The sequence below is a fragment of the Haemaphysalis longicornis genome, unplaced genomic scaffold (assembly GCF_048455015.1).
Source record: "Haemaphysalis longicornis isolate Haplotype H1 unplaced genomic scaffold, Haemaphysalis longicornis Haplotype H1 scaffold_10, whole genome shotgun sequence".
Taxonomy (NCBI): domain Eukaryota; kingdom Metazoa; phylum Arthropoda; class Arachnida; order Ixodida; family Ixodidae; genus Haemaphysalis; species Haemaphysalis longicornis.
The window spans coordinates 18,407,102-18,479,190 of NW_027526204.1; the positions used below are offsets into that span (position 1 = coordinate 18,407,102).

The 72,089-nt window shown below is 47.3% G+C and overlaps 1 protein-coding gene across 3 annotated transcripts; it reads right to left on the bottom strand.

Moving 5' to 3' along the window:
* Positions 1-31,234: 31,234 nt before the first annotated feature.
* LOC144158255 (RING finger protein 151-like) lies at positions 31,235-47,449 on the bottom strand. 3 transcript variants are annotated; one of them, XM_077689001.1, is made up of 3 exons: positions 47,141-47,449; positions 32,555-32,711; positions 32,254-32,486 (listed from the first exon to the last, which is right to left on the bottom strand). In XM_077689001.1, the coding sequence occupies exons 1-3, from the start codon at positions 47,417-47,419 to the stop codon at positions 32,404-32,406; spliced, it is 519 nt and encodes a 172-aa protein (XP_077545127.1). In that variant the 5' UTR covers positions 47,420-47,449; the 3' UTR covers positions 32,254-32,403. The 3 variants fall into 3 exon arrangements, with proteins under 3 accessions (XP_077545125.1, XP_077545126.1, XP_077545127.1); XM_077688999.1 differs by having other exon boundaries at positions 31,235-32,711; XM_077689000.1 differs by lacking the exon at positions 47,141-47,449 and having other exon boundaries at positions 31,235-32,486; positions 32,555-32,655.
* Positions 47,450-72,089: the final 24,640 nt, after the last annotated feature.

Here is a 72,089-nt window from a genome sequence, read left to right on the forward strand (position 1 = left end):
CCGCGTCTTGTTTCGCTTAACCAGGTGTTTTGCTGCTTGCACACCCCTTCGTGAAAGGCCGCGGGAAATAAAGCGCCTACAAACACCTGCATACTGAAGGGTAGGCACCATCTGATGAGCAGATGAGCATCGCTTGCTGTTCTTATTCATAGCCAAACTTGTGGGGTCTTGCGGATGCAAAACGAAACGAAGGGAGTTAAATGGGTCGAAAAACATCCGCTTAGCCTACGGTTCCACGACAGCACATTCAGTCATCTCGAATTTCACTACAGTGGGGCAAAAGGTTTTTCGGTACCCAGTGAGGATGGAGCAACGCCGGTGCTAGAAGGCGCCTTTCGCGTCAGCTGCAAATGGCAAAACAGTCAATTCCTGTTGCTCCGTCCTGTCCTTCCCCACTCGCTAGCCTTTCCGCATGCTGCACACCTGAGCTCTGTCCGCCGTTCCGCGCCACTTCGTGGAACCATTTTCGGCAATTTGCAGCCTTCACAACGTGGCACTCCTAGGCCTGCATATTTACAGCACCGAGGACCCTTAGTTTCTGCGCGGATCCGTGGTTTGGCACGAACCGCCGAACACGGCTCAGGTGTCCGTTCCACTCCCTTTAGAAAACGACTGGCGCGTCAGCCAAGGCCATACAGGCGGCGGTGAATGAACAAACCAGTAGGCCGATCGAACGCGATTTCTGTTTCTTCACTGTGATGGAAGGACAACTGTGCGGTCGCTCTTAGAAAATAACAGGGAAGCCCTCGGTGGTTTTAAGCAGCCATTTCTGTGAGCGTTCGCGCACAGCTCGAATGCTTCCTGTGCTCCATATCTCCGCTTTCCTGGTCATCGTTTGAACCGTCGTTTCTTCAGTTTCTTTCGTCTCGCGACTTATATACGCCTTTCATTCAGCGCAGCTATAAAAAAATTGTTTATTGAGGCACCCGATTCTGCAGTTACATTGCGTTGTATGGGGTTCATGTGTAAATTATGCGCATGATTATTCCTGGTATTATAATTATATATCGATAAAACGTCAGCCATACTTAACCGTGACTGAGAACAGTATGTGCAGGGCATAATTATATTGTAAAAGATACTCGCATTGACTAACGGTTTAATGTTGTGTTACAATTTCTGCTTAGGGCACCATTCAGATAAGTTATTGAGGTCACTTTGAAGGCCGGCCGGCACTGATTCATACAGTAAGCTCCGGATACGTGAAAGTCGAAGGGACCGTGAAAATGTGTGAGTTCTATCAAATAATTGACCTAAGCGGACTTTTGTGCTTTTCTGCGTCTCACAAAAGGTTTAAAAAGTTATTCAGCTGATCCAAATGAGGTGCAAGTTCTGCTAACTTTTCTTAGCAAACAGTTCATCATCTTAATGGCGAACAGGCAAATCTGTGACGCAAGACTAGGAAGAAACCTATCTGTATAAACATTAAAAGCCAGAGGCCCATGTACAGAATCCTGTTGAACACCCGAGTAAGCTGGACAGAGAAGAAGCTGGTATCGTTGGTGCGCACAAATTTATGTCCACTGAATGCAACTCGTGTTGGGCCAGCGAATGTAGTCATGCGTAGACTAGATACTTCAAATGGGTGGGTGGCATTACAATTTAGGCTTAACGTAATGGTTAGACGTCTGCTGTCATGAACCTATATTTGCACGTGTACGTACAGGAAGTGTGCTGTTAATTGGTACGTCCTACGTTAGGCGCGATGTAAGGTTTTCTGAGGATGAAGATCAACATAGTGTGTGTTGGCTGACCTTATCGTGTGCTATTTTCTAGGCCAGGTGTAAGTGCACGCCGTTGCTTGTAGTATGGGTATGGTTTCTCCCCGTTTCAGCCTAGTGGTGACCGAGTTTACTGCATTCATTTACCCATTCATTGCGGCGCCTCTATTTTGAAGATAATAGAGAATTCTTTTCAAGTCAGACATGTCTTACATGATCCAACTTTATCGCCTTGTCTCTGCAAGGTGTCATCTCGGCCCCTTTCCAAATAGCTGTATCCACATCCTCAGAATCTTACCCAACGCTATTTGGAAATAACCTTCACAGCTGCCGTTAGAATATCATGGTGGATTCAACAATACCAATTCCGCTGCGCGTCGACATAATAACCCACCATTTGTACACACCCACACATGGGCATTGTCCAGTGGCTATGACTGTTGCCATTAGACGGTCGTTACCCTACCACAGATATGCATTTACACATTAGATACTTGAAGAGTCATTAGTGTCTCCGAATGAAGTTATAGCCATATGACTACAACCAAATTTTGGCATTGTCAGCACTTTGTGTGAACCTGTACAAAACAGTTAGGGGATTGGGTTATGATAGATCACTTGGCGCCGTCCGTAATTCCAATCTCTGTACAATCGTAACCTTTTCTGTATCTCTTATCTTTTTGCTGGTATATATTTCACCCTGATTCAATAAATTTAACGTAGAAGTAGCGCCTGTGTTTGTCTTGTGTGTCCCTGTGTTTTTTGTGCGCTTAAGATTAACGTTATTGAATACCAACTAGCCCGAACGCAAGCCCTTCTTGATTTTGAGGTTTAACGCACCGACGCTACTCAGGCATTGAGGCGCGCCATAGTGGTAGGCTCTGGATTAATTTTGACCACTTGGAGATCTTTCACGTGCACCTGAATCTCGTACACACGGCGTTTTTGATTTTCGCCTCCGTCAGATAAGCGGCCGCCGCGGCCGGCAATCGACCCCGCTTCCTTGGGCTCAGCAGCCCAACGCCTTAGCCACTGAACCATTGCGGTGGGTGCACGCATTGCTTGAAGAACTGTACTCTGCAATAAATTCTTTAGCGTAAAGATGACTGTCAATCTGTGAAACGTCACGTTGAACTGACTAGCAGAAACAGCCCCCTTTAGTGAACGCAATGTCATGCTTGAACAGGTATATGAATATAACAATCATCAGCAAGTTGTGGATGCCCATCGAAACAAAAAAGAAATGAGGAAAGAAAATTATATGGGCTGGTGAGCATTGGGAAAACACTTTGAATTGAATTTCATTCGATTAAATTGAAGTTTATTTTCTGAATACGGAAAATACAGAGCTACAGAACTACAGAATACAGAAGTAGGAAATTCACGGCTACCTCTGTGAATAAAAAAAGTATACTGCTAATACGTTCTCTCGGCAACGAGTTATGGCGGAGAAACTTGGGAACGTATTGAGTACCTTAAAATAAATCTGAAGTTAGCCTACCGAGCGATGGAAACAAATTGTTAAGAGTAGCGCTTACAAAACTAACTGTGGTGGACGATATCCTCTAAAATCAAGTGAACAAAGGGAGACGTGTAAAGCGGAGAATCGGCAAAGGCGGATTACCAGGGAAACGGTGTAGCCACCCACAAAGGGGACCAGGAATAGGGGAAGACGGACAACCTAATGGAGGGATGGCATATGAAACTTTTGCCGCAAATAATTCAGCTGGGAATGATTCGAGCAGTTCAAGGGTCTTGGGAGGGCCTTTATCCAGCACTGGACGTAAAAATAGGGTGGTAATAGCGATGATTATGATGAGAATCACCGATGATTTGCTGGGCATTGCAATGCAATATTAAATAGTGTAATACCGGCATGCCGGACTGACAAACCTCGCCACCTAGGCGCACACACACTAGCGCCGTGTAATGGCATGCTTCGGAATAATATCCTACTCTTGTGGGCAAATACTAATACAGTGTTCCTATTCGGCCCCGGTTGCCCAGGGTTAGGTAGACTGGTAGGTTTTAAATGCAGAGCATTTCTGTACTCACGATGTCACCCAGCGTTGTCGGCGTGCCTCGGCGTCCGCAACAGCCGCTCCAGGTGCGCCCTCTCCCCCACTCCTCCTCTCCCGCATCACGCTACCCTCCTCGCTCTCAACAACAGGTCCGCACGCCTCCCCTACACTATATAAAAAATAATACTTACCGGCGCCTGGTTTCGATCCCATGACCCTGCGGGCGGAACGCAAGGTACATGGTGCTCTACTCACTGCGCCACAAAGCCGACACAGAATGGAAGGCTACGAACGCGCCTTATTTCCTTGACTCATTCAAACTACGTCAAGCTGCTGATACAACGCATTCACTACCACCAACTCCCCAAATACTAAACGTTAACGCAATACACCCACCCCCTATGCGACGCATTTACTCGAGTCCCCCTCGCGGAGAGATACGCGAACTGCCGAGATTGGAGCTCCAGGGCGTGTATTTGTTTTTCACGTGAGCTCCTAATGTTTTACTCTTATATGCTACTTAAATACATTGTACGCATTCATTTTGGAAATACGTGTCGTTTAGTATCATCTAGGTCGGTTCAGCCTACAGCCGCATTTACCGGTTCTGCGAAACGAGACGCACATACGGTGCGTTTAGGCTGCCAATTTTGTCAATTACCCTACCGGGATAGAGTTCGCCGAACAGTGCGGGCAAAGTGGTGCCGCACTTTCCTAGGAAGAAACAATTTTCTTTACAAGAGGATTACCCTTACCATGACGCGATGTTCTGCTGTCAGGTGTGCACAGGCACGGCTCTTCTGGCATAATGGCATAACGCAGAACATTATTTAAACGTTGTGATAGGCTTCTCGCGGTAACTACCCAGACATAAAACAAGCGAGGGACATAAATCGCCCTTATAAACGAAAATAAAACCTATAATTTATTGCAGAACACGTTTATAGCAGCGAGAATAACAGGGAGTGTTGAAAGCTTGACCAATGGCTCACGCCACGTCATTTCATTTCATTTCATTTCATTTTATTTATTTGCTTTCAGGGCCCAAGGGCACTACAGAAAGGAGTGGGGTTTAACAAGAACTAAACATGTGCCAGCAACACTTTTAAAGCACATCTTCATGGCTGATGACCTTGAAGTTATTTACTCCCGCTATGGGGCGGCGGGAAGGGGGTTGAAGTCCCTGCCTGTTCGTGGAATGAAAACGTCATGATGAGCATTAGTTCGACTATGTGCCACAGCACACCAACTTTTAAACCATGATCCTAAAGCGACGAAATATACGGCGGGCTTGGGAAAACCTGTTCTATAAAAATAGGGTTGCGATGATAAATTTTGTGAAAGAGTGAAAGCCGTGAAAACTTACGGCGCAATGACAGGTCAGGAAAGTTTAGTGACTTCTTCATTGCAGCTACACTAGATTGGCGAGAGTAGCTAGAAAATACGAAACGAGCAGCCCGGTTTTTTATTGCTTCGAGGGCGAGGCTGAGAGTGTATTTGGAAGGATCCCAAATGGCGCATGCGTATTCTCATTTCGGACGTACTAGTATTTGGTATACAGGACGTGCGCGACTTGCAGCCACAGGGGCACACAATCGGGTTACGAAAACCCCGAGTTTCCCGCCTCACTGCGTATTTTATTGCAACAGAGTTGTCCGGAACGGGAAGTAGGAACCTGGTTTGTCAATCAGCTTGTTAAGTTGAGCTGCCCACTGGTTCCTCCAATGCAGGCGCCCTACAAATCCACTTGAGAGACTTGCCTTTCTTCCTTTTTTCCTTCCCAGCAACTACCATTTCGCCCATTGGCTTATTCCCATTTTTAGAAGTGACGCTTTCTATTCCCCAGTGGTGGCGTTGACGTCCCAGTAAAACACACTGAAGGAAACCGAACTCTAAATACACTGCAGGAAAGCCAACTTTGCTCATCGGGTTTCACAAAGGGTAGTTCGATGGTTCACACGGTTGGCGATGATGATGGTGAAATCATTCTCTGAGCAGGGTTGGATTTGGGCTTTGGACTTTGGCGGTGTGGTGTTGGAAGTTGGCTTTGAACTTTGACTGAGTTGAAGTACACTTTGGCGTTTGAGTTTGCAAGTCTCGATTTTGGAATTTGCGAGAATTGAGTTTGGACTTTGGCTGTGCCTCAGGCTGCATGGGAGAACGCTTCAAGATTTAACTGTCTTTCTGTGATTAAGAAATGGGGTTTGATTTCCTCTTTCACAACACATGACTTTACATTTACTAGTGTGAAATCAAGCTTTGAAGTTCTGAAAATACTGACAAGTAGGAAGCCCGGGGAAGAAAAGGCCTATTTTCTGTTCCACAGCTTCATAGGCTGCAGGAAATGCTTTAATTACACGCCATACTGGAGAACGAAAAGATGAACTGGCCGCACGAAATCTAACAAAGCAGCAAAAATGAAATGTCAGAATTCAGCTGCTAAGTTGGAGCCAATAGTAGCGGGACGCGCGAAAATAGGTTAGACAACTGAGCCTTTATTCTGGTCGAATGATCCCCCGTGCATTCCGATCGCGTTGCATTGCAGCTACACACTAGCAGGCTCGCAACACACATGGCGGCATCAAGGCAATTACAGCACTGCAGATTTACGGCAGTTTGGTTCAGCTGCCCTGGCAGTGTTTTTTTTTTTTATTCCGAATGGCCCTACCGGACGTCCAGCGCCGTAGCTTCTTTTCGTTCAATTCAGTATATTACGGTATGACAGCGAGACAACTGCCTTCCCCAGGTTACAGAAAATCTATCGTGTGTTTGCGGAGGTATGAGGAAGTGAAACACTTTATTAAACGAGAGGCCATGGGGCCGTGGGGTGAGCAAGGATGAGGGGAAAATGGGAAGGTCGCAGCTCCCACAATGAACACACTCGCACTCTTGGGGTCCTCATCACAAAGGTATGTGCTTGCGTGCTTCTTCGCGCGCCCGCATTTCCTGGTGTGCGCATTTGTGCATGTATGCGGCTGCCATGTGCAGCGGCGTCACGTACTGTGCAGAAAAAGTTTCATTTCGGGGACTAGATATAAATTCCTTATATCTAGCAATTATCCAATCGCTTTTTTTGACAATAAATTCCTGTACGCTTTCCCGCAGACTGTCCTTGTGGCTGATTGATGGTTACCGTCTATTCTTGTCCTGTTTTTGGAGTTATTAAGCGCTTGGGACTTGATCAGCAGGGTTGGGGACGTAATGCATGTGCCCATTCCAACTGATGATATTGAGGTGTGCCACCGTGTGCCCACTCGAGAGGAAGGCAAGTCGAACGTCGTGGTACTGTTCAAAAGCCGCCAGAAGCGGGACGCTGTTCTCGAAAAGACACAGAAAGCCCGTATCCGTAACAACGATGTTGGACTCCCTGATCAAACACAAATATTTATAAACGAGCATCTATGTCCTGCCCTGAACCGGCTTCTCTTCCAAGCAGTAACCAAGAAACGGGAATGTGAACGGCGGTACGTCTGGACTCGAAACGGCAGAATTTTCGCTCACAAATCGGAATCGAGTGAGAGGCTTCGCATTGAATCCTACCCCGATTGGAGCAAAATTGCCTGAGCAGGAAGGTGCTCAAGGCCCTTCATCTTTGGCTTCCATTATGTATCACGAATTCTGTTCGCCATCCGACGTAGTAGTGCCACTCCAGGCATCGACCACTGCCTGCGCTATTCATATTAACGCACGATCTGTTCTGCCAAAGCACGATGAACTTTCCATATTTTTGTTTCGAATTCAGCTCCAGTTTTGACGTAGTCATGTTCACCGAGACATGTTATTATGAAGGGAGCGAAATGTTAGATTTTGACGGATATAATCGCCATTAAGTGCGAATGCACTTCTTAAGCGAGCCTGAATCGTCCGCCGCCGTCGTCCGCATAGCAACAGCTGTGGGTGCGCGCGCTTCTCGTCTCCCCTAGCAACGGGGGGAGATGGGCGCGCGCTGCCTGGCCGCGTCCCCATGGCTCATTCTTGTTGTTCCTGCTGACATGGCACATACCCACATGGGGGATTGGCGAGGAATCGGGCGTGAGAAGGGCTAATGCACCCGCTTAAAGGAGTACTGACAAGAAATTTCAAAGCTGAGATAACTATGTAAAACGCTTCCTTTTTATCAGGAGATATCTCTCAGCAAGTTTTAACAGCAACCGTTCAGCGAAACATATTTAAAATCCATTTTAATCTTCGCCCGCACGAGAAAGCCCAGAGCGGGTCGACGTGACATCATCAGGTACGTGCCCCAAACTGCCGACGTCGGGGCTCCCGTGACGAAGCCGAGGCGCTGGCTGTGGTTGGCGCGAGCTGCTCGGGCGTGTGTACACGTCATGGTTTTGGGACTGACGTCATGCTGGCCCTGGCCTGTGGGGACGGCGAAGACCTCGACCGGTCTGGGCGCGCGCGTGCGCTCGCTCGCGAGCGCTTCCTGAGAGGCAGCGATACGGCAAGAATGGTGACGTCACGTGATACATCCTGTCATGGCGGCCGCTGGGCGTTTTTAAGTGCGAATGCACTTCTTAAGCGAGCCTGAATCGTCCGCCGCCGTCGTCCGCCGCTCCTCCGGAGGTGTTATCGGGCGCCTCCTCTCCCCTAGCAACGGAGCGGAGCTGAATACCCCGGAGCTGAATACCGGAGCTGAATGCGGAGATGAATAAATGCATCTTTCTTTCTTTGTAGTAGTGTATGTGTGTGTGATCTCTCTTTCGCGAACATTACCGAACCGCGCAAATTCAACTCGTGCATTCGCACTTTCACATTATTCCCCTCGGGGAAATGCGGGGTATTTTTTTCATTAGTAGAACCGAAAAACGGGGTGGGGAAGTCGCCGTGCACATCAAACAGCACAAGACTTGCGAAGTGTTACAAGGCTACACATGTGTTACGGTGGATTACGAAGTACCATGTTTGAAATGTGATAGGAAATTATATGTTGTCGTTTACCGCCCTCCGCCCGGCAACCCGAACGTTTTTCTCAATTTCATTGAACATATGTTGGAACATTCTTCTTTCAATCAGTACCGCATGTTACAAGGAGGCGAGTTTAATATAAATGTGTTGGACGACATCTCCCCTTCCAGCAAATTGAGACACATTATCAGTGCCTGTGGTTTTCAGAATGTAATTACACCTACCCGCATAATTCAATTTGGACAGACTGCCCGTGATCTCTTCATAGTAAGCGTAGATACACCTGTAGAAGCAGCCGGCACCATAAGCTACGATATTAGGGACCACTGCCCCATTTTTATCGCCTTTTTAGCACTGCAGCAAAAAAAAAAAAAACAGCGCAGCAAAGGGTTCACAAATTCAGATGCCTGTCCAGTGATTGTATGGAATCTTTTTCGCGCACGTGTGCTAAATGCCGACTGGTCAACCATCTATACCAAGGTTAACGCAGATGAGGCCTGCAATGAATGCTTGCAAATTATTAGCTACCACTACAATGCTGCTTTTCCTTTCAAAACAATCAAGACTAAAAAAAAAGATACGAAACCTTGGATCAGCCTCCAACTAATGAAAATGATAACTAAAAAAATGCTATTTTTAAAACGTTTTTGGCGATGAGAGATCCCAGCGTGCTGCAAGAATTTAAGAAATACCGAAACAAGCTTAACAGATAGTTAAGAAAGGCCAAAGCATTTTACTATGATAATTTATTTTCTGATATCTCAAAGGAGCAACCTTACCGGGTGTGGAAAGCGATTAACCAGGCATTGAACCGCGCCGACGCAAAAGGGATTCCACTTGAAATGACAGTAGAAAACAAAAATACTTCAGGGATTCAATTAGCCGAATACTTCAACGCTCATTTCACAAATATGGTGCAACCGATAGGTAATTCGATTCATACACCAATTAACTATCATACCAACACAATATTTCTCCAACCAACAGATGAAGCCGAAGTTTATCGCACATTCATTTGTTTAAAAAATAGCCGGGCAAGTGACGTCCATGGCATTGAAGCAAAGCGGTTAAAATATGTAATTGGCGTTATCGCCCTTTTCCTTGTGTATATTTTCAACCTGGTGCTTGAGTGTGGTTGTTTTCCATCTTCCATGAAGTTGGCAAAGGTTACCCCTATATTTAAAGGTGGACAAAAGAATAACCCTAATAACTATAGGCCTATCTCCGTACTTCCAGTATTTTCTAAAGGACTAGAAAAAATCATTTTTTTTTCGTGTGAACTATTTCTTTTCGAAGCACAATTTACTGGTCGACCAGCAACACGGTTTACGACAGGAAAAATCTACAGAGACTGCACTTTTAACGCAGAAAGAACTCATAATTAGGAACATAGAAGAAAACAAAACTAACGCTTGAAATATTCATCGACTATAGCAAGGCATTTGACTACTTAGAACATAATATATTGTTAAGCAAATTGAGTTATTATAGCATACGAGGGGTCGCTCATACGCTGCTTTTATCCTACCTCTCTGATAGAAAACACGGAGTCGCCATTGACACTTGTGTTTGCGAGTACAGATCTGTTTTATACGGTGTTTCTCAGGGTAGTGTGTTGGGGCCTCTCCTCTTTAACGTATATGTAAATGACATTGTTGTAATTAGTAGTGATGCGTCATTTGTTCTTTATGCGGATGATACTAGCTTATTCGTTTCTGGTAGTAATTCAGAAGAAGTGTTTACGAAAGCTGAAGTGGAACTTCAAAAGCTTTACATTTGGTCAAAATCAAACGGCCTAAAAATTAATTCCAATAAGACGAAAGCAATCTTATTTAAGGCAAAGAAAAACGAAGCTCAAAATAATGCGGAATTAATGCTAGGGGGCATGTCAATTAGCATTGTAAACCAGCATAAGATTTTAGGCGTGACTTTCTCTGTTGATATGACATGGACGTGTCATGCCGAGTCACTAAACAAATCATTATCAACAGTGGCAGGTGCGCTATCACGATGTCGAAATTTCCTTCCTGTAAGGGTGAAGTTGCATATCTATCATGCGTTGATTTCTTCACGCATTAACTAATTGATTTGATTGATTGATTGTAGGGTTTAACGCGCTGACGCAGCGCAGGCGATGAGGCGCGCCGTAGTGGAGGGCTCCGTATTAATTTTGACCACCTGGGCATCTTTAACGTGCGCCGAAATCTCGTACACACGGGCGTTTTTGCTTTTCGCCTCCATCAGAAAAGCGGCCGCCGCGGCCGGGAATCGAACCCGCGACCTTGTGCTCAGCAGCGCAACGCCTTAGCCATTGAGCCACCGCGGCGGGTTTCACGCATTAACTACTGTGCGCTTGTCTAGGGCACAGCAACAAATAAAAATAACACAGTTTTGATGGTCCAGAAAAGAGCACTGCAGTATATTGAGAATGTGTCGTACACGCTCTGAACACAGGTGTTATTCTCTCGCCATAAGATAATAAGAGCAAAACACACTTGTGACTATCGCCTACTCTTTTCATTTTTCTTCTCAAATGAAAAGTTTAAAACATTTCTTAAGGCGTCCTCAGATTTGAAAATTTATAAAAGTGATTATCGTACTCGTGGCAGCGATAGGTGGCTGGTACCACGCCGGCGCACAGGCTGCTGCAGTCCCTTAAACATAACGGGCCTTTTTTGCGTAACAGATATGAGAATGCACTGAACTCTGACGCATGTACGCGCAAAGCAATGCGTGAATATTTTTTAAAGATAAGCTAGAGCATGGTTATTTCTTTCTGTTTACAGTTATCATTACGTCATCACTGCCGGTTTTACTGGCTTTGTGTTTTGTATGCACGTGTTTATTTGGTTATGCGTGCATTTCCTTGTGTGTGCATTATCTGTGAACCAACAATCTATTTAAAATGTAACTTTATATTCCTTGTATAAACATAGTGTAGCGACGATTGGTTTATGAAACCCAGTTTCAGCGTCTAACCGTATCCCAACATGCCAAACTGGAAGCTATTAATAGAGAAGCCATGCGAGCCATCACCGGTGTCCCTCGCATCACCCCGATACCGGTCCTTCAGGAACAAGCTCAGCTCAACACAATTGACGAGCTCATAAATCAACGCCGAGCTGTGCGACTGTCAAAGTATCCATGTCTGCAGAACGGCCATGCACTGTACGACCACTTCAACCCGGGCAACTTGGCACCTCCGGAAAGTCAGGATGAGCTTGCACCCTGGGGTTATACGATTATAACCTCCAACAAAACAAGCCATCTGCAGAGAAGGCGGACCAAGGAGGGTAAAGCGCAGCTCTCTCCCCTCCCAAATCACCCGGGACCAGATGATCAATGCCTCCTCTACACCGACGCTTCATGCACACGAACGCATGGAGTCACTGCGTGGACCAGCCCCACTCATCCCAGCATCGAAGGCCGTATTCCCCACGCCTCTGCCACATGCACCCCAATCCCGCTGGAATTGCAGGCTATACACGACGCCCTACGATGTGCAGCCGCTTCCAATGAAGACTTGAATACCATCAATCTTCGTACCGACTCTACGCAAGTGATCCACTATTTGAAATAGGTTGCGCAGACCCCCATCATCTGCCAACGCATTCACCAGCTCCACAGCAAAATGCCATCCAAAGTGGTTGTGTCATGGGTTCCTGGTCACACCAGTATTGCAGGAAATGAACGGGCTGACTTCCTGTCACACTACTGCCCGGCCCCATCATCCCCCGCCCAGCTCCCAAGTGACCCATGGGCCACAAGAATGGCTGCAAAGGAGGATCTTCGACGCCGAACGCGTGCTCTCATACCTCCGTGTTCGGTTCTCCTTCCCCTCAATCTTACCAGGATGGAGGAGGTTGTACTACGAAGTGGATGGAAAGGGGACTACCGAGGACATGTGAAATGTCCAACCTGCTGTGAGGAAACGGTTCCGGGAGACCTTCACCACCTACTATAGACATGCCCTGGAACTAAGGACATTCGAAGAAAATATTTGATGGCAGCAGGCCTAAATTTGCAGCAAGACACGCATTACCGTCGGTGGCTACATGGTCCTGCCTACCGTTCCCTACTGGGCTATATCCGGGAGGCCAACCTAGTTTCCTGGATATAGATCGGACCCGCTTGGTGTCTGCTAAGCCTTGAGGCTATTAAATAAACGAACAAACAACAACAATATTGCTCATTTGTTATTTTTTTTTCGTCTTTTGTAATCTTCGGAATAGCGTGTAGTGGTATGGGCACGTCGTGTAGTATTTCTTTGTGTGCGTCAGATAAAGGTCACCGTGTACTGATATTTTTTTTGGGGCGTGGTTCTGAAGAAATATGTTTGCTTCATTGAGGATTTTCGAATCTTCCAAGCGTCCATGTATTTATATTATCCTTTTTCACCTGATGTTGTCATGTATGCGGGCCCTCAGGCACCTTCAAGCGGTAGCTAGCCGCTTTTCGCCTGAGGGACCCAAAACACAGTTGTTTGAAATAAACTGCTTTGATTTGATACCTATGTCTGCTTTGCGTAGCATTGCGGACGAATATGCCGCTTAGAGCTTTAGCGTGAATGAAATTCAACCACCTCTGGCGCCCAGCAGCAGTTGACGAATTCTCACGGGGCTTTCGAGCGATAGTAGGCACTTCCCGTTTTGTACAAAACAGCAAGCTTCCCTTGCTAGGAAATGCTCTATGTTAAAAATGCTCATATGAAGTTCTCTCTCTCTCTCTCTCTCTCTCTCTCTCTCTCTCTCTCTCTCTCTCTCTCTCTCAAACTGAGAAAATATTTTTTGGGGTAATGAAGGCATTTTATTCATAGTATTCAATTATAACACACCTTGACAATACCGTGTTATGCAGAGTTCCTTGTGTTATGAATGATTGATGCGAGATCCGGCATATGGAGGCGTTTTACACTTTTACTCCGCCGCTCTTAAATTTCTCAGCATCTATAAAAGATTCCCTTGTTGCCTTTTACCCAAAATTGCACCCGGAAATTACCCAAGGCTGGGAAAGCCCTTGCAGTGAACGCGTGTGTGTTCCTCTTCTCACAGCAACGGCATAGGCCAAGAGTCCCAATTCACAGGGCTTCGACACATGAAAAGCAGCCGACGAATAGTTCGTGTGAAAAGCTGCCTTCTGGGTGACGCTTACAAGGCATGGAAGCGCAGAATGTGTTAGCCATGTTAGCAACGACACATGGTGTAAAATTGTTTGGTATATTTGGTCTTGGTAGCCCAGTTGGACACTTCACAGACCTCAAGGTTTGTGGGAGCAGATCATCGAGAGATAGACCTTTAGTCGTTTTTTCGTACTCATCAAACCGTAAACGGGGGACAATTCCGTGGATGACGTAACCAGCGCAACTCCGGAGCGCGATTCCCCTGAGTCCCATTTTACAGCCGAGCAGCACTTCACTCATTTTGCACACACGCCACAATCATGAGAAATATACGTCGCTACCAAATGGCGCGTGAATTCGCACTAGCTGCAACGCGACATGTTGCTTCTTAATGCGCTTCTTAAACATCGATGGCCTGTTGTTTTTATCAGCGTGCACAGTCAACACCATTCCATTTAAAAATGTTACTTCGAAACGGCGTACGCGATCGTCACCTTGCCATATGAGCCATCGTCGCAGATGAAATCGCACCCTAGCTTTGTGGGAAACGCACGGCACGCATTCTCAGATGGCGGACTGACCCCGTAAGTCAAATCACGCGCCTCCAAAGTCAATTTAACTAGTACTGGCAAAGTTTAAAGATCATTGGATAGAATGCGGAATCTTCCGCATACCTAAGAAGTGCCTCCTTTATTTTTGTGGTGCCTGGTGCGTGATTGCAGTCGCTGGCCGGCTCTTTCTTGAGCCTCACCGGCAACTCGACTCTTCCTTTCTAACTCAGAAGCTGCCACACAAATTTAGCAGGGATGCTGTGGTTAGGCCGGCTAACGAGCGCAGAAAAACCTCGCCGAGCTATGACGGCATCGTGCACACCGGCACCGCTTCACGGTAGCTTTCTCTCTCCGCGCTTTGGTGCGACTCGTGTCGCCACCTTTCGGAGGGACGTTACAACTGCTTCAGGTACCGCGTTATGAACGCGTCACGAGATGGCTCGTTTCATGGCTTGTTGCGACGAGTGATGTGATGTAGTTTTGACGATGCGAATGGAAGAATTAATGCCAAAATGGAGAAGCCAAAAGGCCGAGAAGCGACAACGTTAATCAACTACCTCACCACACGCCAGACCCCACAAGCCAAATGGTGGCCACCGAAGGAGTTCATAAAATGGCTCCGGCTTAGCTCAGATAACCTTGAATATTCAAAGGAACAGCTTGGCTTAGACTGGTTGAGTTTTGGTGTGGCTTGGTTAACCTGTGCTGTGGCTGCACTGCCGACCACGTCTCAAGGCCGTTCGGTCCCGTGCTACGCTCGCAGAAGGAGGCCCGGCATACACGGCATTCGTTCACGGTGAACGCGCCTTCCTCTTCGCCGGCCGCGAGACGAGTCACGTGCCCGAGAAGCTAGCGGCGCATGCGTGGGAAGCTCCGGGGGTGGTCTTCCGTCCATCAGCTGATCGGCAGCAGCGGCCGCCGCTCGTGCTGAAAACGGGGTCTTGTGCGCAGCTGCGAAAGTGGGCCCGGCGAATCACGCTTTGCGCTTCGAAGGGTGTGTCGCCGGGGGTCAAAAGGTGAAATTGGGAATCCGCCGTGAACCCGCAGGACGAAAGTAGTAAAGCTTTGCTTCAAAATTTTGAGCCACGCTCCTCCTGTTGCGCCCTCCGCTACTCTTGGAGCTTAACCGCAAAATCGCACGCGTACATTGTACATACTTAAAATTGCCGAGTGCTAATTGCTCCCTTGGAGGCTAACGACGACACCACCAGGAAACTTGACCGAGTTTAGAAGCTTAACACCGAAGAAATCTCAGCCGAGACTCCAAGCATGACCAGGCATAAACTTAGCCGAACAAACAATAAGCTAGGTGGGGCCGACAGTTTCGCTGTTTGTTTAGTTGTTGCGCCACTGGTGCAAAGCTTACACATTTTTTTGTGAGGCGATTTGGATATCGCTGTCGTGTGCGCCGTCTGCCACGCACAAATATTTGCGGGTAAGCTTCAAATGGTACTGTACTGCAATAAAATAATCTTGTAATAAATAGCAGAAATTTTGTTTTTCTTCTGTAGGTTGCAGTGATTCAAAGCCCCACTGAGGCTGCTTCTCGACGTACGATATCTTCCTTCCTTACAGACGAGTTTGAAAGTACAGTACACTCTCCGGCTAAGCAATGTTGCGTGTATGGCAATGTGTCTTTTTTGGTGTTTTCACTATGATATGTCACGCACTGTGTTAGCTTCACGCGAAGATCCCGCACGCAGTTCCTGCATCATTCATTAAGTACTAAGCCCTCGGTAACCCTGCATGCTTATGGTTCATTTATAACTGGCAGGTAAACCATACATCGCAATAAAAGACTGCCTGAAGTGCCCATAGTTTTTTTAATGACAAGTTTGATTGGTTAGCCACAGAGTTTTCAGACCTGATTTGTTACTGTATAAAGTCCTAAGGGGGTAATAAAAAATAATACTACCCGGCTTAATTTTCCGGCAGGTTACTTGAAGCGCTACTGTGAAACAAAGGTCGTTGCCCGAAGCAGAGCCGGTGAAGTTGAGAAGTTCTTTCTTGAGAACATCGTACTTCACCATGGTGCCCTAGCAATAGTGATCACTGGCAGAGGAGCGGCGTTCACGGAGCACGTTATTCAAGAAGTCCTAAACCTCAGCCGTACGAATCTCCACGTGCAGCCGTCTATCACCCCCCCCCCAAGCAAATGGACTTACAGAACGGCTGAATGCTGTTCATGTACAGCATTTGTCAAAATTTTGTGGGCCAAGCCGGAAACGAGCAGGCTGCAAAAAATTCAATGTACAATCTGTCATCCCCAGTGCGGCTGAAACTCTTTATGCAGGAAAGCTAGAGAACGCACATTACTTTCTTGTTGCCTTAAAATATTTTTTGCACATTTAAAGCTAAAGCTAATTCTTTGAATTCTTCATGGTCGAGAAGGTTTGGGATTGGCCCACAAAAGTTTGACAAAGCGTGACGTTGGTGTGAGCCACCAATACTGGGATTCCATCCTTCCGTACGTAACCCCTGCGCCTACAATACTGCGGTGCAGGAAACTACATGGTTCACTCCTTTTCGTTTGGTTCATGGTCGGGACGTCCTGGCAATGTTAGACTTAATGCTTTTGCTTGTCGCCATACTGTCTCCACTGCAGATGCTGAAGAAATTGTTCAGCGCGCAGAAGCCACACGCCAGATTGCACGTTAGCGCATTGGATGACACCCGGCAATAGATTCCAGGTAGAAAATGCGCGCCACGGACAAGTTGAATATCAACCAGGACAATTGGTCGGGGTGTGGAGCCCTGTTCGCCGCAGAGGTCACTCTGCATGCCCAGCTTTCTCGCTCAAAGTTCCGACCTCTGAGGAACCTAGCAAAACCCCTTCAGGAAGGCGATATTTGTCATAAAGCAAGAAGTCAACGTGAAGATGAAAACTCTAAAAACACCTTTCTAAGATTCCTAACATTTTTTGTGATTCGCTGTCAAATCTTACTTCCCATGCATTTCTATGGGATAGTTTCTATGGCTCTGGAACTAAGTCGCGCAACGTGCAAGACTTGATACTGTGCACAAATCATGTTTTCACCCATATTATTAGCTGTTCCAAAAGAATTTACGTTTCGCTAGATAACTACAGAGTAATCACTGTTGAGGGGACTGCCATGAGCGGGAAAGCAGCACATGGAAAAGTTAATGCGGCGATATTGCTCCGCCTACAAGCTACTACGTCGGACAGGTGAATTCAATTACGAAGTGCTTACCCAAGGATCTGTGAGTTCCCCTCGAACCGCTACACACAATCTGACGTCATTCACGTCGCAAGAATGAAGCCGTACAACGCACTCCCGACTTCATATTGAACTCCTCTAGTTCCCCTCCGACTATCAGGAATTTAGATAGGGACGATGCATCCACAGTGGAGGGGGAATGGCGCAGGTACTCCTATTTTAAACTGTGGCACACGGTCATTTTTTCTACCAAGGTACGTACGATTGTAAAAAAATAAGGGGACGGAGAAGAATAGAAGGTTCGCGTGCTAGTGCTTCGGCTTTTGGTGATTAGGTTCCATCTTCAGCTTGTGTGTCGTTTACAAATCCTGCTCGCTCAGTAAACACTGCTTTTCTGCCTCTATTCTTGATATTTTACCGTATTTTTGCGTGTATAACCCGCAGAAAAAAAGCGATAATTTCAGTGGCAAAGTACGCTGGGTTTCTTTTGAAGGGTTTTCTTTTTTTCGCGGGTTTTTTTTTCTTTTCGCGCGGTTTTTTTCAGTACGCGGGGTTCTTTTGTTTAGTGCAGCTTGACGGCAATGCATGTTGTTCCGTGCAGCTACACTGCGCGTTCTGCTGAGAAGGCCTTGTGTACAACAGTGGGGAATGCGGCTCAAGTGATAGCTTTAGCGAGAGCAGTGACACTGAGTGAATTGTGACTGTTGCCTCTGATTCTGTGTTATCTATTTGCTAAATACACGCTTTTCCTCTCTACATAGTATGTGATGTGTTGCTTAAAAGCAGGAGCTGTGGTGCAGCATTTCCTGTATCAAATGTGCGTGCGATGCGCCAGGATTTTTTTTTCTTTTCCAGCGGGTAATAAATGGGGCTGAGAGTTATATGTACGGGTGGGTTATACGCGCAAAAATACGGTATGGAGTGTATAAGCTACTGGGAAGGCAAGCCGTTAGGCATAAGGTGAACCTTGTAGGCCCACTAAACGAGGTTCTGATCCGTTTATCACAAATAGCTATACTATGTCGTAACTCCACCCCGTTGTTCACTGTAACTCTCCTCAAGCCAATTTTGATTCACCGCGCCCGGTTGCCAAAAGACACATGAAAATTAGTTTCTGATGTTCTAAATTTTCCGCGTAAGCTGCTCAATTTTATCCTTAAAATAAACACACCACAGGTACTATTTTTATGCAGCACATGCGGCTAGTCACGGCTTCCAACGTGTTGAGTACGGCTTCATACGCGTCGGTGTTTTACAACATCGCGTGCACAACCGAACGGGCAAACGATGCCCTCTATTGCAGCCGTTCAAAAACTTGCAAACGCCTGGCTGGAAGTCCCTCTTTCTATGGCGACGTCTGTGCCCAGAGAAGTACTCATTCGAGCAGTTAACATGTGGTTCCCCTTTCATTTCGATTACGTCGGGCTGATGTAATGGTAAAGTGTGCCACTCAGAAAGTTGAGTTAATAGGAGTAATACCACTACTAGAGTTTTGTATTAGTGCCTGGATTTGCTTTCTTAGCAATGTAAATTCTGTGACAGAATACGCAATACGAAGAATGAATCAGTACGGAAACAAACGGAACGACTCATTTCGAAAAAGGAACCGCTAACCTGGCATGCATGATAAGGAAGCTACGTCCATGTGCTACATACCAATATTGTGCTCGTACAGTTAGTCTTAAAGGGGTCCTGAAATACCTTCCGCCGATGCGTGGATGTACATGTAACCAAATAAAGCAATGTATTAGCAATCTCCTCCCGCAAGAATTTTGTTGAAGCGATGAGTATTAGCTGAGAAATCGTAAATCAAAAACCGCACATTATCGCCGTGCCGCGTTTCCTCCGCCTTTCAACTTACTCTCCGCTGTTGACGGCGAGCGAGCCTTCCCTCCCATGATGCTGCGCTCCTCCGCGGTGACGTACTTCCGCTATTGCGCTGCTCACACAGCCGTCTGCTACGGGCAAGCTTTGTTGACACCATGAATCCCGCACTCCGCTCAAGGCTGGAAAAGCGAACGAAAAATCTGGCCGCATGTGTGCGGCGGCCTGGCCTTGCCCTTTCGCGGTGTACATTGCTGCAGAACTTTGCTATCGGCGGCGAACTCGCAGCCGCACGGGGAGGATCCTGCGCTCGCTCCCTTGGATGCTCAGCGCACTGTTTATCCAAAAAGCGCCGTATCAGATGTGGCCCCGCTGGTGCCGGGTCTTATTTTTTGGCGGTGGTAATTCCTGCCGGCGGCATGTGAAAAAGACATTTTGAACCGATACAGAACCCGTGCACAAAACGCCAGTTCAGCTTGGGGCGACGCGTGGTGGAGAGCGGCAACGTTGGCAAAACTTGCTCCGCCGCGGCTCTGAGCTTTCTAGCGCTGGAGCGAGCACCATTTCTTTGACAATATCAAACATTGGTTGCCCTGGCAACAAGGCACAAACCGCTCTGGAAGTCAGTTACGGTTGCGTGATCCCGGTTCAGCTTGGGGCCCCACCTCGCGGCATATAGGCACTGCAGGCATACTACTCACTCCCATTTGGAAGTGCGCGATGCGTTTGGCATTACAGGAGGCGATGGTGTGTGTGTTGTGGACGCCTTTGTTTCGCGATGAAATGCGACGTTGTGCTTCTGCGGGTGGATAGTGCTTCCCATGGTCTGGATTATCTTTCTCAAGCGGCGTACAACTCAACCTCGCATGGGGTATGTGCAGTGTGCGTGGCTAAAAGCCATCTCGGCTTGTGCGCCAGAGTTTGCTGTTCGTCCCCGCAAACCGCGCGCGAGGTGAGTGCCCAATTTACGAGGGGCGGGAGGAGGCAACCCATCGTCTGTCAATCGCGGTTCGGACTTGCAAGGCATGTGACGTTGTGTTCGTTCTAAACGCATCTCTGGATTGTTTGGAAGTTGAATAAAATGTATGCGTCAAACCCGGGCATTCGGCTCAGGGCGTTCTCTGCGATTGCACCAAAGAAGTGCCACGGGACTTTCTTTATGGTACGTACTCACGTAAGATAAAATCCACGTCGTGTTATGGCCGTGTTGCATTCAATACAAACGGTTAAGCGTTTGTTTACACTTGTTTCGTTTGCCGTAAAATGTCCAAGCACTCCGGCACTCCGCTGGCAGATCAGCCGGCGAGCCGGCGCTGAGCAGACGACTCATCTCTTTGCCGGAAGTGCGTGAAAAAGCCGCCCAATAGCAGGATGTCTAGCTCATGACGAACATCTGGGAATTGATTACGTAGACATGTGAAGATGACGGCGTCCAAAAACACGAAGGGAAGGGTAAGAAAAAAACGACAAACTTTGGAACAAAAGTGTGAGCTTTCCGCTGCGCGCAAAAGAGTAATACTTGGCACAGATGACGTTGACGACTTAATCTAACGATTGCGCTAGTGAATTTAGTGTGCTCAAAACGCCTTTCAGGGCCCCTTTAAGCAAAGCTCATTTTACGTCTAATACGTGAACACGAAACATACCGCATTACACAATTAAACGCAACTTTTATTCTGCCATTGCTGGCTACCGATTTTGACATCTAGTGCTGATCATCGATGACACTGCTACACTCATAAAATCCATCGAAGCTAGTGACTCCTGCAGTTTTTTTGTTTCTAGTGACCTTCGTGCTACCTTAAAGGAGCCATGCAGAAAAACAGAAGTTTGATTCATTCGAAAAATTGCCTCGTTTGAATCCTACTGACACCACTCTTAACACAAACTTCGGTCAAATAAGTTTTGTAATTAGAAAAAAGAGAATGGCCATGCGGCCCACTACCTTATTTCCGGACTATGATGTCAGAACCAATGGTTACAGTACCTATGATGGTATACCAGACAGCTCTCCGATTGGCGGAGGCCGGCGAAATGAAGTGCAAATTAGGCAGAGCTGATAAGCTTTCCGAACGAGCTATTGGCGCTTATATTTAGGGCACGTTCTTTTTATAGCAGTAAAAATAGGGGTAGGGGGGTAAACATTGGAAGTAACGAAAGCACACGTAATCATAGAAGTAGCGATGCGTACTGTTGTTGGTACTGGGCGCACTATGCTTGTTTTAGCTGCACAGCAGTCCACCGCTTTCGAGTTGTCTTACACGCACTGGCCGACTGGCGTAAGCGACGTGCTGTCTTGCGTGACCTTGTTGGTGGATGATTATTCTATGTTTCACGAAACGATTACTTTATACAGTAACGAAAACAAGGGAAGTGCAAAGACGGGCAAAAAACAAAGAAACGGCCGTCAACGGTCTCTGCATCAGTATGGTACCGCCATCTGGAAAGACTGTCGGCAAGCAGCACTGCAGGCGAGTCACGCAGTGCAAGTTCATTTGTATACGCGCTCCTATGACTTCATTGCTGCATCCTGAAAGCACACGATTTGGCGGGCGAATCAAAATTTTACCCTAAATTGAATAATTTCTTAGTGAATGCGGCATTATTTACTGCCGGACAAGCGCTATGAGCAATATAAAGTACAAAGTATTATCAATAAAGTTTTTCCAATCCAATCCAATCAAATAAAACAAATGGCCCCTCTAAAGAGCACATGTACTAGCAGAAAATGCAACACGTATTTTGTGACTAATCGTGATTCGGAAAAGATTTCCTAATTTTTCTTTCACTAGAATGTAACACGCACTCAGCATTTCCTCTCACGGCGTGTTATTCAGCCTGTGTTAGTCAGCCTGTTTTGTAACGCCTGTTTTCCATCCTTTGCCTTCTAGCTCAGCAAACATTGGAGCAAACTTTACCGTTTTTGTGCAAGTAATCATCAAACGTCGATGGACACCTAGTGGCTTCTATCTTTACGTAACCCCGTGGAACCGCTCAATAAACGTGATGATGCAGAACAATGAAGGTTTTAGGTATAACTATAAACAATAGAAAAGCTTGAGGAAACACTGAAAGGTACGTTGAGGCTTGTGTCACAGAAGTAACAAAAAGATCCCATGTTCTGAACGTGAGCAATCTGAGCGGAGTGAAAATGAGCTTGCAGGTTCTCAGCCCAGAGGAACGCCATCGGAACATTAACCATTCGATAAAGCCTTTGACCAAAGATAACAACGGTTTTTTGGAAACGCGGTAGAAACACGCGCAAATCGCTACACAAGGATCTCTATGGCACAGCTTATAGTTGCTTAATCTCAATTTTAAACGGTACACATGTCTTATTTCAGCGCTAAATGTTTTTGCAATGCATTTAGGTGATGTTGCAGAGCGAAGACGTCTGTTTCTTGCTTGGTTACTTTTATAGACAATTGTTTAATGTAATAACGTGTTTCCTGAAGCTTTCTATGTCGCTGGTATCGATTCCGCCCGCTGATGCCGGCCAATTACGACATGCAAAGTAACATGTCGTAATTTAGAAACTGGAAAAAGCATGCACGCTTATTTTTTTCATACACGCCTTGTACCGCTCTAAAGAAGGGCACCTCTGAAACTAAGGTATAAACCAAATTTTATGAAGGGCACTTAGCGCTCTACTACCTAAACATATAAAAAATCACTTTTTGCATGTATCACCATCGTTTTTGAACTAAAATGTCCTAATTTATCCTTTTTATCAAATGACCGCGACATAATGAACGAATAAATAGGTTAAACAAAACGTTCCCACCTAAAGGGGGGCTTCTCGTCGTTTAGAAAGCAAATTTTTTACGAATCGCTGACCAGACTTTTTTTTTCAAATACCAAACTAATGTTCATAGGCAGAGTAGGCTTGTCCAATCGGATACATCATTATTCTGAGTGTCGAAGCAAACAAAAAATATATTCTCGGTCTCCCTTGAATGAATAACCTTGAGGCACAGCTTTGTGCCATCGACCAAGTTAGCCGATCGTGTTACGCATGGTTTTGCCCTTGCACCACAAAACCAATTGACTGAACACATTCATTTTTCATTGTCTCCATTCCCAGGCACAATCGAATATCGGTAGAAATGCTTTGTTTTGTAGGCGGCCGACGAGGTTGTGTGGCCGAGCCCACGTTTATTGCGGTTGCGCTAGCCGTGTCATGGCAAGAACAAGGCGCGTACAAGTGGGTGCCGTTACCGAGGTGTCTGCCGAACGTGTCGGCTGGCTAATGGTGCTGATGATGACTGTGGCTCTGGTGAAGATGATGATGAAGTCGCTACAGGTTCACCTGCGAAGACATGAACCTTGCCCTCGGTGCCCGCCGTGTGTTATGGGTGTTGCCCAAGCAAAATGATCCCGGCCCGCCCATTTGAGGCTGTCCAGATGTTTTAAGGCGAGAGGTTTAAGTGCCCCCTTCCGCAAAAAAACACTGTCGTTCTTGTTGTTGTCCGATAGAGAAAACATCTGCCGCTGTAAAAGAAAAAAACGATGAACAAACTGCATACAGGAGGAGACTGTACTAACATGGTCTTAGTTTTTTTGTCGCTGACTTCGGTAGGGCTCGCTTGTGTAGGAGACTTGCTCCCGCGGCCTGGCAGGTCCTGTTGACTAGCCGAAGCTGGTTTCTGGGTCCGGGCTGGCCAGCATGCCCACCCAAAGCTCGGGGAAGGAGAGGGAAGAGAAGAGAGGGGGACGGGAGAGAGGTGGTATGGGCGTCGACGCAGGCCCTAATCATATTGTACGCGGCGTGTGGTGGCAGTGTCGTGTCTGTGCTCGTGTCTGTGTCTTCTCTTACCGTCTTCGTTTAAACGCAGTTTCACAGTTTATGAGCCAACTAGCCCAAACCGAAACGTTAGTTAAACGTTAGGTAGTTGCAAGAGGCGAAGTGGGAGGTAGGGGGCATAGCATGGAGGAGGGTGCGTGGGGAAAGTAGTGGTCTGAAGGCGTCGATTGTCCGTCACTTCGTTTGGGTCACTTTATTCTCTGATGGCAGAATAGTAAGGCGGGAGCGGCGATAATAGCAAATGACTTTGCTATATATTCGAGAAATGGCGCAGTTTTCGTTCTTGGACAGCAACGCGGTAGTGGAGGGGAACGCCCACTAGCCATGCGTGCGGGTGGCGGCGTGGGTTACCTTATTCCCCTCCAAGGATGCGAGCCTTGAGGTCTAGATGCGAAATTTGTCGAGGATACTTGGAGCGGATGTGGCAATTCCGAGGGTGGGAATGGCAATGCGGTCTGAGCTTTAGTGCGAGGCAATAAATCGCTGTGATGAGTAACTGAATAAAAACGCCTTTGTGATCCAGTTCAGTGTACTGCTTGGATTGCGCGCTGGTATATGTTGTATGGAATTGTGAAAGTGTTCCCTTACAGAGACACGCATATAAAATATTACTACAACATATTGCCCTTGTACCTGCTAAGCTCGCTTCAAATATAGTATAAATACGATAGTCCTCTGATGCCGCCATTCCGACACGAACGACGACAGTCTTGTCCAGCCTCTGCCAAGTAAATTCATCTCTTCTCTCCGCTGACTACCTCTCACGCTCTTACCCTCCATTTTGCTTCTCCCTCCACCTCCCCCCCAAAAAACACTGTGGTGGCTTACTCAAGCCAATTCAATTTTCTCGCTTTCAACAGTTCGCGCCATATCCCGGAATGTTTTGAGGCTCGCGCGTTCTCTTATTGTATTTTTTGGGGAAATCTTTTGTTCTACTTGGAGTTTTTATTTTCTATCGCAAAAAACAAGCGCACACTTTTTTTAATTTCAAAAATATTACGGGTACCAATTGGGCATTGAGTTTTGCCTCATTATATGCCTAAAAGATTATATCTGCCAAACACTGTTAATAGGTATGAAGTATTCATTTGCTCTGAAGTATTCTCCGTTTACAAATGTCTTGTTCAAGAATTCAAAAACTTCCGACCGGATTGCTGATTCGAGCGATGGTTATGGGGATTTTACGTGCCGACGATTCACAGGCGAGGAGGTACGCCGTAGTGGAGGTCTCCGGATTAATTTTGGATGGAGGCGAAAAGCAAAAACGCCCGTGTGTACGAGATTTCGGGGCACGTTAAAGAGCCCCAGATGGTCAAAATTAATCTGGAGTCCTGTGACTACGGCGCGCCTCACCGCCTTCGTTGCATTGGTGCGTTAAACTCTGCACTCAAACAATCAACCGGATTAATTTTGACCACCTGGGAATCTTAACGCGCGCCGAAATCTCGAACACACGGGCATTTTTGCTTTTCGCCTCCATCAGAAAAGCGGCCGCCGCGGCCGGGAATCGAGCCCGCGTCCTCTGGCTCAGTAGCACAACGCCTTAGTCACTGATCTGGACTGCTGAATCGAGGGGCAGGCAGATGAACAAACAGACACGCCAAACTTTCCAGGTTTACGTAGACAAAGAAAGACTAACTATTAATTAATTTATTTATTTATTTATTTATTTATTTATTTATTTATTTATTTGTAGATACTGTGATGTCGTAACGAGATCTTAGCAGGGTGGGTTACATCTTTGTAACAAGTACATACCATGACACAGAATTATACAGAAACGTAGTCCATGGCAGGAGCAAAACAGACACACAACAAAAATCAAAGCAAGTGCGACTCGATTAAGGTACTTCAGCTTTGTCAAACAACATCATTCGCCAGGTCATTCCAGTCTGTCGTCTTTAAAATGGCTCAGGTTCGACATTTCCAAAGCAGTTATCATGAGCGAAAGCAAGGACTATACCAGTGTGTTTCGTGCAACTTTGCCCTTGCTTGGGATTTCGCAGCCGGCCGTCTAAATATCTTCACTGGATGATTGAATTCATCTTTTATCTTCCGCTGAGGGGCACGCACCAACCGACGAGCCGAGCTGCAAAAAGCGCCGGCAAAGCAGCGCTTTTATTTGCATTAACCCTGTATGTCTGTAATGTTCGTTCCTGTAACTTTAGTCAAAGCAATGTTTTCATATATCAGTGGGTAAACCCATGCTGTATGCCCTGTATGTCCTGAGGGTACAATAAATATATAAATAAAAATCCAGTGGTTTCCTTGCGGCGAACCGCGCGCGCAGGCAGCCTAGCCTGAACTGCACAGTGAGGCGCAGGCGAAGCAGCCTTTTCACCTCGCCTAGTCCAGTGACACCTCAGCAGCCAAGCTCCGAGCGAGCCAACTGATAATAAAGGCACGCCTTTCTTGCAGGATGCTGAAAGTCATCGCGACGCGATGAGTAACCTTGAAATATATTGCGCGATATATATTTCGCTCTATAAAACGAAGAGGGCACCTAACGGCTTCCCATCACTTGTGGATGCGAAAGCCGCACCATCCAGTTGAGCGACGTTGAGTGCTCCTGGGACACAGAGAGAGAACGTAAAAACCTTATTTTACAGCCTGTATCCAACGGACGCAGCGGGTTCTTGGTAGGAATACAGGAACTTGCCTATTCATAACGCGTTTTAATGGGATTTACTAACGTGGTCCAATAGAGCTCTTGAAGCTCTCTAGGGTGTGTGACACATGCCTCCCAGCCAGAAGGGCGCTATCTACCTGGAATTGGATGGAAAAAGATCTGAAATTGATTGGTTGATTGATTGATTTACTGGTTAATTATTTAATTGATTAATTATTAACTGATCGGTTTAAGCTTTAACGCGCCGACGCTGGCGTGGAGGGGCGGTGTAGTGGAAGGCTCTGGATTAATTTTGACCACCTGGGGATCTTTAAAGTGGGTTAAAATCTCAAAAACACGCGGTTTTTCGCTTTTCGTCTCCATCAGAAAAACGGCCGACGGGTCGTGGAATCGAACGCGCCTTCTTGGGCTCAGCAGCACAACGCCTTAGCCACTGCGAGATTTGAGGAAGAATGGCTGCTACTCCACCACTTCGCCAGATCAGGGGCGCCAGCGGTTAATATTATGTTTTGTTTGTTTTTTCTTACCACCGCTTGGCCGTGCACAGCCTCCCTTCACTGTGTTTTGAGCTGACCGCCAGTTCGCCGTTTTTGTAACGTCCTGTGCCAACTGATCTTGTCGTTACTTACCTAGATTGTTCTTCCTCGGCCGACATTGTTCTCCAACTAATCCGGTATTTACTGAAGGAATTACGCTCAAAGGTGTAAAGTAGCAGAGGAAATGCCGGGACATTTCGAATGCCGACGCTCTAGCGTACATGTGGCGCTGTTACTTCTTCGCCGGTTCCATTTTTTAACAACGGAGCTACTTAAGGGCTCGCCATAGGTTGCCGTCACGCCAGGTGAAGGTACGGCGCTGGGTCGACCGATGGCGCCACCGCCTTGACGACGGTCTAGTGCGTGATAACGGCTCATGCGCCGGGGCACGCGGTACACGTCCACCCCTACATATGCACCTAATACTACCAGACATCCCTTGGTGAGTGAGCTTAGAGTACGTTCATACCATGGTTAGAGGCGCTGTGAGCGACCCCGCCCGTGCGCGATATCGCCGCTTGCGCACGGAAGACAGATAAACTGTTTCAGCAGAATTCACAGGCGTGGAACTGGCTTTAATTTGTTTTGTTTATTGCAGAGCACAATATCGCCACAATAAAAGCTATCAGCAACAAGAACCTTACTTCATCCTTCAGTTAGTGAAAATACGGCGCTGAACACCGAAATCACTTTCACAGGTGAGCTTCCTCTTTGCACACGGAGTTGCCTGCAGTCATATTCTCACTCCGTGCCTGCAGCAAGGTCGTCTAGCTGTGTTTTTATAAAGCTAGAGAAGCTGTTGCTTTCGAACACTCAACAGCTATACGTGGGAGCTGTCGTTGGCGTCCGACGTCAACGCCGGCTTTTTCGCTAAGTGGGCGATGCAATGCTTTCGCTGTGAAATAGCGCACCAATTCCGAATATTTGCAAAAACACATACGAATGCATATCCGCGTTTCCGCTTCACAAACCGTCCTACTTATCCAATGGCATCTACTTCATTATTTCTAATTTTAGTTAATCACAGGAGGGGGCTGTATTAGATCCTTTAGATTTGGCCATCTCATCTGCAATTTTGACAATCCGATTCGGTATGACGAGCCACACTCTTTCTTTGGTGGTTCTAGCTGGGCTACATTGCGTTACTTTTTGTTTTTCTTGGATCTTTTTGGTTTGTTATTTTTTTTGGAAATGGGAACAAAATCTCATGTGTTAGTAATAAAGGCAGGCATATTATATTGCATCTCTCTCGCACACACTGTTGCCCATAAAGCGCGAGGAAAGACGGAAGGAAGGAAGGAAGGCAGTCTTTCTCAAACTGCGGCATTGCTGATTGTTTTCCCCATACAATCTCCATGCGCATTTTATGACCCGAAATTAACAAAAATACCGTCAACGGCACGCTGTAATGGCTGGTTTTTCCGTATCTTGACTGCGCCGAACAATTCACTCCATGGAACTGTAATCACGCACTGCCGCCTTCATTTATAATTTGTTCCGGCTAAAATTCGTATAAGCAATACTTCCGCAGTATTTACAGGTATTGCCTGCGCTGTTTCGCGAATTTATTTTCCGGGGTCTACAGACGGCGTCATAAATATGACAGTACGCTGAAAGTATGAGTCGTAAGGAAATCGAAAAACCTCTTTTTCGAAACAAACTCTAAAAATCAGTAGTTTGAGATGACGAAGGTTACTTCACCCAAGATAAGGAAACAGGCTTCTGCATTTGTTCTTTTCAGAGCCAGCTATTCCTTCTTTTTTTCGCATGGGCCCTGCTCATGCAGTAAGTAATGAAAAAACATTATGTCATTGCTCTGCATTGATTCTGCCATTGCTCGTCACTCGGCTTTGTTTTCCTGATGTCTATATTGCGTCGTATAATCTGACAAGATTACAGAGCACAGTGATTTTAAACGCTCGAGAACATCCGAGACACAACTTAAGTTGTGCATTCACGAAGAGGAAGCCTACTGTATAGAGTGCGTCTAGTGAGAGCTGAGCCATGCTATTTTCTGTTTTGCCTGCGCCGAGTAGGGCGCGTATTCAGCCTTTTCAGGCACTGCGCGGCCTTCATGCACCTAGGAAATTCTATCTGGCAACATTTTACGTTTAGTTCCTCTGACTACAAACATTGAAGAAAATTTGCACAAATCTCAAAACCTTTTGTAATCAGTAATTACCTCCGTTCACAAGGATCCCCATTAGGCACAGGGTAAGCCCTATTCTTCTCATGCATTCTTGGCTATTTTGAGGTACAATTTTCTGGGAATCTAATAACGGTATCTGCATAATCTATATACCATTTTCTTTCAATGTTTGGGCTCTTTTATCTGCAGTACAATTAGAAAGAACCATTTAAAATGCAATTTTTTTCTGATTTTTTGTTCGTTAGTACCTACATTTTGGCATTATTTTAGTATTAAACTCGTGTAACAAAAGAAAAGAAACGGTTGCGTGCATATTTTCAATTCTGGTACAGTAAGTGTGACAAGTTATGTAGATGACATGGAAAAAATCAGCGCGTTGTTCTTGAACATATAGAAAATAATGGTACCTATGTAAGAAAAAACATTGTTTTGATATAATTAAGTTTAAAATAAGAAAAGAGGTGCAAAACAATATTTTGTTGCCAAAACACCACTGGAGCCATGTATTCAAAACGCACTAGCTTCGTAATCACCATCGAAGTCATTTTGTTTTGCTTTTCAGCCGGTCATCTGTCCTTGCTTGCCTATTTTGTGCCACATCGTACAGCTCTGCTTCCAAAGTATTCTCGCTTGTGGTCAACTTGTTTCAGCCACTTGATGGTGGTGTTACACACAGGTTTTGATCCGAATAGTTTCAAAATGCTGGCTCGTGCGTTGCTAGCATCACTGAATTAAAGAAGAGTATCCAATGTTGCAATCTTGAGAGTGTGAAGCCCAAAAAAGACGATTTTGTTGCGTGCGGCTCGGGAGGACAAATGTAAAACAAACGTGCAACATGTCTTGGGATTTCCCTCGCTGAAAAAATCAGCTATGCAATGATTGGTAAGCAATTTCTTTATACAGCTGGATCCACAAAAGTGTTTCATCTGGTCTTGGAAGTCTCTTGATAAAAAAATTAGAATAAACACGGAGAAAATTGTTAAAGAGCATGTGGTCACTCACTACTTGCCTACGAAAAACTCTTTTTGAGCGAGAAACACTGTGGATATACGAGAAATACTGTGGATATTGTGGAAAAAATTGTGGATGTGCAAAATGTGCACAAAGAATTGAACTTCCCTAATTGCGAAGAAAAAAAGGTCATTTTTCTAAAATTTTGCCTCACCCTCTACCCTAATGGGCTCCATCCTTATAGTATACAGAAACTAGATCGTAATCGTAATACTCAGCCACAATAAAGGTGTGGCCTTGAAAGCGCACTACAAAAAATAGCTTCGGGCTACACTCAAGGATGACTGAATCCTGAAAGTGACGCTGAAGCGACGTTTCCACTTCCTGGACATCAGTTTTGTAAACGATAAGTAAAAGAAGCGTGTTGGCACACCTCTCAGAGGCACAGGCTTTAAAGACAGATTTCTAACTGAAGACGTAGACGAAAACATGGGATAAAGTATGAAAAGGGTTTTGCAAAGATATGGCTACGAGATACGAAAAAGCCGACACAAACGCCTTTGTTTAAGAAAGAGCCCCACGTTGATAAGATACTTTGAAAGATTAGACTTTTTTCAACTGACCTGTGAAGAGAGAAACGTTTACACTCAGATGGAGCGGCAGGCGCGCAGTGCGTCCATCTCTTTCTTATCATCCCAATACTTTCTCAGCGAATTACTTTGCTGGGCAGAAACAATGTCTAAAACTGACTGGGTTGTTTGTTTCAATTCCAACGACTCATAATAGGAAATTGTGTCAGGCCTAAATAATTCGGCTTAGTGAGGAAAAAAAGACAGTACTCCTTTTGTTGCTTGCGCTAATATATCTTGCTTTGCGTATAGAAAGAGGAAGTAAGAAACAGGGCTCTAATAAAACCTTTATTAATAGCATACAGTCCCTTGTTTAGAACTTGTTCCTGGGTCAGTTGGTTCATCTTGGTTCTCTGTTGCCCACAAACATCGAAAGCGTAACCTTTTTTTCCGGACCGAGGCATTTCTAAACCACCTAGTCATAATTTCTTCTTCTCAGCACTCGCCCGGGGCACTCCATACTAACGAACTACGGAAAAACTTCAAACTTGAGGTTGAGCTTGTCGTCGGTAATAAAGCCAGCTTTTTCCAACTCGCTGACCAGAATTTTTCTTTCAAATACCACACTTCTGTTCTTAGGTCCTGTAGGCATGTGCAATCCTGGCACATTGTGCATCCCAGTGTCCAAGGAAATCGACAATGTCTTCTCGGCGTTCTCCGGGTGAACCACCTTCAGGCATATCTTTTTGGCCATCGGCCAAGTTAGCAGGTGGTCATACGCACCCTTGTGGACTTGAATCACAAAACGAAGGAACTGAACAGCATCCTTTGTCAATATTTCTACTCCTGGCAGGACGGCATACCCGTAGAAGTACTTCGTCTTCGCTGCGAAGACATTAGTCCTGCCTTCTTGGCTCGCCTTGCTTATGGTTTTTGTCCAGGCATTAATGCTCCATTTTAACGGCTTCGACGCCCTGTGCGTGTTTTCTAGTATGGCATTGCAGGCTGTCACCAAAAGGCAGAGCTTTTCGTGAACTTCTGCCCTGAAGTGGTTCAAGTCTTGTGCACTCGCCGGTCTGGACTCTATGGCCCTGCACCCCGTCTCATCTTCGCCATCCTTTTTTCCCGGTTTTCGTTCAGGTTCCGGGCCGAACAGCAGAGCTTTTGTTTGGCTGGTTATATTCATATACGCCGGTTCTTCGTCGTCATCACCTGTGCTGCACCTCCACCATGTTTTAAGCTCTTTCATCTCTTCCTTCTGCTGTTGCAGGGCTTGTTGTATTGTAGTTCCTATTTCGCTCAGCTGCATGGCTGCCTCCTGTATTTTGGATAAAGCTGCCGAGCTAACTCTGCGGTTTTCTTTTACCATCTCGTCCAAACAGCGCAGTGAATCCGCAGCAATACCTTCGCTGGCTGTCCCAGCCCTTGAGCTTTCCTTGTCCTTAAGCAAAGCCTCCACTTTTTCTTGCAAGTAGACGTGCAGAGAAGATATCCTGTGTTCCACTTGCCCGAACATCTCCATCGCCTGAGAGGCATCAGAATCGGTATTTTTATTGGCAGCACGTTTGCCATCCATCGGGCTGCCACACTTACTAGAGCCTAAGTGCTTGATGACATCCTTGTGAGGAATTTGTTCGTGGCAGCGCAAGCAGGAAACCGTGTGATGATTACAGTGGTTATCAAAGTGCTCCAGGATTTCCGACACCGATCCCACAGCGTCACAACCCCTCTGTGCGTTCCAGCATTGAACCTGCGCAGACCAATAAAACTCAATTAACCATTTTTGGCCCTTTAGTAGTAAACACTTCTCCGAATTCGCTGCAGTGGCTGCAAAAAAAAATAAGAGGGGACAGCAAAACTTGTGCCGAGTTTATCGGAATTTTGGTAGTTTTGTATAGCAATAACTTTTTATTTAACTTTATTTTGCCAACTAAACCTAGAAAAGGAGGCAAAACAACTTCATTGCATAGTAATGCATTATTGTACTCTCCTCTTCAGTAACCACACAGGAGCTTAAAGTTGGGCCTCAACTACTTGTGCCCCTATATTACAGAGAACGAACCTTCCTCTCCCGCATAGATTTATCAGCCCCGGTTTATTATACCGCAGTAAGCTTGCAATATCGGGAGAGACCCTTCATCGTGCAGTTTGTAGAGAAAGGCTGACGACACTGTTATCGCAAAAACAGATGGTTCAGAACGGGTGCTCCGCTCACACCACGCATCCTCATCGCCGGTGCGGTGGCTAGACTGACAAATGTTCCAAGAACCCATAATATAGACCTTTTAACATAGTAACCTCCCCCAAAAAAAACGTGTTCGGGAAAGATTATTCACTACATCAAGTGGTAATAGTAATCGTTATTAGTGGTGCTTTTTGAAAACAGGTAAAAATACGTGCATTCCGTTGCAAGCTCCGAAGCTGGATGAGTCGTGTAAACAAGGGGGACTGCAGTCCTTTCAAAAGGTTGCGCTTCACTGAAGCCCAGAATGCCCCACCTAGTTCTGGCAGGTCCATTGCAGTGACTCACCTCAGCAATATTGGCGCTCCCCTATCCAGCTACTTTTCTGACATTGTAAATTTCGAATAGATCAACTGTCTTTTATATGTTAATCCAGGCTTGCTGAGCAGTGAAACTGTTGAGAACGCAATCAACAGTTTCTTAAACTTCGGGCCAACACTGCCCTAAAGAGAAATTTCGCTGCCAAATAGGCCGCTCTTTTAGTCCCACATCTGTTTGGTAAGGCAGTCGACATGTTGTTTTCATTTGGAACAACACATGCTTGTGACAGGCATTGCCGGCGCCGGCCTATCTAAAAATATCCCGGCCCATCTCCACAAACGTAAAACTTGGGGAAGGGCAAAGCATGCCGTGTATCAGTGTATTCAATAAATTGAAAGATTTAAGTCTCGGTATTGCCACACGTTGCGTGTTGATTCGGCACCGGAGAAGCGCCGGTGGGAGGAGCAATCACAGCGCTTGCTGAGGTGGCGCTCTCTATTGCGTTGAACCGGACTTCAAGCAATTTGCATGCCCCACCTACCCCAGTTTGGGGTGGTGGCAGGGGTCAACGCGAGCACAGTGCAATGCGTGTGAAGAGATAATTTATTATAAAGCCACATATCAGCGAGCAGCGGCTAGTGGTAACAGCGCTGCCCTAAAAACAGAAAAAAACCAAATCAGTTTTCAAGTTTTCCGGGCACTGAACACTTTCTACAGCTAATGTCTGTGGTTGTAACACATGGAGGCCCCGGCATAAGTTAAATATGCCTTGCTCCTAACTCCCCCCCCCCACCCCCCCCCCCCCCAGATCAGGCCTAGCGTCGAGAGACGGTGGGTAATTGAGTGTAACACCAAGTACAGCCCGTCTACAAACAGTTTCTGCCTGTGCATGCTGATTGCTGAAGCGGACAGGGAGCGTTGCACAAATCTTCAAATAGTGTTAGTTTATCTTGAACCGGTTTTATCCCTTATACACTTTTAGTACGGGTTACGTTGTAGCGGGAGGCGCTAGAAAACGAGTGTCCTGGCGTTTAAAGGGTTCATGAAGACAAAATACAACTTTGGTTAATTTGAAAGAGTTATGCTTCAGTACATCATTCAGTTCCATTCCGGCCACGAAAGACGTTTTTTAACCGATAAAAACGCAAGAAATACATAAGAACTTTCAAATTTCGCGCCACAGTGACGTGTTATCGGCACGAGTGACGTCATACGGGCCATCAGTAAAAACATAATTTTCAGTGTCTTCACTGCGGGTTAGCATTCAAGTGATTCGATCAAACGGAACTAACGGCCCCACTACAATCGTCCAGTCATGTGGCCTTGGGATTGATCAGTTCGGCCGCCGTCAATCGCCCAAACAAGAATCTGTGACGTCACAGAAAAGTTGCTGGAAACTGGCTAGCGAGTCACCACTCCTCCACGCGTTTTCTTTAATATCTCCGTTATTTTTCCGAAGCTTCCGATGAAATCGGTGTCATTGTTACCACGACAGAGCAGTCTTTCTGATGAACCAAACTATTATTTTGTCTTCATGGCTCCTTTAAGTACCGTCACCACATGAGACGCCGACAGCCCGAGCTCCTAGGGGGCTTCGCTTCTAAAAAACTACGCAAGAACTGCCCTGGGAGTTATTACCTAAACAACGCACAAGCATTCCCTTAAGTTGTCCTGTACGTTCCGCGGAAGTGAAGTGACCCTCGGGTTTTCATCGAGTTGAAGCGCTCTGTTTGCGACACGAGTTGAAACTCCTGCACCTAGCATTAGCTATTACATATACGAGAAGGGCATTTCAGAAATGAGGCACTGAATAGTCTCGTTCAACGCGGTGGGTACGTGAGAGGCGGCGGGCAGCGGCTTCAGTTTTCAAAGCGAAGCTTTATACGGTTAGGTCAAAGGAAAATCCGCCGGCCCTCTATACGCCGAAAAAAATCCAGGCATATTGATAAGGACGCGCGAGAAAGAAAATAGGTTGAAGATGAGTTCGAAGAAAGGGAAAATGGATAAGCTAGGTTCATCCCTATGGCGACAGAGCCTGCGCACAGCGAGCTACAGTGTCAAACAAAGATCAACCGATAACTGCGGGAAAAGGCGGCGTCAAACTGGCGATGGCAAAGACCGGCCGCACATCACTTGGAAACGGGATGGCCACGCTTCCTACGTAGTCATGAGGCGCAGGCATCTTGCAATCATCGACTTCGCGAGCACGAACGGGAACAGAAGAAAATAAGGCTAACAGGCAACACATCAAGAAAAAGACTTCGAAAAATCACATGGGGTAACACTTGGATAAACACCGCACGTTACAGCTGCCCTAGTTAAACATCTGTACGGTGTTCATGGGCATTTTTTGTGAGGAGGAGCGTCGAATTTCACCGTCACGCGGGGGACCATTGCATGCGCAGCCCAGCAGAAAGCGAGCGGTATATACCTTGACATAGCGCGTCTAAGTGGTTCGACTGCGCTTTTGTAACGTTGGACCGAAACCGGGATTTGTCGCAGACTTTACATGACACCTTGAATTCGCTTTCGGGGTACCTTTATCTAGAGTACTAACCGCTAGGGTGCTTCAGTAAATTTTTACCATGAAGGGGGGCAGTGCGCTGGGCACGATGCTATTATGCGCCTTTGTCGTGTTTTTCCTTGAACTTGTTCCTCGCACAACTGAGTTATTCCTTCTGGGCTACGTTCGGTTCGCTATTGCCCGCTGGTGTATCTTGTGCCTGGCCATCATTCAAGTGTGCTCTTTATATGATCCCTACCACTTGAGGTATCACGCACTTGTATTTCTTGTGGGTTTTTTTTCTGTTGTGACTTTCCCTGCAGCCTCGTCGTCTGGCCGCGTTAAAATACAGCCGTTGTTTGCTAGAGAAAAGTGTTGGTCTGTATTTTGTAGTAGCTGAGACACTTTGTACCTCTTTGATTCATTCATTGTGGGGTTCAACACGCCGCAGCTACACCTGCGTTATGATGCGCGCCGTATAGTTGAGGGCTCCGGAATAATTTTGACCACCTGGGGATCTTTAACATACGTCGAAATCTTGTAACAGGAGTTTTCGCTTCTCGCCTCCTCTAGAAAAACAGCCCCGCGGCTAGGATCCAGCCCGCTTGGTTGTTCTCAGCAGCAGAAAACCTTGATAATGATTTCCCTCCCAAGATGACACGTCCGGCGATACAAAGGGTTCGTTATTGTTTTTTGGGACCTAAAACGCATGCGACAAGCCTTGCATGGCTCGGAGACAAAGCTTTAACGCCGCTTTTCGCGGGTAACCAACCAAATCTAGAAAACGCCAGTCACAAGCTGCTCTTAGGATATATTACTTTCGAAATTTGTCTAGCCCTTTGAACTTCACTGCATTACAAGCGGTAGTTTGTTAGGTCTTTAAAACTACTGATTTACAGCTGCTAAAGTACGGCTAGGTCAACTGGTATACGCCCCAGGTTACCGAAAATTGCGCCACTAGCGACAGTTTGTCCACTGGTTCTTGGTAGGCCAAACTGGCAAAACAAAAAAAAAACAAAAAAAAACACGGATGCTGCTATGGCAACGCTTTTGTTGATGCGCGAGAAGGAAACGCCGTGTCGCTTATCGTCTGCTATGGGCTCAACAAGTGCGATGTATTTGCGTGGCCCAAGCCTGAACAAACACAGCTCGCATTTTCCTTTTCAGGTTGTGTTGCTGCTGCAGATCTGGTTTCGACAGCTTTCAGTTGCTAATTTCCTTGGACTCTCAGCACGTGGACAATACATTTGTTTGAAAATCTTGCTTAGTTCAATACACGCGAGACTTAGTTCAATACACGCAAGACAGCACGCCCCGCAGTGAGCGTAACAATTTTGCTTAGGAAAGAAAAAGGAGTAGGCGAGAAATGTGGTTTATTCACTGAGTTTATTAACAACGTGTCGCAAGCGAGGTTCCATACATGCCACAATAACACAGAGCTGTGCATGTCGTATAGTATGTACAAATCTCCGCATTCCGTGTCGGTTACACAAAGCAACGCCGCCTAACGCTAAGGCGTCGGCCGCTTTCCAATGGTAACGGTAGGGACGCTTAGTTCAGGCACTCATCCGCTATGTGAGGCGCGCCGGTGGACGTTCCGCCTTATTTCTCTGCTCGCGCGTAGCGAACGCTGCACCCACTTCTACGACGTGTGACTGTCAGCTTGCTTGTTGGATTTCAAGAGCCTTTTCGCTCATGACTTAGCCGTGACGGGGCGCTAGGTTTGGGGAGCACTGCGGATCTCGTACAGTGTGTCACTCGCATTATACCGTCTGCATTTTTCAAAAGATGACTGACGGAAGACGAACTGAAATAGTGTAAGAACATATTAATTGTCTGGTAGACAAATAGCAAATTGAAAAATGATGTTGTCTTATTGCACAGCCATTATGTTTTTATATATTTTCTCTCTGGAGAATTTAGTGAAAAAAAAATGCCTGCACATGTTTTTGTTCAAGCGCTGACTTCTCCCATTACTTTACAAAAAATATCGCGTGCTTGCAAATTCCAGGAGATTATAGAAAACGAAAGGATACGCAGTTGAGGGCCCAGACACGCTCTCCGGACGCTTCTGCAGCACAGTCCTCCATTTGAAACTGCGCACCGATGCACAGTGAGATAAGCGTGGACAAAACGGGGCCGCAATGCTGAGGGGACGGAGGGGGATGCCCCACTCAGAAAATTTCGGGGCCCGTGATCCAAGTGGGTAAGCGCGCAAAGTAGCAGCACAAGTGGTTTTGCGTCCGCCGTGGAAAAGGCGGTTTTATCAGCGACAGACCAAGATAAATAGGCATGGTAAAAATCAAGAAAGCGTAGGGGCGCCGCCTAGGTAACGCTAGACAAACTGTCACCTATTTGGCATAGTTTTCGAGAAGCCGCGCTGGCTGGCGGACGTGAAAGCAAACAGTAAGGCTACGGAGCGGAAAAGGGTAAGAGAAAGCAGCAGGAGAGTGGCTGTTTGGTCATTTTTCGCTCACGCGTTAGGCAATGTTTATACAGGTGACGTTGCACAAATATAAGGCGTCTTCGTACAATTCATCGTGTCAGAAAATTGCTGCAGAGGTGACTACGCTTGTTTGCTGTACACAATACCAGTCTACAGAAGCGGTGTTTTATAAAAAGACGCCTTCGTGGATAATAAAATGATTATGAAGTGAGATGACCAGCACGTTTCGCCACCATTAACAACCACTCCATACTCATATACTTGTACACTGGCTAGCCCCCCAAAAAACATTATATAGCTAACGAATCTTCTGCGTATCATACATACGTCACACCTAGAAACTGGAATAAATACCTCCATGGATATAAAAAAAGACGTAAAAGCGAAACAAGTATTCACAGTTCAAACAAGGTACAAAAATGTGTCATAGCACAGGTTAAAAAGCGAAGCGCCGCTCGGCCGTCGCACATGCAGGTAACTCGAAGTTTCCGTAACACGGAATGCAAGTGGTCGGCTGCCAGGTAAATAATTGTTGCAGCTTCTTTCGTGTTAATAAACACTCAAATGTGGTAATGTCGGTATAAGAAACTGGTCGTCGGAACGCTCTAAACCCAAACCAGTTCGTTAAAGAAGCATTTAAGCACATTCGGCTAACACAATTTCCAAGCTTTTCTCTGGTGGAAAAAAATGGAGAGCAAGAGTGCACCGAACAGATACCGAAGCGAAAATTCCGTCTGACGGTCCACTGGCATCAATCGGCTCATGAGATATTGTCGACAAGTCGCTTCATATGCTTACAAAATACTGACAAATGCGCTGTACCAAACAAAAATAAATTCAGCCTACAGCAAAAGCATAAGCTTTTTCGGTACGCCATATAGAATTTTTGATAAGAATAGCGCTTGCTTCTTCATAACTTTCACTGAATAAAAAGTGTGCTGATCCGCCCACCGCTGCGAAGCGGAAAACTTTCCTTGGGCTATTCCTTCCCGAGTCGACCAGGAGCCCCAGATACGTGGCCCTGGTGCAGCCCGGACGGGACTGGCCATTCAAGGTGTTCAGCGATGTCGCTTTACGTGCCCTGTAGACCCTCGGGTGGAAGACCAAAGCCTGCGCTTTTGACTCGGACAGCTGCAGGGCACGGCTTATCCGGAAGGCGGCGACCGCCCACAGCACCCCCTGGAGGCTCGCCTTTACCTTGGAGAGTAGCCTTGTTGGTCCATGTGCCCATATGGCAATGTCCTCAGCGTAGACTGCCATCCCCACTAGAAACGCAAGCCCAACCGGGATTCAGTCCTGGAGTGGAGGCAGGATGACGTTGAAGCGGAATGGGCTGAGCAAAATCCCCTGAGGAACCCCAGAGGTGACGTTTCGTGGGCTGCTGGTTGCTCGGCCCACCTTGACTCGAAGGATCCGGTTGGCCAGGAACGCCCTCACGTAACTCCGGAGGTGCCCCACAACGCCCATGCATGCCGTCCAGGGCCTCAGGATGGCCGTGTGGGGGACGGAGTCGAAGGCCGACTTCATATCCAGGAGGAGTAAGAAGGCCACCTCTTTGTCATGGCGGGCCTGCTCCAGCATAGACACCACATCCACCAGCGAGTCCGCCGTGCAGCAGGGGTGCCTGAAGCCACTTTGCTGCTTCTAGAAGACGCCACGACGATCAGCAATCCACTGAAGGCGGGACAGGGCCATGCTCCCCCCGTTTTATGGCCTTCTTGGCGCTGCGCATGACAGCTGACAGGAAATATGGCTCTGGGTCCTCCAGACACTTTGCAATCTCCTTGCGGTAGTTGTTCCAGTTGGTGACGGCGTAGACCCTCGTGTCTGCTCGCCTGCTGTCCCTCCTAGGGGTGACCAGGATGGGGTTGTGGTCCGGACCCCAGTTGCTGGTGGCAGTTTCTCAGGTGTAGGCACACCGCTTGGACACCAGGATAACGTCAATATGGGACAGCTGAACAGTGCCCGAGGGACGAGAGCGCGTGACGGTGGGGCTGCTTGTGTTGGCCACGAGCAGGCCGCAGGCTGTGCTAGCATCAAGCAGATTTCGTCTCCTACGGGTGGTGCGAGGGCTGCCCCAAGCTGGGTTGTGTGCGTTAAAACCTCCGCACACGACAACGTCCGGGCCCACGCCGGCCCGCACCCGCTCCACTGCTGTGGCATCCCAGGGCCGCCTTGGTCGGACGTAGACGCTGGCCCCAGTTGTGTCCGTGGACCCCATGCGCACTGTGATAGCGGCGCATTCCATAGGGCCATCCACGACCGAGGCCAGGTCGACTGGAGAACTGTTGAGCACAGCCCTGACGTAGACAGCTGCCTGGGACTTTCCTGGTTGGTGGCTGGCGTGTTGGCATGGATGGTTGGTGCAGGAGCCCAGGGTACAGCTGGTTGTGCTGGCGTGGCACACGTACCCCGGCAGCCGCAGGGAGCTGCCACAGACGTTGTTCTCCTGCAGCGCCAGCACATCATAGTGCTCCTTCAGCAGGTGTTCTGCCAATTCCGCATGGCGCGGCCCAAGGTGGCTGCAGTTCCACTGCAGGATGCGTGGCCGCTGGCCTGTCCTGCAGGGTCTTTCAGCCATGCTTGGGGGCTGGGGGGTTCCGGTGTGCCATGGAGGCAGTGGCCGCCAGGCGCGTGGGGTCTTCAACAGGCAAGCGACCCACGAGGCTGTGCGCCAGGGCCAGCAAAACGGGCACCAGCTGCTCTTGACCGGTGCGGCTGACGCCACGTGCAGCTGCCCCACCGCTGGCGGTGCGGGCGGCTGGGCAGGTGGGGGCCTGGCCAGCTGGCCTTGCTGCTGTTGGCTTCCCTGGGCAGCTGCTGGCTGTTGCAGCTGATGTCACTGAGTGGCAGGAGGCTGCTGCAGCTGGCGGCTGGCCTGCTGCTGGCTGGAGCATCGCCTGGCCATCACCACATAGCTTGGTCGCTGCTCAGTGCGGAGCCACGCTGCGGCCTTAGCTCGGGTCACTGGCTACGGTGTGCGTGTCATAGCTGTGGCCACCTTGCGCTCGTGCTGCCAGCGGGGGCAGCGGGGGTCGGTGACTGAGTGGGGGCCACTGCAGTTAGGGCAGCGTGCGGTAGAGGCAGGGCACTGCTGTGCGTTGTGGCCTCCACCGCAGCGAGCACACACCTGTTTGTCCCTGCAGCAGGCTGTCACGTGGTCTAGTCGACCACAGCATGCACACTGCGTGGGCTCCGGTACCGACATCCCCGCGCAGACAGCAGCAACTTGTACACAGCCACAAGCGGGGGATGGCAAGGGGCAGCAAACGTGAGCAGGATGGCCCCATCAGTCTTCCGCGCCACACCACTAACCGTCACCTCGCAGTCGATGTTGGCCTGGTTCTCCTGGACGGTGAGCTGAAGGTCCACACCAAAAACGAGGCCACGGCTGGTGCCTCGAATAGCTGGACGTCCGGCGCTAACAGCAATGCCAGCCACCCTCTGAGTGGCCAGGAGGGCAGTCACGCACTCGTCCGTCTCGGCGTCGGCAGCAACCACATTCGGTCGAGTATTCGCCCTCACTTGGGAGACTCCTGGAGTGGCGGCGAGCTCGCGGGCGATGGCCTCCCTCGATGACGAGAGGAAGGAGGCAGCTCGGCCCACCGGACGGAACAGGCAGGTGCCGGCGGCCGGCTGCGCGATCCGGAACCGCGTGGCCAGTTTCCTGGCCTTCCGCCGCTTTGCCTTGCACTGGTGGAGGGTCCACGAGTCCTCGAGTTTCTCGGGGAAGAGTTCCGAGGCCGAGGAGCCACACGAAGGGCCGCCGCAGGTCGCGATCTGTTCTTGTCCTGGGCGCCGCCATTTTGCGCGAGGACCGGACGGGAGGCAGCGGCGGTGGTGCGAGAGGCGGCACGGGCGCTCGGTGTCTCGCGACCAGACATGGCAAAATTACTTCTAAAAAGTAATTAAATTGCATTACTCATTACTTTAGTAGAATTTTCTAAAAAGTAATTTATTTACATTAAAAAATTACAGGTGGCCCAAAGTAATGACGTTACATTACTATTGCTTTCCAAAAAGTAATGAAATTACTTTAACACAACATTATCACTCATACACTACCAACTCATATACACTTTATTTACACTCATATACATATACCCTGTACTCTACAAAAAATATGTTTATACACCAACTGAAGTACAGTTTATTTACAGCGCTATACATTGATATGTTAGATATCTTGATTACATCTCAGAAGGAGCTGCGATTCAAAGTAGGCATCGGAAAGATGTCCCCGTTTGCACGACAGACTGTCTTTTGCCGTGCTAAAAACACGCTCAGCTTTTTCATTTTCCAGCGTGGGCGTCTGTCGTGAAATTGGAACTCTACTTGGTCAACTTTTTATGCCGTAAAAGAGACAGACAGGTTATCTTGGAGTCAAAAGTAATTTGGAAAGTAATGAGTAATTTCCATGAAATATGGCCTGATGTAATTTGTTACATTAGTTAATTACAAACACTCAAAAGTAATTCATTACATTGCTCATTACAAGAAGTCATTTAATTACTGTAATTTCATTACTGCCAAGTCTGCTCGTGGCCCCATAGGGAGAGGGTGCGGAAACCGGCGCAAGCACGCCCGGGCGAGCGGCGTAGTCGGCAGCCGTGTCGTTCGGCGGGAGAGGGGCAAGAAAGGCCGACGACGAGCCTTGTACGCTACCGCCTGCAGCGCCACACCAAGCAGGGGCGTGGGTAGCACCGTAGCAGCCGGCTCGTAGTGGATGCACTGTTGATTCGCCTCGGGGATGGCAGCGCTGGCTGGGTGAGACACACTCTTCGTGAGGTGGCTCTGCTGGCTCGTGCCCGCAACGGCTTCAACAGGCTGTACCTTGCGCGTGCGCCTGAGACGTGGTTTCATGTGCGGAGGGGAGCGAGGTTGTTTTGGCCAGCTGGAAATGTCCACGTCGCTGACGTCATCACACGTAACGCATGTACCATCCTCAGCCTTGCTGCAACTATCCCTCGTGCGCTTTCGTAGCTGCGTGAAATCCATTTCTTACTCAGAAACCTCTTCCTGGGTATTATGAGGGCTCGCAATGGCCATGGTCGTAGTTGAGGCGTTCAGAGACGCAGTCGCACCTACGATGGCATATTGAGAGGCCGGCGTCGGCTTGGGGGGTGATGCAAGTGCGTGGCAGGTAGCGGGTGGCTGTGGGTCAGCCACCAGTAGACTGTCACCACGGTGATAGGCCCGCAACAATGCCCCAAAAGGTAAGGAGAAAAGCAAAGGGATATTCCGAGAGGATACCCAGGCTGAGAGCCCAGATTGCAACTCAGTACTGTAGGATGGGTGTCCGGAGGATAGGCCGGAGGGGGTAGGCGAAAAGGAGGGGATAGGAGCGGGGACGCGCACACACTTTCGTCCCTTTGTGGTCTTTCAATTGGCAGTTGTAAGTCCAGGGCCATCCATGTCTGTATTTTTCTCTAGTGTAGCGTCTTAAACACTGGTTCCGACTTGAAAGACTATGAAACAACTGGCCCAGCTCTCTACCTTTCATTCAAGCCTGGGTCCCCCATGAAACACAGGAGGCTTTTGTTGCCTTCTGCGAAGTCGATGGTAGGGATCGATGTCCTCGGATGGTCCCTAGTTAGATTTACGCTACGGGTGAACGACCCGCTTTCAAAGTTTGACCCGGAGTATTATGTTTCACTTTATGCTATTTCTGCTCCAGAATTTTCCCTCCAATAACTGCTTATGGTTAAAAAATAGAGCTGATGTCTGAGACATGATCCTTCTTACAAGAAAGCTGCACGTGGAGAGATAAGGCTGAACAGTAGTTAATAACCAGGCCATTGAGGCTTTAGCGTGGCCGCCAGCATTGCCCGAGGTTGAAGAGAGTCCTGAACGCCATTCTGTTATTGAGAGAGCCGGATGGCATTGTCTATACTTGAACAGTGGAGCTCTTATGTTTAGTGGCAGTTCGTTGCAGAGGAAAGCCCGCACGGCAGCTTGGGAGTCAGTACAAAGGACAATGCTGTCTTACAGGTGCTCATGTTCCGTGATGTCTTGCTTTATGTTCAGCATTTCTGCTGTCGCCGCAGAGGGGACGTCGTGGTGATGCCTAACAACCCCGTTTCCTGAAGAATCTATGCTTCCAGTGAGTACTTTTCAAGCGTGAAAACTTATGTTGGCATGGTGAGAAAGGGGATGGGTGTGTTGCTGTATGCTGCTGGGTACATCTCGTTGTGCAGTTGTAGTGAATGATTCCATCCGACAAAAAAATATATTTTGCAACTACGAATATTATTTCGGTCTCAGTGGGCAGAGCTTCATTTTTCTCGACCCCAGGGAGTGGAAATTCAGCACTGAAGAAGAGCGTATGCCATAAATGAGTGGATAACAGAAAAGATCCGTTTATTGTCCGTGCCACACGTACACGAAAAATTACATGAGTGCTTAATTGCTTAGGTTAAAATCCCATTATTTCCCTGCTACACGCAAACTATAATGCTTTTCACTCTAATGTCATTTTGGTTTAAGGAGCTCCGCACAACTGATGAACCGTCACGAACGCCTTAAATCTGCCTACTCTCTAAATCGATGAGCACCAAATAAAACCAACGAAACTCTCAGCACTGGAGTGTTGACGCGGAAACGTAGCTGAACTTCGAAATGAGACTATTCTTTGTGCACTCTTGGTGGCGAAGGTTTCAACGCGACGACGTTGACTAAAGCAAAAGGCAAAACATCGTGTTACTCGTCGTTTTGAATTTTTTGGATTTGGCTACCGCTGGCAAACGACTACAGCTGCTGAAACCACTTTTACAAACACCTCACACCATTTTTAAGAAAGCACCATGTCTCATAACGTTTTAGTTCACAAAAAACATTTTTATCCCTTGTAAGACGTTTTTCTCAACGCTAAAGACTTCTAAAATACGAGTGAGTTTCTCTTCTTGACCATGATCACCATCATGCCTGACACATTTAATGCCTTTCCGTTTTCGCGTGTAGCACGGCCCCGCCCAATTATGTCATTCGGTATCTTAAGGCCTTAAGCACTTAATGTCATTTTTTGTAAGGTGGCACGGGTATTAGTGTGGGCGTGTTCGGGAACAAACATACCGCACAGACGGGCAGCGTTCCAGAGATTATTCTCGATTGGAACAGCGAAACTACGAGGCGAGCTTGTATTCAGTGGTGAGCTAATCGCATACCGCCCGAACACTTGTAGTTTGCTGGATAGAGGCTAAAGCAACCAGTTGGCAACTGGCCGGACGGCCGGAGGGAGATTAACGCTCAGCCAACCCTTGCTACGGCCGTGTGGACAGCGGGCTAGAGATCCGAAGCGCCGATCTCAAGGACGTAAGGGTTGAGATCGGCGCACGGCTGAGCAGTTGGGCGCGGGCGATAAAAAATTCGCACATCTCGACGAAGTGAATCATGAGTGGGCGAAGGACTGGGAATCGTTATAACCGTGAATTACCCGTGAGAGTGCTTAATGCTGCTAAAGCGATTTCCAATCCAATCCAATACAATTCAATTCAATCCAATCCAATCCAAATCCAATTCAGTCCAATCCAATCCAAATATAATCTAATCCAACCCAATCCAATGCTCCTCGTGCACGCACAGCATGTATCTCCAGGAGCCCCCTGTCTCTCTCTCTCCCTCCCTCCCTCTCCCTCTGTCTGTCTCACTCTCCCTCTGACCTTTTGGGAACCTTTTATTTCGCTCTTGTTAACCTTTTGTGAACGCTTTCTTCACAGATGTTTCGATCTACACGGTGCTGTGCCGTGAGCACGGACGCCGGACGCCGGAGAAGCCTTCCAAGCCTTCCGTACGCCGACGGACAAGCCTCGGCCTTAAGGTGCTTCGCCCCTGAAACGCCTGTGTGTACAATATTTCGGCGCACATTAAAGATCCCCGGGCGGACAAAATTAATCCGGAGCCCTTCACTACGGCGCGCCTCATCGCCTGTGTAGCATCGGCGTGTTAAACCCTACAATCTATCTATGCCTTTGTTTTTCCTCATATAGCTACCAGTCAAATGAATACCACTATCAGCAACACAGACCTGAAGACAAGAAGTAATAACGTACTGATGAAGGTAATAACGCCTTTTGCTATCTGCGAATTGTTCTTTACGATAAGATTTATAATGCACGACAAAGCTTGGCAAAAACATGGGTGTCCCTTCGGCTTTACCTCTATTTGTTTTATAAATACATTTACGCGGGGCGCGCAATCCACGAACAGCAAACAATTGAAACAGAAGTTACTAACTTAGGACTTTGAGAAACGTTAGTACCACCTAACGGCATTTCAAAACATTGCGATATACACATGCAGGTTTAGAACGTAAGTTATTTGCACAAAGAAGTCACGAGGGTAGAGTGCTTGTATGGGTCTAAATTAACGTTTCAAGAATACAGGTGTAGAAAATGTTTCAAGAGTTAGAAAGGGCGTTTCATGTTGTTTTAATTGCACTGGGGTAAGTTGAAACACAGCCGATAAGTTCGCATCGTTGGTGTAGCCATCACTCATTTTTCACCTAAAATGGCACGACCAAACTCATAATTGACAACTCCGGAGGATAAAGGCAACGTTCGCAAATACAAAATTAGAAGCAGAAACTGGAATTCACAGATGAACACTACGGCGACCTACTCAAATATGTCCGCGTCGAGTCGGACAATCGAAAAAACATCTGCGCAGCTTGCTCTGAAACTAATCCACATCAGAAATAAGCCTTTAAGGGGAAAGAGAGACGTGACCAACCTTTCTGCTGAGCAGGTTCTCTCTGTCGAAGTTCGTCCATACAACGTCTTCACCTTCGAACTGTTCCTTTTCGACGGGGCAAGATTTCCGCCCATTCCCACAGGCATTGTAGCAAGGTGCACACAAAACGTGCCGGCAGGGTAGCAAGGCCGATTTGTTAGACACCAGGCCACAGGCACTGCACACTTTGTTTGAAGGAATTCCGTTCACAAAGCGGGTTGGCCGCCAATCCAAGCCGCTATTGAAGCCGAATACTGTGAACGTGTTCGCCGTACCCATGATCTAGACCGTGTACCGGGCGGCAAGGCTGTCTCCACACGAGTGTGGGGCCGATAGAAAGGGGCCTGTGATATCCAGGATAGATACAAAAGGCGCCTGCGATAAGTATTCGAAAAAGCAACGTGGCTATCTGTGCTTGTAACGCCGGCCGTGTACTTGGAGTTCAGTCGCATAGGATTGCTCTCGGCGGCAATCATTATTGCACCAATCAATCAATCAATCAATCAATCAATCATACTTTATTCCAGATTTTTGGACCCAGATTTGGTAACAAAAAACTGAAGGTGGCAAGAAAAAAATTACACCATCTTCCCACGTGGGAACCCTGAGGGGATGCAAAGCCTTGGAGTACTAGCGTGTTAACTGGTTGTTAGAATAAAGACACGTGTAGTAGCGTATGAAATGTCTTTATTTATCGAGCAGTGGGGAACGTTTTGCGGCTTCTCGTTCTCAAAGCGAGGAATCTGCTGTTCGACGCTGGCGTTTCGAAGCGTTGTCACGTTGCCGAACGCCATCTGGATCACCTACTCGCCGCTGGCGTTTCAAAGCGGCTTCTCGTTCTCGAAGCGAGGAATCGCTGCTCGACGCTGCCGTTTACGTTCGGCGTCGTGAGCTCTCCTCTGTGCAGCCTTGTATTCGGAGGCACGAGACGAGCCGAGCGGCGAGGAGGAGAGCGGCGTTATCACAGCTGGCGTCGAAAGAGGCACGCGGAAGAGAAGTGCGGCCGCCGGATGACGGAGGGTTGACTAAGAGATGTTTTGCATCTAAAAAGCAGTCCAAACGACCGATTGACAAGCCTAGCCACCCGTGAAACTCACAAGTCAGTGGCCCTGTACAACAAGCAGAAACAGAAACTAACAGCAATTCATGCGGATCAATGCAAAGTGACACTTCTACATACAATTGAATATGATGTGGCACAATAGAAAATTTATATACAGGAATTCATGTACAAAAGTTGATGTGCAAAACATACATCTACAAAATGTATACAAAAGTATATATACACATAAGCCTAAATTATATTAAAAATTCTTTTCGGAGCGCAGCAAAAGACATAGCATGACGTTTGTCGTATAACGGATTATTACGTAGTTTCGGCAAAATGTAATTCAACGTAGCAAAACCGTAGTAAATTCTACATTGCGGAAGTCTAAAAGTAGTGGTTGTTCTGGTCGGACACCGTATTTTGTAGGGGACAAGCACAGTAACTTTATTAAGAAATCGATCGTTCTATTGTAGTGTTTTCTTTACAAAATTCGCAAATTTGTAGTCAAATATTTGGTTTACGGGAATAATATTATGTTGCGTCTATAAAAGAGCAGTCGGAGCATTGTATTTACCGTGAGAAATCGCCCGGAGAGACTTTTTCTGCAAAATTTGAAATTTTTGAATTTTTGTTTTAGTGGTGTTTATCCAAACAAGAAAATAATAGCTTAGATACGAATAAAAGAATGCACAGTAAAGGGGGAGTTTAGCTTTCACTGAAAGAACATTTACGCCCGAGAATACCGACAAATCTAGAACGCGTGAAGCAAGTTTTACTAGTGTGGGCGTCCCAAGACAGTGTTGGCGTAAAGACTATACCTAGTGATGTAAAGGACTCTACAAACTAAATAAATGTGCCAGATAATATCAGTGGGCCCCGAATTTGTATTGGCGTGCCTTTCGCGTGAAAAATCATAGCCTCTACATACCCTCTAACATATAAACAGCACAGCCTCGTATCATAGTATCAAACCTAACAGCCTGTAATCGAGGACATTTACTCGCCTGAGTTACACCACAGTGTGCCCGTGGCGGCGGTAGGCCGAATTATTGCTAGTGGGGGTCACATCCTCGTCGGCCGGTCATTTAAGATGATTTTATTGATTGATTGCAGGGTTTAACTCACCGACGCGACGCAGGCGATGAGGCGCGCCGTAGTAGAGGTCTCCGGATTAATTTTGACCACCTGAGGTTGTTTAACGTGCGCCGAAATCGCGTACATACGGGCGTTTTTGCTTTTTGACTCCACCAGAAAAACGGCGGCTGCGGCCGTGAATCGAACCCGCGACTTCGTGGTCGTCTTTTAAGAAGTAAATACGTTTTGTAATATCACATGGATGCTAATGTACAGTAGAATCTCGATAAACGGAAATCGCTTAAACGGAATTGCAGCTTAAACGGAAATGTTGCCTGGAATTTGGTTGGTTTTGTATTCAGAAAAAAACTCTCGATAATCGGTACTAAAATTTCCGCATCACCGTGTAAACGGAACCAGAAATGGAATTTCTTGTGAAATCTACTGGCATGAGAATCAGCTTTTTACGGTTCCGGCTGTTTCGTTTTTGTTTTTGTTTTTTTTTCTCCGTGCTTTTTTAGCCTTGTTGGGCTCGTACGCCTCGTCTTGTAAGTGGTTAGCCGTGTTAGCGCAACGAATGTAACATCGCAGTTCTTGTTCCAGTCGTTCGGTCTCGATTCTAGACGCCGAGGCTACAGGGCTCACCTCCTGTGGCCTCGTTAGCGCCATCGTTGTGCTATTCGTCCTTCATTACCACGTTGCCGTCTTCTAATTTCGGTGGCTCGTAAGCACTTGGGAAGTTGAGGCCTCTAGCCTCCGTGAAGATGCAGTTGCAAGGACTCGAACAAAAATAATTGACGCATTTTGTAGTGCACAGCGACTCATTGTTGCCAAATCAACTTTGTGAATGCTGTGCCTACGCTTCTTGTAATTTTCTTGCTCTCTGAAAACTATCAGCTACAGTCACTTTCCAATGGTTAGAGTTCCATGAAATGCCCTTAGAAGTGTGTACGCACATAAATTTGAACCTTAGAACATCTCTCTCAGTAAACGGAACTCCTGTTAAACGGAACTAATTTTTGCGGTCCCTTGAAGTTCCGTTTATCGAGAGTGTACTGTACATTCAAGTGGTTGAACGTTAACGCGATACCGGTGCCTGCGACGACTCCTGCTTGGGTGCACCATACTCTTTGTACAAACGGTGACATCCATTAAACGGAAGCTGCGGCGGCAAACACTCTACGAGCGAAACTCGGAGGGATCGTACGGAACATCGAAGACGGCCTTGGCAATGAAAATTTTTCCACAGAGATAGAAATTCTTATTTCTTTCGAGCGGATCTGATTTTCATTCCGCCACATTACAAAACTAGATGAGGAATTATATGTGGGCACTGCCGACAACGACCCTGCGGGAACACCGAATGAAACCTTCAATGAGAGAGTTGTCTAAGTTTTGGCGGAAATTTTTTTTCGGGCTCGAGAGGGTCCGAGGGGTGAGTCTTGTTTCCTACCCCCTCAGACACGCCAACTAACATTCGGGTCCGTACCAACGCGAACGAAGCTACCAACCGTCGAATTAGCTAAACTGGATGGCGAAGGAACTGGCTTCAATTCTGGAACCGTTTCAAAATTGAGATTCACAAAAACGCTGAACTTGGTCCTACGGAGAAATTCCAATATTTAGTATGTTTTTTAATTGGGAAAGTCGCTCTCACACTACCAAGAATGCTACGGACGGAGGAATTTTACAAGGACGCAATAGCACTACTGAAGCAGCGGCTTGAAAATCAGGCACTTCTTGTGCGAGACCATTTGCAACCGCGCATCGCGTTAAAACTGGTTGCTTGCTCCTCCGACGTAGAGAAACTGCAAAACCTCTATGAAACAGTTCAAGTTCATTGGCGTAGCATAAAAGCCCTAGTCCCGAAACCGACCACCGATTGCTGTATGCTTCGAGATATAGTGCTCCCGACATTACCCCCGCATCTGTGCTCAGATATCACCAGTGGTTCAAGTTGGCCATGACGACCGCTTACGCTGACGGCACTTCGCAATAAGCAGACGTCCACGAGAATAACTCTGAGCAGCTCATTACTTTTGGGGCGCAATAACTGGCAAGCAACGACTCCGAGTGCGTCAGACTACGAGTTCCGGGATACGAATTTCCATCAGCAGCATGCATGTACGTAACTGTGGTCCGTGGCATTCCTGAACAGTACTACATCTGCAAAAGGCAAATGCAGATTTTGTTCGTCCACTCACGATCCCGGCATCTTGCTTCTCTGAAGCGGTAACTTTAGAGGACACGAACGCGTCTTTTTGCGCGGGCGCTGTGTTCTTGGCTTGACCCAATGCCATTTTGCTAGACAATGAAAAAAATCCTATGTCGGCCTAGCTCATGGCAACATGCTTCTTCGATTGCAACTAAAACCCACGAATGGAAGTTGACGAGCAAGTTCCTACATCTCCAACCCAACTGGTTTCCAGACACGAACGCTCCGTTATACTCCTTCAAACGGTGACCGCCAATGTGTGTAGATAGGCGATTGCGTTGATATGCAGAGTGCTAAACGGCGGCAGTCAACCCACCTTCATTGAGACTGACATCTCTAAGAAGCTAGGTTGCCAGTTAATCGGACGAGAAACCCTCACAATAAGAGTAATCGGGGAAGAGAAAGGAATAAGCCTTTTAGTAGAGTGAAAGTAACTTGAATAGTCTGACGACCACCGCTACTGTATTCATAGAAACCCTCGAAGTGAAATCCGCCTCCAACCAGTCGAATTCGTTGAAAGGCGAAAGTATTTTTGGAGGTCTACCAGACAACATTATCGACAGCATGAGTATTTACCACGAGTATGCCAATCATAGCGATATCGATGTTCTAATATGATCTAGTATGATCTAACGACGTTCAAATATGTGCTTTTATTGGGATGTGATAACTGAAACTATCCAGAGTTTTGGACCCCTACTGAAAGCAATCAAGACACGTCTTGGATGGACCGTCCAAGGACCAAGCAACCGACCTACCAAAACAGTTCACTGCTCCAATGTCGTAGCACTCCATGCGTGCACCCACCAGTCGGACGGAACATCAACGCTAGGGCAAATTTCGGAAGGGTAAGGTACTGACATCAAGGGCGACGCACCAATTCGTCGAGACAACGCAGCTATACCGGAATTGAATTAGCCCATCTCGATGAGGTTTACCGGTACGAGTTCGATCTACCCTGCAAAAGTGAAACGGACTTTCCTGACGATCATCAAGTTGCCGATGCATGACTCGAGCACCTCAATACCCTCAAACCAAAAACAAAATTGACCTCAAACAGGCGAAACAAATCGTTACAGGGAATCTGGTCTCATGAACATTGCTGTCACGAACATTTCTTTCAAAGCAGGACTCGTAAGAAGGTATCGGTAGAACAAAAATACGATTGATCAGGCACGACCATAATGATATGATACTAGGTGTGTTATGGAGTCTGACTGGCATCCAGGCGCTACATCTGGAGGGCGAGAACTACGCTTACTCCTGTACCTGAGGATTCCGAATACACTAGTCCCAAACCAAAGAGTGCAGCGCATGTGCCTACTGCAAGCGGACTGACCCGGGCTTCTTAGTTGACGGGGAATATGTGGAAACTTTCTTATCATCATCGCTGCTGCATCGATCACTGGTTCCCTTCATCAATCTGCATCAATCTGCATCAATCGACCCGTTACCATTGACCGGGAGTTTACATATGAACCTAGAAAGCTCACGGGATGCTGCAAATCCTTGATTGAGTCACTCCTAGTGGCACAGCCTGGGGAGGTCAAACTATTCGAAGTCAACAGTGTTGTTTAGGTTCCCAATCGAGACCTATTGTGAAATTTGGAAGAACCTTCATCCCAGCATAATCACAGTATTGCTACTTCGAACAATAGAGACCTTTATTTTATTTTCGAATAAAAGCAGTCACAACAATGAAAAAAAAAAACCTTCGAACGCTTCATCAAGATCGGCGATCTTATTTAAAGAATGAGGAATAGGAAACGGTTTGCAATGGAGTTCTGGTTAGAAAGGTCGGAGCCAAACAAAACATTTTCCGTTAATTCAGGGACCATGCGAAACATGCAGCAATGCAGGAAAAAAGCTAATAAGGCATACACCTTTATACCGGACTTCACCAAAGGGGACCACGGCAGTTTGTATAAATAAACACTTTTGCCCGCTTTATAGCAACTCCTCAGCATGGTGATTGGGCAAGGTATACAAGTTGTGGCACTGTGTCTAGAAAATGTAAGAAATATTAGGGCCAGAAAAGTCGAATGGGCAGCTTGTTTCCACTTTGCAAAAGCCCAGGGGGTTCAGCAGGTCTCGTAAAGAAGTGTGGGAAAACTTTTGTTTCGCTGCGCATTTATGAATGTCTGCGGCAGATTACAACGTCGGTAGTTTAAAAACCTTTGAAACACAAATTTGACTTGCGTTCATTCAAGCGTTGGATGAATCGGCGAAAATAATTAAGATGCTGACATTTTTATGAGTGAAGTCGCTTTAGAGCATGATGCCTAAATATTCGAAGAGGCGAAGGATGAAGATGATTTGGAAGCTAAAAACGAATACTGTATGAAACGTAACCCATGTAGGTCGATTTTATTACCGGGTTCAACTCGTCGAAGCTAGAGAGGCTATGATGTGAGCCGTAGTGGAGGGCTCCGGATAAATTCTGGACCACCTAAGAATCTTTCACGTGCGCCAAAATATCGACACTTGGTTGTTTTTGTCTTTGCCTCCATCAGAAAAGCACCTCAGTAGATCAATCCCATGAGAGTCGATGCGTATAATAATATAATAATGATGAATAATATAAACAGTTCTCGTTTGTGTTAGTCATTTGGCCAAATGATATCAAATGCTTTTTGTGAAACGCCCACAATGACATTTCTTGCTGTTATGTACAGACCACTGCTTCCACCAGGAGTACGTTTCCCACCAGGTCTTCAAACAATCAGATGGCGCTTGAACAACACCCATAAATTATGGAATAAGCATAAGTGTTTGAAAATCTCGCCAACTACAGTGAACTTTTCAGAAGGCTTTCCAAACCAATTCAAGGGACCGTACAGTAAATTTCAGTAAGCGCACAGAACAATAAACATTATCTTTCGAAGTTAGGAAAAACAAGCTGTACCTTCAGCGTGAGCACTGCGAAGGCAGTGCTCACGACCACGACCACTGAACAGTCTTATGGGAGCGTACACAAATATGTAGGGGCCGCAAACTGCTGCTGTATACGCAGCCCTATAGTGCTGCAATGTACGCGAGAAAGAGAGGGCTGAACACTTCGGCATAATTTCGAAGGATTCGTTAAATGCTAATAATGTAATAATAATATTCATGGGCATCACACGTCTGAAAATAAAATACCAGTATATTCACAGAGCCACATATAAAAAGGAAATATGTAGCTTGCCCATCTTTTATCACTAACAGTGGAGTATGTCGCATTGATACTATTAATATTATTCGAATAAATTCAAATACAGTTGAACCCGCTAATACGCCATTACGACGGATTACCGCGGTCCCGCCAAACTCCCCATAGAAACAATGCAATAAAAACCCCGATGATATGACGCTCGGGTGCACGCAGTCCGCTGCACCTAGAATGATGATGCAGAATAGCCAGGTTAAGATATCCCAATTGGGTATGCGCCATTCTAGTGGCTGTGCAGCATCCTCATTATGGTCTTCAATCCTTGAAGAAGACAATGACGAGTCATCTTCGGGAGCGTGTGTTTTTTGGAGCATATAATGGCATGCAACAAGTTCGTTTGCTCCTCCTGCTTTCCTTAATCAGCAGCTGCATCGTGACGGTATTATATACTATTTGAATAATGGACAGCGTGACCCCCAATGACCCGGCGTCAACGCGAATGCTGAAAAAACTCAAGTTCACCAGCAAGGCCAGAAGCAAAACACAGGATTTCAGCCGTGTATAACGAATCAAAGACGATTACCTAAGTTAATTATTGATTCATTGTAATAATCAGTAGGGTGGCGGCCTTAGCGCATCAATATGAATTTGGAAGGCGTAAGGTGGAATAAAGTGCATTAGGATAAGCTCACGGTTGACAAACGATCAATAATTAATGATTCGAAAGCTTGGATAAGGTGATTTATGGTAGAGATTAGGTGAATTAAGAAGAATTGAGAAAACTTAGGGTGGATAAAAATTAATGTAAGTCGAATACTGCAGGAAATGGGGGGAAATGAAAATTTACTGAGGATGATTAAGATAACTTGGGAAGAGTTAGGGAGGAATAAGGTTGGAATATGGTTAAATATCATCATCATCATCATCATTATTTTTATTTATACGTGCCACCAACAGCCACCAAAGTTTAAAGCAAACACAAACACTATATCTATATATATATATATATATATATATATATATATATGTGTGTGTGTGTGTGTGTAGCCTGAAACGAGAAAAAATAAACAGAAGGAGAACGATAGAAAAATTCGATCAGCACACTTCAGTCAAAGCAAGCTTAAACAAATGCAAATTGTTGTTAAAAATTTCAAGGTGACTTGCCTTTTCATTGTGCAATCTAAACAATGTTTCCATAGATGAACAAGTACAACTGATTCGAAATAAAAGAAACCCATGGAAAGGCTTAAAGAGAACTCTAATCTCAAGTGATGACGGAAGCTCTTCGCAATCAATGATGCTCCGTAAGGACTTAAACAAAAAAAGCAAATTCACGACTTGGCTCGTTTTAGGTAATTTAGCCAATTTGAATTTCTCCAACATATTTTCCTACTGATAGTAAACTCTGCGATCGAAATGCCGGTCGTATACAATTCTAGTAAAACGTATGTGCACATTTTTAAGCTTAGCGCTACTTCTTATACCCAACCTATTCCAAACAACACACACAAAATGAAGTTTTTGGGGCACCGTAGTTCAAAATAATCGAACAAAACACAAAGGAGTAGAAAATTGTCTCGTAAGTCGCGACACAATTCCCAAGAGGCTGAAGGCCATGTTAACAACAGAATCAACATGCGAACGAAAATGCTTTTCTGAATCTACAGCAATGCCAAGATGACGACATTCTTTTCCCGTTTGAGCACTGTTTCATTTAGTGTGTAATCATGTAGCACACCAAGACTTTTTCTAGTGAAAGTCATTACATATGTTTTGTTGACATTTTTCAATAGGTTGTTTTCAACACCCCAATTACTATACCTGAGATGTCAGCCTCAAGTAGGACGCAGTCATCATGCGTGCTAATTTCTCAAAACAAGTTGATAGCATTTGATAGCATCTGCATACAAACGGGCGCCGGAATTCTTGACCCAGGATGTAATATCCTTAATAAATACATTAAACAAGAGAGGGCCCAAAATACATTCTTGTGGAACGCCAGAAGTAGAAATGAAAAGCTTGGACAGCACCACGTTAACGAACGCGTAATTACATCTACCACACAAATAAAATCCATTGTGAAAAAAAAATTGATTGTACACGCCATACGCTCCTAACTTTTCAACCAGTCTCTGGCGGTCTACTGAGTAACACGCTTCGAGAGGTCAAAGTACACGGCATCAACCTGACCACGACTCTCAATATGATGGCTCGTGTACTCCGAAAATGTCGTTAGAGTAGATTCTAGGATCGGCCTTTGTAGAACCCATGTTGTACATTCCCGATCAGACGTTAAGAAAGGTCCATAGGTAATGAAACAGGGCCATTTCAAAAACTTCAACAAAAGGGCTCTGCACTGTTGTAGGTCGGCATTTAGTTGCGTCACATGAATCACCGGGGTGCTATTCTAGAAGGCCCGAGGAAGCTCGTTCCCTAGTATCCAGCTTCTCGAGTTCACAAAGTAGTGATAGTACAGCAACCGATAAACCTCAAGCGACACTGGCCCAATCGCGCGGAGCACACTTGGCATTATCAGCGCGCAGAGTTGAGGCCGCTCACGTTGAAAAAGCACGGATTGTGCGATCAGCTTTTGCGTGCATTGCCGTCTAGAATCGAGCCGCAATATGCACTCTTTTACGTAAAGTAGATAACCCAGCTGTAAGGTCCACTTATGAGATTAGCGGCCAGGGGCCCGGGTTGCGTGTGAGAACGCGCCGCTCTGTCTGGTGACGTAGCACTGCCGACACTGCGCTGCAACCACCGCTAATTCGTCGCGGCGTGCGCGGGAGACGGATTGTCTGGCCCTCCGCATTCCTCAAGGATAATCCCCCATTGAGAAGGCAGACTGCGGCGCCGGATTCCAGGAACGCCTGCCGGACCCGCTGGGATTACCGGCGTGTCTCTATTGTTGTCGCGTCCTGGTCAGCATGACGCACTGTCGCCGTCTTTCGTTTTGACCCCGCGGGGTCGCTCGAACCTGCTCATCTGCGGGCTTGCCGTTGACCAGGAGGTGACGGCGCCTCAATGAATATTCCGTGGCGTGCTGAGTGACAGCTGTCTACGTGTATTTGGGCACGCCCATACGCGTGTACGAACGCTACAGGGGCGTTCCCGAGAGAGTGTGATCTCGAGGTTATATAAGGCCGAACTTGGCCGTTGGAAATCGTTCTTGTCTGAGCGCTGAGCTGGCAGTTCCCGGCGAGCCAAGGAGTCTCGACCGTTAACGCCAGGTTGGGATTTGTGAGCCCCCTAGTCGAGGTTAAGATCGCGTCGGAGGTTAAGGGTGCAGCGCCGCACCGGGCAACTAGACGGATCTTGCGGCGAGACAGGGTCTCGGCCGTTGTTTCTCGAGCGGTTTGTGTACGCTCCGAGAGTAGGAGAGTTAGACGAAGCTGAGGAGCTCGAGTGATTTGTGCGCACTCGGAGCTAGCGTCTAGCTGAGGTTTGCAGTTGTTCTTTTTATTACTCATGTACCCAGTTTTCATACTGTAAATAGCTGTACATAAACTTCCGTTTCACTTAATCAACTTCAACGCCTCGAGTTCGTAAATTCGACCGCCATCTCCAAGAACTTCAACACCATCACCCAGCCAGCCTCCTGCCAAATCAACCGGAGCCCGGGCGATTGGGTTCCTGATCGACACCGGACTTCGGGGGAACGAATCTTCACTCCAGCTATTCGTTTTAAAACTCCGGACTGACCCCATCCTTCGTTTAAAGCTCCGCCCTTTAAAAGCGGCGCGGGGCGGCTCCCATTTTCTCGCTGTACTGTTCTTCCACTGAAATGCGTTCGCTACGTGGTTTGAGGGTGGCTCCAGTGCAGCTCAGCGCAAGCCCACACCAAGTAAGCGAAGCAGTTCACTTTAGCAAAGGAACGCACTCTTCTCCCGACTGTGAAACGTGACCGGCTTTGTTTACGTATGGGCGGTGGGAGTAGCATTAGATATCGCCCCAATTTAGCGTGTCATAAGCACGCTTCAACATTGTACGAGTGCGTTTTAGACGTCGAAGGTGTGTCATCTGTCGTGGATTGTGTTTTTGCTGTATATGAATATGGCTGCCGTAGGATCATCTTGTCGTCTTGGCCGCTCCTGTCGTTCGGACTGAACCCCCCCGCAACTGCGGCAGCATTGACAGACTGTGGCCTGGGGACTTTGTTTATTAATTGTTTGTTGCCAAGCTTTATTACCGGATCACCAAACGCAAGTGACTTCGGGGCTTCGACGCTACCCTACCTCGATTGGTACGCCGTGCCCACGAGTGGGCTGGGTGTGTTGATTGACACGAGAACTCCGAGGAAACTTGGGATAGATATTGCATGGCCGACTTGAACTCGTGACGCTCGTGTTTCGTTCAATATGAGTCATGAGCGGCACAGATATAGTATCGAATACTTTGACAATAAAGCCAGGAATGCCATCGAAAGCAAGCGAGAACTTTGGTTTCGGTGCTGATATGGGCACTTCGATATCACACTCGGGAAAAGAAAACATGTGCAACAGATTACCGCTGTCGTTTGAAGGCAAAAGGTGCAATGCAAGTTCGAAGTAAAGGTGTTTGCAGACAGGGCAGAATAAAAATAATGCGCAAAGCAGTCAGCTACATCCTTAGGTTTGTCCATCACCGTTCGATCTGGCTAACGTGATGCTCGTTCGAGGTGTTGAAATATCTTTCACATACCTCTAAAATAGGTTGGTCTTACGATTTAAATTGCATTCAACTGAATGTAAATGTGCTTTCTTATCATGTTTGTAGGCTATTTTTACCAGGTAGCGAGCTTCACAGAATTTTTGACGCCAATATTCACTTCGCGTGACCTTATACTTTCTGTGATATCGTAGTTTGTTGCGTAGCGAGTGTTTCAGATCACGGTAAAACTGTGGAGGATAGCTACTTCTTAAACATTTATGCTTAGGTATAAACAACCGAATTGCTTCATGTACAACGCTTGTGAGAGCATAGAAAGCTTCGTTTGCATTACTGATATTAAGAACACGTCACCAATCATGGTCATGTCAATACAGGAACAGGTCTAAATAAACACCTTTAGCAAAAAAACATTTCACATTCAAGATACTTCTTTGAGGGCGATGAATTATAAAGGTGTACGAGAAGGAAACATGCCATGCATGGGGCGGAGCGAGTGGGTCTGCAGTCGTCAAACATTCCCTGAAAGGAAAGTTTCACAATGCAAGATCAAGTATATTACCCTCGGGATTTTCTATGTTGTTAGTTGAGTAAGATTTAGCAAGTGGACGCAGTCTAGTAGCGATTTCTCTTTTGCATCTCCACTCCGCAATGGGCTCTCAGTAGAATTCTTTCTTATCTGTGGAATATTGAAATCTCCAAGAGTCATCAGTCGGCACTTTCGGTTATTAAACATAATACCAAGTTCAGCAATTTGCTCATTGAATAAGACGGGGGAATATTTTGGATAGTAAATCAAAAGTTTTAGTACGAATCAAAGGTTTCATCTGATCTTGCGTGTTTACCTCTACCCTCACGGTCTCTGCATACACTTCCAAATCCCGACGACGTCTTGCATGGAACGCCTTTCTTAGAGCGGTTAGGACACTTCCCCCATACTTGACAGAATGCGTGTCATAGTAACGGTCAACCCTAAACACATCCTACTCCGGCGGGAAGTATATATTCAGCAGAATTAAAAATGTGTTTAACCACGTGTCTCTTAGGCAAAGAATATCATGAAGGGAAGCTTGACATCCACTTGAGTGCTGCCATACGGCCACAAAGAAAAGCTATACGGCTTTCTCAGAAACTTCGCAGTTGAAAAAAAAAATCGTCCTGGTCCAGAATTCCAACCCGAGGACACCGCTCAACCGGAGCAGTCGCTCTACCAACTGATCTAACCAGGAGGCTAGCAGTTTGTAGCGCGACAGCGAATTGATCAACAACTCGAAGTGAAGGACGGGTGTTAACGGAGAACGACCGAAGCGAGACCGAAGCCATGGCTGCCCGTTACGGGGATCATCACTTTACTCGCAAGGTCTTGTTCCATGATGATGATGACGATGAATGGCGCGTACCCAGCGGGAGATTTAACATCCTCCCGCACCCGAGATAATCGATAGATGCACAATAAATCCGCCATCCTAACATATTGTTTTTTCAGTCCATCAGGTCAATGTTTGTGACGCGGTCGGGGAATGCATCCACACTTTTGTTTCCACCGGTGCTTGCGCCGTCGTGCAGATCTCACGACCGCCAAGGGCCGCCAAGATAATGTGGGCGACAACCGCACTGTGTGTCCAGCTGCCTCAGAAGGTTGTAGCTCTTTCGCCGTGCAGTTATTGTGGCGACGTCGATGTCGTACAATTCCAAATATCGGTGTGAAATAGTTACTGTGGTGCAGGGAGTCATGTAGTGTTCTCCTGCCGGCCTTGTGCTTGCCTTCTGTTTGTTTTCCCACTCCTGACGAGGTCGTTTTTGCGCTTCTTGCAAGCTCGATGTATGGTTCGGAAGGTACTCCACCATGCCTTGCTGCCTCCTCGCACGCCGCAGACGTGACTGGCCAGGGTTTCTCGCCTTTTCCAACTTCGCTGCGATGGAGCAACTCATATTCGTGGCTGGGTACAACCTTTAGCAACACTTTGTTGACCAAAGCTGGTCGGCTTTTCATTTCTTCCGGTAGGCGTTCGCTCTTCACTATGTCTGAAACGAAAATACATTCGATTTCACACGGTAGTATTTCTACCTTCTCTTTAAGGTCCTTGGCCTCTCCACGGTTTTCGTCGTCTGCTTGCAAAGCAGCAACTGCGTCGTCGTGGCCTGCGGCAGGCATAATCATAATCTCGTGTTCTCCGCGCCTGCCTTCCGTTGGGACGCTCGACGCTACCGCGTAGCTGGCTCCCACTTGCATGCCTTCGTGCTCAGCCTCGTCTTTGGCATTTGGGAATACTGAATCCTGCCCTGCAACGACGGGTTGATCCTGTACGGGTACTTGCGAGACATTTCCAGAAAGATTAGCCTTGATTGTCTTCTCTAGTTCTCCTTGGGGCCAGAAGCTCTTCTCGTCGCACGTCGTGTTTGACGGAACTGGATCTGCTTGCATCTCCGACCTAGATCTGTTGTAGTCCAGTGAACGTCCTGGCCTCATGCTATGAGAAGTCGACATCGCAGACAGCGTGGTAGACGTGAACGTCGACGTATCTGGCTTCTGCACGTTGTTAGTATCGGGAACGTTCAGGTGGCTGTAGGTCGTCGCGATCAACTTTGGCAGTACTACTCGCGAGGTCGACGTGCGCGAGCCGACGTGGGAAGGGTCCTCAGGACTGGGTGAAGTGCCCTTGCCTGTACATTTAATGCCGGGTGCCCGCAGGTCCTTCAAGGTTGATCGCAACCGACTGAGGGCTCCGCATATCCTTTCCTGATATTGCATTACGTCGTAAAAATCATGCTCAAACTCATCTCCTTCGAGAAGCTCACCTACCGCCATGTTCAGCTCGTTAAGTTCAGTGTCCTTCCTTTCCAGCTCGTTAATAGCCAACTGCAAGTCCAACGCAGACGGTGATGGAACTTGCCGGAGCTCAGTCGCTGCCTTTAGCAGCCTCGTGACCGCAGCGCGCAGAACCTTCCTCAACGAACGCAGGGCGTCCAGGTCATCACCAGCTTGGTACTCGGGGGAAGTACAGTTGCTCCCAAGCGGGGTACCCTGGACGTGACGGTGCGTATCTGCGTCCCGTTGGAGGTTCCGGTCAGTCGTAGGTTGGCGACCAGGGCCAGCCATGGCGACCTCCGGCTGAGGGCGGGGCAACGGCGGTCAACGGCAGTCAAATCGCGGTGTTCTACGAACCTCAAGCCGAAGGGGACGTCGGTGGTCTCCTTCGCCGCACATGTTCATTCTCCCGGGTTTAACGGCACCAAAATGTTAACGGAAGAACGACGCAAGGCAGACCTGGGACATGGCTGCCCTTAGTGGGGATGACAAATTTAATTATACGGTCTAGACGATGATGGTGATTGAGTGGCGCATACCCATCGTGAGATTCAACAACGGGTGTCAATTGACCAGATTTAGGGGCAATCCCCAAGGTGTAAATCTGCACCTTGGGGATTTCCCCTAAATCTGGTCGATTGCAAAGAATATCATAATCATTCGTTAAAACGTTTCCCAAGAACTGATTAGACTTCGCTCGAATGCCACGTATATATGACGAATTATGGTTTGTTAAGATAGATAAGGATGGAATAATGTGAAGTACGAAGGACTAAAATAAATTAAAAGGGGTGCGAGAGGAATAAGATAAAGTAGGTATGGTAAAAAGCCATGTGTACTTTGTCGACGTGAGCATGTATGTAAAATGTATCCGTCACAACACTACGCCAGTTTTCCGCTTTTAACGTGAAACACTCTCAGGTTACTTGTCCACCATTTCGCGACAACCTTGTTTGTTGTCCTGTCTTTTATGATAATAATCGCCAAATAGCCCCATTGATAAACGACCTGCCGAATATATTCACGTGCTACGCCAAATTGATGGTTTAAAATGTCTTATAACCAAAAATGTATGCGCTGAGCCATCCGATGAGTTCGGAGACTTCTCAGTTTACGGAACAACCTTGCAGTAATACAAAAATAATCGGGGCGCTTAAGCCTGCTCACCGACTTTAAAGGCGGACGCCTGGCGATGCATGTCCAATGTGCTTTACTACTACACTTTATCTACGTCTCTTTCCTCGCCTCCATTCTGTTTTCTGACACGATTTACTGCGACCGGCCCCTTTACCGCTACAACCTCTTGGCGTTTTTTTCTTTGCTCTCCTTTCATCGTTCTTTGGCGCAAAGAAATGCAACGATGACACTGGTAACACTTCACAGACCGCCTTCCTCAAAGTCAGAGTTGTGCGCGGATGGGGTGCGCCTGTTCTACTCGCGCGTCGTCACGTTCCCGTCTCAATGGCATGCGCTTTTCTGACCTTGTTCCAGCGGTGTACACGTGCCGGAGTTGCACGATGGTAACACAATCAGCTCCTACTCTGGTAACCCGGGTATAGCTCCAATAATACCAAAATACTTTTTTTCATGTACTCTTAGCAGCGGCGGCCATTGTTTGTGGTGACAAAAATGGCGGGTTTTCGCAGAATGGGGCTCTTAAGGTTTCCGCCTTAGAAATCGGTTGGTACACTGTGCTGTTTTCAATCCTTAGACTCCTTGATCATCAGGCGAGGTGCAATGCCCTGTGTGGTAGAAGCAGGATGCTTTCTCCAGGCAATGAAATTGGATGGGTCCCCTTCGCGCTGCACTTTAACTGTGGATGCCGCGGCAGCTACGATAGACCTAATGCATGGTAATTGGCGCGTAATTTAAAATTAGTGCTGATATATCAACTTCGTGCCGTCGTACATACAATTGCTACCAGATAGTGCCTGTGCGTCACGCGTCATTTCAAAAAGAACATTAACTCACTTGAGAAAATTCAGAGACGTGCAGTGCGCTTCATATATTCAGTATATGGTAGAAATGTTTCAGTTACAAAACCTATGCAAAACCATGGGATTGTAACCTTGAAATCACGACGAAAGTTTATTCGCCTTAAGTTTCTTCATTCTCTTATTAACCGCAGGCTCGGTCTTGACCCCACCCACTTCGTAACCCCTCTATCAACGCGGCAAACTCGTCATTCACACGCGTTATCTGTCACGCCGTTTTTTGCTCGGACCGATTAGTTCAAATTTTCCTTCTTCCCGCGAACAGTCAACGATTGGAATAACATTTCTGCAGAGGACCTACTATCAGTAGAGCGCCTTGAACCAATGTTTAAAATGGATACCTCTCATGCTTTAATCGTCATAGCCACTTTTCTGCGTATTGTTTTGCTGACCGCTTTGTTGCATTTCTTCACTGTTCTGACCCATTGTTGTTTCTCTTGTTTTGTCATTGAGTTACTGATACTATCGATGTCTTGGCTCACCTTGTGTATTTTCCAGTATGTACACAAGATGCTTTTGATGTTTTTGGGTGTGTGCGATGTATGTACCCCTCCTGCTCGGGCTTATGGCCTGCAGTATTTCTTAAATAAATAAATAAAAAAAAATAATCGTTCCTATTGTGCGGTGTATGCAGCGAAATAACCGAGAAAGTTTCTGCAATAAATTTTTGATTGGAATGGTTCATGTAGCCCAGAGAAGCACCTACCATGACGCTAAGCATTGGAGCCACAATAGGCTGGCGAAATGCTAAGGCGAACACGGGTCGCTTTTTTCCGAGCGCGGCATACATACCACACATTTACTTCGCACTTTGCCGTCGTTTATTGAGTTTGAATGTACCGTGACAACGTAGGGCAGAGATGTCCTACGTGCATGCTTTCGAGCGCAATGGTGATGTGCGAAAAATTGAAACAAAAAGGTGAGAAGAGCTTCCTATCAACACAACGGCACTTGAGTGTCTAGGAAACTGCATTTATCAAGAGCACCGCTTCGAGAAAGAACGCCACGACATGCCGCAAATAGCAGATAACGTCGCTTACCTCCGTATTGTCTACTGACCTTGAAATATATCCGGATTGCTGCGAGATTGCCTTCACGGTGCCACCAAGAGCAAAGTGTGACGCCCACCTTCCAGCGCGCAATATAGATCTGACAATTATGTGGTGTGCCACAAAATGCGAAGTTCGCTACAGTCCTTCTTATGTCTCCGTTAAGACCGCTAGTGCACTGAGCACCTGGAAAAAATATTTTTCGCGCGATTTTCAGCCGGCTATTATAAATTATGCCACAGGCTAGATACACGTGAGGCGTCCCAAATCTCAAAATCCCTTTCCCGCAACGCAAAGAAAGGGAAGATGCACCTGATTTGAGCACCAGCCCCCTCGGGCCTGGCCTAAAACGAGTGTGCCCACGATGCAACTCGAAGATTTACCGATCGACACCGCACCGCCACACCTAGCACAGACGTTCACTCACTTCGCTGGGCAAGTATAGACGAGTTTCTGTACGGAGAGGTAACTACTTATGCAAACGTTAACAATCCTGCTACCGCCCCTTCCTCCCTCTCGCCCATACCTCAGAAAAACGAAACCTGTGGTTTGTGGTGTGGGTTTGTGGGTTCCGTAAATGAACTCGTACCGATACCCCGTCGTGTATGGTGATTGTTACCACGAACAGTTTGCAGATACCGAAAATCTAAGACATGGACCAACCTTGCGCATATACTATGGTAATGTCTTCAAGGAAATCCACAGGGCACCAAATTATCAGTAATGAGCAGTGGGAGACTGCGCCTCTCCCTTGAGAGCCGGCGTATTAACTTTGAACCATCCAGTTGGCCAAATATGCTACTTCTAGGGCCCAAGGGCTCCTGGCCGACGCCTAGGAGAGGCGGTCTAGTCCTCTCTAAGAAACTGCACAAATGAAAGTTCTATTTCTCTGTTTCTTTTACCAAGTGCTAAAAAGATGAGTTAAAACATCATACGGGTAACAACGTTTCAATGATGTCATGAAAAGTTGATGTTTAAGTGAATATCTCTAGTTCACGGAAAATATCGCGGGGAAAAAGTGCCGTCGGCTGACACCGCCTGTGGGTGCGACTGCCGTTTCTGGCATCCTGCTCTTTGTGAGCTAGCTTACTTTCCACGGTAAATCGTAACTGACAAAATGAAAAAAAAGTAATGCCATTGCAATGTCAGAAAACCTATTTGCTAGCAGAATGTGCCCAAAACTCAAAAATCTGTTATAAAGTTACTGGTAGAACTCCAATCAAAGTTGAACCTTTCGTTGTAGGAAGCGAGTCTGTTATTTCTACCTCTTAGGTATAAACCTACATAGATCGGTCTAGTGAGCTTAAAAAATATGATCTCCATTGTTTGTCACCCCCACACTACGGTATGTATACTGCTATGGCTGTCCAGTTTTCCAGAGTACATTAGTTAAATTCAAGTGGGATCGGTCACCAATGTTGATGATCGAAGCGATGATCCGATGGCTCGTGGTCGACGGCACCTGGAAAGCTATGAGTTATTCCAAGCAAGAAGTGCGCGTACACTTTATTTAAACTCGTATTTACATCTCTCAGCGCTAATGATCGCATAACATAGGTCGGGCAAGGCCCGCGTCAAGCGGAGCTCGCCGCCTGTTCCTCTCTCTCCTTCTCCGTCTTCCCAAAACTCATCAAATTTACCACCAAAACCCCGCGAACCAAAGGAACGTCCCTATTTGGTTGTGAGAATGGCTCATGCGGGCCAATGAGTGGCCCGCACTAGGCCACTCTTTGACCACAGTGACAAACTAAGCTAGGTGGCTTTAAAATATTCACGTGACCATCCTCTCTCACTCTCATACATAATCCCAGAGGTATTTGGCAAAACACAACTATAACACGCTTGAAAATCACCCAACTAAAAGCAAACCTAGCACCGGCCATCGATTGTCGGGCGGCTCGTCTTGAAGTATTGTTCATACCGTGCGCGCCTATAACTGTGCCACACGCCGCCAAAATTCATTTCCTTTGTAGACACGTGGAGCACCTAACAAGGCCTGTTGACCTAGCCATTGACGCATCCCAGCCGCCAAGTCGCCAGGGTCAGACGTGTGACGAACGGAACTTCGCCCAGTAGCTTTCAGCAGTGCAACGGTCGTAGACAGAACGTCTGGTGCCCTCTTCCTATGTTTTACCCCTTGACTAACCTCCAGCTCCTGTGCGGTTCGAGCATTCTCGTGGCGGTAAGTGCGGTCGTTAAAATGTCAACGGTCCCCCTCATCCGGCTTCCCAAACGAACGCAAGGAAATCCCCCTTTTAAAGCTGCCATCGCTTTCAGCTATTATGTAGTGGACGACGCGTTTGTACGCGTCGTCTCTGGGCCTGCTCGTCGGGTGGACACAAAAGCGAGGCGAATAACCAAAACGCCTACGCGGTTTCTCCTTACGCCCCTCGCGCATAACTAAGCTAGGCCGGCGTGAAAATAAACACCACAAAAGTAAACACTCTACAACGTACCAAGGATATCAAGTTGCTGGGTGGTATTAATAATCAAGTGAGATCCGCGACCTTAACAACGTCGCAACACGTTTTTCCTGCGTTCTGGTGGAAAGTATGACTGCTTGCCTACACCGACGGAGAAACATATCCGGGCGATGTTTTTTATCCCAATGAGCACTTCGTCATGTGTCATTTCACGCTACTGGAAGCGAAGCCGCGTCGTACTTTCTGACCTAACAGAAATTATTATCGTAATCGGAAAAAATAACGCACGTGCAAGTTACCCTGAGTTCACGCCTGGCCCCCGGCTTCTCGTAGCTGCTGCCTCCATCGATGGCCCACCCCTTCTTGCGTTTACGGTCAATGCGCAGCCCCTCCGTTAAACAAATTGTCCACCTTTCGTCTCTCATGCGACAATTGGATCCGCCCACTCGGCTATGGAAAAAAGAATGCTCAGGGTAAACAGCGAGGATGTTGTTGCAAATGGTGTTTGAACCTCCCGCGCGATTTTTACGTAGTTTAGATTAGTGGAGAATCGACCGGCATCTAGGAAAAGTGTCAGGGAAAGGGCGCTCCTTGGTGGCGGCTTATGAGACATCTGTGAGGGAAAGGCAGTGAGAGAGATAACGCCGTACCTAGCCGCACGTGCCGTACTCTACCTCACCTTTCGCTAGGCGCTCCTCTCCGTTCTCTTTCTTTAGTCACTGCTTCGTTCGCTCACTCGGTTACGCCGACATAAACAGACGCACTCCCGCGAAGCCCAGGTAACGGCTGCCCTAGGGCTTCCCCTAAAACAACCGAAACCGGCCGTGGCCGTTTCCGCTCAAATTCCACTTCGCCAAGTAGCTGCGAATCCCTCTCGGTTGAAGAGAAACTTGCCCAGGTGGAACACTGGCGCGAGCCTATATTTCTTTTTCAGCTCGGAACGCCTTCCTAGCGACATTTTGGCCGGTGTCTTTCACTCCTAGGTATGCGCCATCACAGGTCGGAAAAGGTGGGGCGAGCCCGCACAGCTGGGCTTCATGCCGCTACCTATGGAATGCCGGTTGTGCAGGTGGAAAATTTAACTGTCAAAATTACATGACTCAATGGGCTTAGTCTGCTGTCCTCCTTTAATCGAATGGTTCAGGTGTGGGTTGATGTGTTACACAGAAATCTTACCGAGGCAGTAAGATGCCTACGATGGGGAAAGGAAACGGAAAGCGACATGTTTGCACGCGAGAATAGAGCTCAAGGGCTTCCAGGTTTTAAATCGGCATATGACGGATGCATGCCGTTTTTTTAGAAGAGCAAGAATGGAAGCGTTGGCCGGGATACAAGCGCGAACAGGCACAAAAACAACAAAACGCTGCTGGCGCCGCCATTGCCGCTCCGTGTTCAGCTCGTCGAGTAGCGGCAAATCCCTCCTGGATGAACAGCAACTTGCCCGCTTGGACCGGCGGCGTGGGCCAATATTACTTCTTCAGAGGGCTTTCAAGGGATATTTTAGACCGCGTCTGTCACTTCTAAACACCCTCACATGACTGGTTGCCGGTTCATGCTTGCGGAGGCGTAGTGGGAGGGACATAGTGGGAGCATAGTAGGTGGGACGAGGGGGCCTGCACGAGCAACTATAGGTTTCATGCCCGTAATTATGGACGGCATGTATGCTGTTCTGGTGCGAGGTTTAAACGCGGACGTTAAACGGTCCAATGGGACCTGTCCGGTGTCCTAAGTTGGAGAGCGGATTGGGTTTGTGTGCTGCACAAATATGAAGATGCTTATGACGGGGGAGGGGCACAGACAGCTCCATGTTCATCTGCAAGAACAAAGCTTGGATCCTTCAGAGATTTATTCAGATAGTTGGCTAGGAAGTATGCTCCATCGCAAGTTACAAAAAATGCCTATTGTTTCGTGCACTCCGTGGACTACGTGCAGCTTTGCAGGTCGTCCTTCTTCTCAGAGTGGAAGGGCACTAAGTTTTTTTATAACGACGTTACAACGAAACGAAGGCACTAAAACAAATTAAACATAAAAAAAACTCCAGCTTTTTTTCGAACCCGTTTTAACCGGTTCGAACCGGAGTAAAATAGTGCTCCGGAACCGAACCAGGAGCTGAACCCGAAACGCTCGGACCCGCACCCGAACCGAACCCGAAAAAAATCAGGTTCGACGCGCTGATCCTAGCAAAGTAAAACGGGTCAACAAAAAGTGTTTCTTAAAATTTTGTTTAGTGGGCTATATATATATAAATATTACGCAAGTTAATTATCAAAAATGTATTATTTCATTATTTTATCGATCATTTTGTGCTTGTATGCAATGCTTCGGTACTCGCAGCGAGACATGTACCTGGAATCTGAAATCATATGTTTTACATCACCTGTATGCAGGCGAGAGTGTGATATTCTGAGGACGACCAGCAATAACATAAGGTTTCAATATTGGTGCGCATTTCTTTCGTCGATTTGCAACAGGAATAGGAAAAGCGCTGATAATTTCGCGATTGATCTAAGCGGTAAAAATCCGCGGACGGTCAGGAAGCTGATGATGCATAATGAAGAGAAATCCCCGAATGGCATTGATGGCGCTATTTAGACCCTTTGACAAAAACGCGGTCCACGCTGAAAATTCAGCGCTAGAAACACTGGTGGCTAACGAGGCGATGCCATGATAAAGGAAGCGTCGCTCAGGAACGCCGTTGCGGTGACGCGTTTTCACCCACCGCTTCACCATTCTGCAGCCTCATAAAGCGATTGGTTTGGTTATTTTGTATACGCTGCTATTGTTCTTGTAGCATTATAAGGCACGATAACAACGCAGCATACCTCTTTCCAAGCGGTATGTTCTCGTGCAGTAACGCTAAGCGAAAGGTACGTGCGACGTGAACGTTTGGCTCCTCTCGTTTTAATCTCCAGAGAAATGCGTCTTTTTTTTATGCACAATATTAATAGGTTCGTTTCACGTGCCGGCGATGACTGCCGCCGTTATTAGCGCCGGACGTTTGTACAGCAGAGTTGTTTCAGTGCAGGCGAATTCGCGCCTGCATTCGTGCTTTGCTCTGCCCGCGGCGCGCCGATCGATGCTTTGTTGTTTCGAACCACAAACGCACTCGTTTTCCTTTTTTTCGTTTTTTGATAACTGTTTTGAGGTACGTTTCACGTGCGGATCATGGCTGCGGAAGTTTGAACGCGAACATTCAGGCAGGAGAGTTCTGTCGGTGCCGCCAGAAATTCGAGCATGCGGTCGTGGTTTGGTCTGTTTGTTTTGACATTTCATAGGCGTAGATCGGGAATGCGGTACAGGAGTTTTTTTTTTTTTTGTCTTTACATTACTCGAATTCCGTTCTCTTGCGGTGTTAACGGCGCATACCATGCAGCGACCACGCCGTGCTCGAACTGAAGTTTAATCCTGCTTTTCTATTAAGTGCAATGCACTTCTTAGGCGACCCTGAACCTGCGTCCACCGGCGATGTCCGCGCACGTGGAGATGGGCGCGCGCAGCCTGGCCGCTGACATGGCACATACCCACGTGGGGGATTGGCCAGGAATCTCCTCGTCTTCCTTGGCAACGGGGGGAGATGGGCGCGCGCTGCCTGGCCGCTGACATGGCACATACCCACGTGGATTGGCCAAGAATCGGGCGTGAGAAGGGCTAATGCACCTGCTTAAAGGAGTACTGACACGAAATTTCAAAGCTGAGATCCGCTCTAGCAATCAAGTACAACGACAACACAAATAGGTGTCTGTGAATAAATGCATCTTTCTTTCTTTGTAGTTGTGTGTGTGTGCGTGATCTCTCTTTCGCGAACATTACCGAACCGCGCAAATTCAACTCGTGCATTCGCACTTCCACATTCTTCCCCTCGGGGAAATGCGGGGAATTTTATATCTCGATGTAGGTACGAACTCCCTGAGAGAGAGAGAGAGAGAGAGAGAGAGAGAGAGAGAGAGAGAGAGAGAGAGAGAGAGAGAGAGAGAGAGAGAGAGAGAGAACCACTTTATTTTACGGCTGGGTCAGGGGGAGGAGGTGGCGGTGGGCCAGAGGGTTTCCGCGACCTGTTGGGCCCTGGAGACGAGGGTGGTCTGGGTCTCCATGGTGGAGCTCCGCAGGGCCTGCTCCCAGTGGGTGGGTGTGGGGAAAGGGGGAAAAGGGGAGCGCGGGCAGTCACAGAGAGAGTAGTTGAGAGTCCCGGGCGCCGCGGAGTGGGCAGAGTGAGGAGGGGAACAGGGAAGTGTGTGAGTGGGAGAGGGAGGCTCTGCAGGGGAAGGAGTGTGTTTGGAGGAGGTGCCAGGTTCTGGCCTCCTCCGGTGTGAGGCTGGGGTGCGGGGGGGGGGGGGGGGGATAGTGGCGGCGGAGGAGGCGGTAATGTTGTGTGATTTCCCTGTACGTGATGAGAATGTCCCGGGAGCTGGGAAGGCCGTGGTTGGTCTCCAACGAAGGGCCTGCTCGGGTGGTCATAGCTCGAGCTTCTCGGTTGGCTGCCTCGTTGGCACCTATTCCCGTATGGGCGGGGACCCACAACAAGACCACGGGGTGAGGAGG

Excerpts from the sequence above, each read along its gene's own strand:
- LOC144158255 (XM_077688999.1), bottom strand. The coding sequence starts at position 47,419 with ATGGGTACGGCGAACACGTTCACAGTATTCGGCTTCAATAGCGGCTTG. Across the intron at positions 32,712-47,140 it reads AGAACCTGCTCAGCAGAAAG|GTTCAATGCTGGAACGCACA; the intron begins GTTGGTCACGTC and ends TGGTCTGCGCAG.